Here is a 72,089-nt window from a genome sequence, read left to right on the forward strand (position 1 = left end):
AGGCCGGCCATAAGGGTGAGGGTAGCAAACTTGGATTAATTACAAGTTTGCCACTCACTTGAAATGAAGTATAAAATCAACTTTATAGCTTTATTTCTCATTAGGGTTTTTCTTGGTGAAATGAGGTGAAACACTTTCTCTCATTTTCTCTAAAGAGGCCGGCCACTTAGAGGGGAATTAGCTACCAATCTTTTCTTCTCTAAGTCATCCATTTCATCTTCACACTTCATCCTTGGTGTGGAGACTTAGAGACATCAAGCTTTTGATGTTTTTGGAGAACTAATCCTCAAATCCTCAAAGAAGCAAAGGAGCACTAAAAGGAGGAAAATCACAAGGAATATCCAAGGAGTAAGGAGGTGACTTGAAGGCCTTCCACTTGGGTGAATCCCTTGTGTAAACAAGGATGAGCTTCAAGGGTAAAGAAACTCTAAATCTTTCCTTCTCTTTAATGTTGTTAAAGAGTTTATTGGTTCACCATATACTAGGCTTTGAAAGTCATGGGTTTTATGAATTGTTTTTGAATGCATGCCTACTTTAAAGTGTTAATAGTTTGCATATGTATTCAAATGTTCTTACATGTTCTTAGCTAGGACAAATATTTTCCTTCAGTCTTTCAGTAGCAAGAACAAACAACTTCAAAGTACAAGAAACTTACATTCTGTTCGGGCAGGAATTCTGGGTTTGGTCCCTCGCACAGCTCCTCTAGGGAATGGCACGTTGTTGGTTATCTGGCAGGTCTTGTTGTTGGGTATGCTGCAAGATAAGTTTACAGTTAGTTAGCTTGAAAGGTGCCTTTGGAGTAGACCTTGAGGCTCATAATCAAAGCTAAAATGGATCTAAGCATGCCATTGTTATCTTTGTATAACAGATTGTTGAATAGAAGTGGATTAAATTGTTTACTTGTGCCACAAGTTACTTAGACTTCTTGCTTATCAAAGGATTGTCACAGATTGGTTAATTCTGCATTAAGTTCTTTTCTTGCCTTGTAAACAAAGACTTTTAATTCATAATCCTATATGTCCAATATGAAGGGGGTTCGAGGCCCTTCCAACTGTCTTATCGATCAAGGTTTACTTTAATGGAAACAGGCTTAATAAATTAACGAGATTTAAATATAAAGGGAACTCTTAAGTAGAAAACAGTTGAAAGTGACTTAAATACATGAAGGAAAGTACATTAAACGACAGATCTACTAAATGTAAATACAAAGAAGAGAGACTCAGGCAAGATTTAACTTTGTTGAGCAAGGTTGAACTTTTTGCAACCACTTCTCTTTGTGCTTAAAGAGGTTTGTATGCTAAAAAGGATGAAGAGTAAATAAGTTTTACTAGAGGAATCGATACTACAACACTAAAGGAATGTAGCAAAGCTTTTACACTAGACAAAAGATGGCTTTTCCTAAGGGAACTATAGCTAGAAGGGATTGAATCTGGACAAGGTTCAGTTTTCTGGGTACGAATTGGCTTGAGAACGGAGTTTGTATGTCTTTTGATTGGTTGGTTGAGTGTCCATGTCTCTAGTGTCCCTTTCTCCTTTTTAGACAATTTGGCCTGACTATCTTGGCTTTGCTTATGGTTGATGGCTTTCGGAGGGCAATGAGTGATCGGATCATATTTATATATATTTTTACTTCGAATTCACTCGTCTTTTCTTAGTTAGTTCCTTATATTTTTGAGCTATTTACGTTATTTTTGTGAAACATCATCATATTTATGTTTTGTAGAAAGAATAAAGAAAAGAAATGAAAAAAAATAAAAATAAAGAAAGCTAAAGAAAAGGGAATCCAAGAGAGGACTGACGTGGGAGAGAAGTGAGTCCACACGGGAGGGTGAAAAGAATAAAAGAAAGAAGGAGCTGGACACGTGAAGGAGTTAGAGCAAAAAAAGAACGGTGAAAGAATCCAAGGGCAGCTGAAAAAAAAAGGGAATAAAATAATGGAAAGCAAAAGCATACGGGGGAGAAATAATCAGGAAAGGAGGGATCCAAAGAAAGATATACGAAAGAAGAAGAAAAAGGAGAATCCAAGGCGTGAAAGGGATAGAGGCGGGAGACAGAGAAGACTTGGAAAGGGGGGAAATAAAATAATAAGATAGGAGGAGAAAGCTGCCTGGGAGCAGCGGGGTGGAGAGAGGGGCTGCCCTTTGGGCAGCTCGCAGAGACGCAGGAACGAAGAGACGTGAGGAAGGCTGACGGGGCAAGTGAGGCTCGGGAGGTCAGGAAGAAGGAGAGGACGTGCAGGAGAGAGGAAAGACACGGGCAGGGCAGTACAGTGCAGGGAGACCAGCAGACGCATGTGAGGAGGGACTGACAGAGCACGTACTGACGACGCAGTGAAGCTGCACAGCAACAGATCACCTTCTTTCGGTTTAATCTTTCCAAACTTCTATTTTATTTCTGTTTTAATAATGTGTAATTAAATTTATGTTGGCTAGAGGTTAATTCAAAGCCATGATTTATATTTGTAATATGAATTGATTACCTTCGGTTGTGATTTCATAAGTTGTGATTTCAATTTACTTATCCGTTCGTATAAAAACTGATTTGTGTATGTTGGTTGAGAGTGCAAGCTTAATTTACATGCATGAATTTGATGCTAGAATATAAGTGAATTTCACCTAATCGTTATGAACTTATTTTCACAAGTAGTAAAGGTTGCTAGTCACAATCACGTTAAGTAAATTCTTGGCAAGAGTATCATGCTTTTCATAGTTACGAATGCCTCGTCAATGCTTATAGTTTTCACAAAGTTTAATGATCTTTGATTGTATCTCTATTGTGCTTTTCACGTAGGGGACTTTTGAAGAATGTTTTGAATTGTTGTATGCGTTTTCCCGTCCAATTCAATAACTTAAGGAAAACTTGAAGATTAAAAAAGTGCTATTCACGGTTAATCTGAAGTGTTGAAATTCACAACTTATTGAAAGAACAACTGAAAATCAATTTAGGTTGCATATGTGTCATGTGTGGAGAAAAACCCTCTAGCTAGTCCGTCATTTATCCTTTCACCTTAATTTCATGTTTTTGTCAATTCTGTAATTTATTTAAGTTTAATTTACTTCTAGTCAAAACCAAACACCCTTCCATTATTAAATTATATTATTTAGTTAGTTTTCATTATTGTTAGTCTTTCAATTCGATTTCTGTCCATTTCAGTCCTAGTGTTTAATTTGATTATTTTCATTATTTTGAGTCATCCTAAGTGTGTTTCGAGTTATTAGAGTTTTTAGCCTAGTTTTGTGTCCTTGAGTCTTGTTTAATATTTTTAAATTAATTTAGAATAGATTAGCAATCCCTCCTAATCCCCGGCCTAGAACGATACCCTACTTACATCTATACTACAGTTGTCAAAAAGAGGGTTTAATTTTGTGTGTTAACTTATTTTTCACATCAATGAGTCATCACCTATTTACTTGTCATGTCCTTGAAAAGTACTTTTTCGCTGGTAGTGAGTTGGTCTCTGTCATCCATCACTTCAATCATAGGCACATGGCCTATACCTTGGCTAAAATGGCTTCAATTTGCTTCAGGCCTATCAACTGGGCTTCGAGCAAGTCCTCATTTGCTTTGGCGCCTTTGGGCCTTCATTACCATAAAGCCCAATGTTAAATATTAACCCAAACACATTTGATCTTGTTTCTTTATCCACTTATTCTCTCCTGCCAACTAGGGGTGGGCACTTCGAGACCAAAAACTGAAACTAAACCGTAATGAAGGAAACTGATTTGGGGAAACTGATTTGGTTTTGGTTTTGGCATTTTGGAATTGAACCGAAATCGAACCGCACTTCAAAAATTTTAAAAATATTTAATCAAATGCCCATATCAGGTGCTATGTTCTATTTGGTTGTTTGTTGGACTTCATACATTTAGTATGAACTCAATCATGTCAAAAGTTCATCTCTGTTAGTCTTCGACTATTAGTCAGTCGGCCTCTCTCTCTCTCTCAACTCTCATCTCTCATCTCAAGTCTAAAGTCAAGTTCACATGCATAATATTTCATTCCTTGATATTGTACTTGCATGCTTAGATGCTCAAAATGCTATCATTAAAATTACTGCTTAATAAACAGTTAACGATTTAGCAGTAAGAAAGATAGGTTTTTTTTTTTTATTTGCACGGTTCAGAATTTACATTTATTATTTCTTATGCAGAGTTCTTTTCTATAAGTGTAATTTGCTATAACATCTGATGTAATTGAATTGTATAATTCAGAATAATTATGCAGTAGATGGTTTTTGTATTCATACAGTAGGCAATCAAATTGTTTGGAGTAGCACCACGAATAGTAGGTAATCAAATGGTTTTTTGTATTAACATTCCTACATCATTAGACACTGCTTATGTTTGAGTTGATGGACTAAATTAGTACTATTAACATTTCATAGAACTGCAAATCTGCGACTGCAGTTCAATGTTTTTGAAGTTATTCTTTCATAGTATTTGCAAATGATTTGAACAGAACCAAAATTGTTTGAAACCGAACCGAATCAAACTAAATGGTTTGGTTTCATTTCGGTTTGAGCTTCAAAACCGCAACGCACCAAACCGCAAAAAATTTCAGTTTCGCTTTCACTCAAAACCACACCCAACCGAATTGTGCCCATCCCTACTAGCTATTGCCAACTAATGATGATTTTTTTTTTCACCTGATGAACATGCATGCAAAACAAAATATGACTATAGTTGTAGAAACGGGCCCTACTAAGAAAAACAGGTTCGCGATGAAGACAGATAAGTCGAGCGAAAACCAAATTTGTCACCTGACATTTTGCACAACGAGATCGGCGTTGCGCAAAGATCGGATCCTTGGCACTTCAGATGTCAACGATTCGACTTTTTATGTTCTCTGTCTGGAGGAGGAGGCAGACAAAAGGTAGGCATTCCCAGGCCCCCGGTGAACATTCCCTGGCCTACGACCAAGGGTCTAATCGAGGGTGTCCATCATGATCTGAAAACTCGGATCCTCAGTAGGAACCACCTCTTCGATCGAGGTTTCTGGGCGAAGCTAGAAAGCCACCTCCTGTAGAACCGTCTGGCTCTTCTCCACCATAGTGGCCTGGAAAAATGAAAACAAACAAATTAATTTTAATATAAATGTAATTATCATTAATTTTTAATTAAATATTACAAATTTGAAATAACTTACATGGAGCTGCTCTGCCAGATCATTCTTGGGCCAAACGTATACCTCCTTGAACATGTCAATCTCATTTGCAAAAAAAATGTCAATCTTAGGAAACTTTGACCCCCTGAATTAAAAAAAATTAACACATAGGTTATCAATTGTGTAATAGAGAGTAAAAACTATTAAAACTTAATATAAATATACGGTTACCTGATGTCACTCCTCCAACCTATAAGAAAAGCGTCGCAAGTTAGAGCGGTGAAGAAGCTTCTTCTTCGACCAATTGATCGAGTTTGCCTTCACTTTTTTCAGTTAAATAAAAAAATGTATTAGTTTGGATATTTATAACAGATTAATGAAAAAAATTAAAATTTTATTGAAAATTATAAACGTATTGATAAAATAATATATATATTTTACTTACGAGAGTCACTCCCATTCATCTCAATGGTCCACCAACTCCTTAGGGCACCCAACTTCTAGAGCAGCTGCAGACCATCACATCACTTATAATGCTTGTAGAGGTCGCTCTTCCACTGAGTTAATCGGCCGGTGCAAATCTTGTGGATGTACCATTTTTTATTGGCATCGAGGTTCCTGAAATCATCAAGGTTCGTGAGATCATAAAGATGTACCATTTATTATTTCCGAGAAGGATTTTCTACAAATTCAAAAGCATTTGTCGTTTTATGCCAATCAGGTACGCTTAAAATAAAGGAAGATATTTAAAACGAATATGAAGCATGAAAACATTCCCCATGATGCATGAACCCCCTACATTTATATATACCTTCCGATATATGTATTGTATATGTTTCATATATTTGTCAATATATATATATATATATATATACGTTTCATGCATTACGCAATTTTTGCTATGTGGAATTTGTGAGTCAAAGCATTGAAATAAATTAGAAGCAATTCGGGTTTTTCAAACCCTAGTGTCGAAAAAAAATAGAAAATTGGGATTTTTTTGCAATATAAGTCGCAACCCTAAGCTGAGCCGAGACACATGGGTTGGCCTGAAGCCCAACCGTGTTAAGCAGTCATCGAAACAACGTTGTTTGACATCTGGACCAAGGCAGCAACCTTTTTGGCTTGGTGTGTGCGAGACTAACCAGGCTTCTGACTTAGTTAGGTTTTTCAATTAAGCCTGCAACTCTAACCTACCTCCAGCACAGCCTGTAACCGCATGTTGGGCCTTGTCCTCGTGTTCTTGGCCCAAACTAACAAGCTTGTTACTTGCTGGGCTTGCCCCTACATCTCGGCCCACCTGCAGCAGCCCCTTTTGCTATTGGGCTCGCCATGTCGTGGCCCAAAATTGAAGCCAGCCTTTGGCTAGGCTTTGTTACACCTTAACCCAAGCTAGCGTAAGCTGGGCTTGCTTCCCTACGCTTGTTATTGGCTCAATTATAGTAGCCTTGATCTACTGGGCTTATCCCAACCCAAAGGCCTGTAGCCTTCTCGTGGCCCCTAAAGGCCTGCAACCATGATGCAGAGCATTACCCCTTGCACTACAGCCAACCCAATCAAGCTGGTATGCGTTGTTTTTCGACATAATGCCATATTTTTGGAATCCCTACTTCATAACCATGCTCTTATAATTTTGGGACGTTATTGGATAACAAGAATTAAGCTATAATTCACTTGTCACTTGGCCCGCCGCCAATTGAAGCTAATATGACCCGCATGTCATTATTTTTCTTCCACAATCGACCCCGTATGGTCCCGATCTATTGAATTAATTAAAAGTGACCAGCAGTCAATTAATCTGACTAAAAATCCAAAATTATTAACCTAAAGATCACTTTTAGACATTAACGATTCAATAATTTATTTTTCTTCTTTGAACCATTGACATCCTTTCGTAATCCCGAAGCGCTTACACTTGAGTTCCCGAAGCAACTCAAACCCATTACACTTAAATCAGCATATCGTATTATGTGTTCTAGCAGGAACCTCTCTTTTATGACTAAACGTTCATAAACTAAATTGAACCTATATTTGCCTTTGAAACCCGAAGTTTTCTTAAAGCAATACACCCATAAAAACCAGACGTTTTTCTTGTAAAATCATGTCTTAAAACCGGAATGTTGTAATATTTATGCTTATGGATATCTTATTTCCATAGCATCAATCACAATCTTGTTCTCTCCATTCAATGAATTGTCAAACCGTCACAAGTTCAATTTTCCTGATTTGGATGTTTCTAATAGAAACCAATTTATGTCGGGTACAAGACGTAAATCTCCACTTGACTATCAAGAAGCTGAGACACCATTAAAGCCAACAACGGCATGGAACAGCTGACATTGCCTAAAGCACATCATGATTACGTCCATGAATGAGTACGATTCTGAAGTTTATAAATTCGATGGAATTTCAACTCGAGAATACTTTTTCTCATCCTTCCATGTTTCTAACTCACTCCCGAGGCAATAGTGTAGAAAGCGGAAGTTTACCAAATCCTTGGATCTGATTACTACCAAAAATGTGAGAAACCGGTATAGACTTAGCTTTAGCTGGAGTCTACCAAATAGTGGTGCCTTGCTTCGACAGGGCTGCACCAAAAGGCATGCTCTTCTTCAACATAGGTGCACTGAATAGTATTGCTCTACTTTGGCAGAAGCCTTCCAAACAGACCCCTCTAGCTTCGGTTAAAGCCTACCAAATCCAATTTGGGTCTGTCTCTCTCATAATCCAATTTCGAATTGTTTTTATAATATATGGTAGAATCAAGACTTGACAAGGTGTGGCATCATGCCCGGAGCGTGATCCTTGGCACCTAAGACCTAAAACTTCAAGAATAAGGGATATTGTTCCCAAACCTCAACCCTGCATAATCTACTTTCATCTCGATGGAATAGATCATTGGGTATGCACCTGTTTGTGCCCCTACCAATGTTGTTGAGGAGTACCATTCTAGTAGTCAATATGAGACTAATTTTGCTCCACCAAACATCGTTGGAAGAGCATAATGTTGACATGAATGGCCATGTTGGTCGAATCCACGTTAGTAACATTGGTTTACTTTGTGAACATTTTTCTATGTTCTTGGATTCACGTTTGGTGTTTATTTTCGTTATGGATAATCTTATTGATGTTGTCCTCGAATATGAGTTAATTGAATCATGTTTCTTGTATACATGTGACCAAATTCAAATTAAACACGTGATTAGGTACAAATGTAGGAAAATTAGTTGTCTGGATAAATGCGATACTACACACGCTAACTTTATATCTATATCACATCTCTAGCAACGACTTCAAGTTTATCCAACCTGATTAAGAGCATTGGCACACTCCTCGTTGTATGAATGGTACTAACTTACCATTTAATAAACCTTATATTCTCCTCGTTCAGGAAAAATGTTGTTAAGTCTTAAGGATATTCGAGAGAACAATGATCATGAATGAAACCACTGAAGAAAATAGAATAGAATATCTTTTCACCACCTCCAAAACTAAGCATGAAGCTTTGCTTTAGGGCCAATGCATTGTATTCTAACTAGGAACACATCACATATGGCCGGCCTAGAGCCTGGTGATTGAACAGTTTACTTGCTTTGGCCCGACTATTTGGGACACTTAGGCCTCGTTTGGCAGCTCGGACTGTACTGACTATTTCTGTCGGATAGGATAAATAGTCATCGGATAGTACTGACTAAATTAGTCGGGCGTTTGGTGCAGTATCGGACTAATGACCGTATTATTTATACTGTGTTTGGTTTTATACCGGATAGGCTAAATCAAACTTAAAATTAAATTAAACTTATAAAAATAAAAATAAAATATCTGAAACCATCCTTTCTTCTTCCCCATTCTCTCCGCCGCACCCCTCAAACGTCCTCCCTCTCTCTTCCTTCTTCTTCCCCGCCTGCCTGCACATCTGGTGAGCAACCATGAGTCATCAGATCCACATCAACCCAAATCAAGAGTGCATGCTTCTTCGCAAGACCTAGTTGCAGGGGAGGACGACGACGTCGATGGGGAGGACGACGACGGCGACGGGGAGGACGCCGATGGACGACGACGTCGACGGGGAGGACGCCGATGGTGAGAGAAGGTAACCGGGGGGGGAGGACGACGACGCCTAGAGAGAGAGAGAGAGAAAGAGAGAGAGAGAGAGAGGGCCGACTAATAATCCCGGCCTTTTGGTTGGTTTTATTAGTCCGGTGTATACCGTGCTAAATAAGCACACCGATTAATTTAATCTGGCGCTTATTTAGTACGAGTGAACGCCAAACACCCGCGTCCGTATAATTAGTCCTATCTGATCCTCTATCCGATCTGCCAAACAGGGCCTAGGTAAAACAATGATGCCATGACGCATCTCCTTACCTGAAGTAAGGATCTTGTGCCTACAAGCACAATTTCCTAAAGCCCACTCGTTTGAGAAATTTTATTTCTATGTCATTCCTCGCAAATATACGAAAGACTCTCTTTTCACAGTGGATTCAAAGGAATATATGTGGACTAATTCAACCAAAATGGGAACCATATAAATACTTATGGTTATGGTTAATGAATCGACAAACTGGTCACATAATCTTCCACACACATTGTTGCTAAACCTTATAGCTGGTTTTAAGGGTTCACCACCCTACTTATCCCATAAACTTTGAAAGACTGGATAATGCTTGAGAGTTTATATCGACGGTTTTTCTTAAGTATTGCATGTCTTTTAGGTTTATAATTGAACATTGAATTCCCATGTCCACCCCAAACAGCCTCGCATAGTGATCATAAAGCACAATTTAAATGATCACCCGGACCTTGGTGAACGTACCAAGTTTTCAATTTCTACCTAGGGCTATGCAATCTTATACACAGATATGTTAGTCCACCTTAAGGCCTATTGTCACCCCCTATTCGATGTTACAGTTGCTTACTGGGTATGAACCTAACGTTTCATACTTAAGCATTTGGGTGTGCATTCCATGTGCCAAGTTGCACCGCTGCAACATACCAATATGGGTTTTCAAAGAAGGATGTGAATCTTTGTCGCTAACGATTCTTCTTCACACTAGCTCTCTTAGAGCCTTTGCACACAATCTCTTTACCACTCATTTGCGGATTGTCACTTCAATGAGACAGTCTTCCCGCTGTTAGGGGGAAATAAGAACGTCAACATTCCTATAGAATGACGTAAATTTACATGGACGTTGCCCACTATGTCTCATCTTGATCCTCATACTGCACAAGTGTGATAAGCAAGTGCGATATATTCTAGCTTTCAGAATGTTGCTCGAGATGCATTCCTCTGATCTAGCTAAAGTGACGAGATCATATACCAGCTGCAAATATTCATGCAAGGATACACGTACTTAAAGGATGTCGAGTCAACATCCCTGAAGAGTGTGCCACCCTTGTTGGACAGTTTGGCCGCCCCTGTTGGACGGTCTTGTACATAGGGGTATAGCTAATCAATCTATCTTAGCCTAAAGCACGATAGATCACCAAGTTCATACGATTAGCTTCCCTAAAAGATGAAAGTCATGGCACAATAATGAATCCATACTCGATCGCTGTCTCAATCATTTCCATCTCATGAGATTAATCCGGATTACTCTCAAGACCTGAAGTTCTTAGTCCAGTATACTAGTTTGGATGATATAATGGAATTGGAATGAGATTATCATCGATGATGTTTTCACTTATATAGTAGCTACCGACATAAATGAAAAATGATGATATCGAACCGTGTTCTATTGATTAGTGACAACGTAGAACTGATTGGACAACCGAAATTACAATCCAGGTTAAATTCCTTACCAATGTGTGTTTTGGACCTATTATTCCTACATTGCCCAATGCAACCATGTTGTGTTACAAGTGGGAAAGGAAGCATAATGAGATGAATGAAATAGTGTAATATGACACACGCTTTACGGCACAAGGTTTCTCTCAAACGCCCTATGATTGACTACATCATTATGAATATGGTTAGTGTTTCTCCATGGGGATATAGATACGAAAATTTACATGAAAGTTCCAGAAGAATTACATGGATTGGTTCAAATAGTTCCAAACCACGAAACACCCTCTCAACTTATTTGAGGCGTTCACTTACGGATTGAAATAATTTGACGGATGTGGTATACCCGTCAAAGTGATTATTTGATCAGTTAGGGATATGAAGTATGCTATTGCGTGTTAAACTATGAAGTCTTATTTGGAATTGCTAGAGTTATAGTTTATGTCAATGACATGAATCTCACTAAGACTCTAGAAGAGCTTGAGAAAATTGCCTCGCACATGAAGGGGAAATTTGAGATGAAAGATTTTGGGAAAACTCGTTTATGCCTTGACCTAAAGTTCAGGCGTTGTTCTGACAATACTTTGGTCTACTAGTCAAACTAAACCCTGAAGGTGTTACCTTTGAGTATACATATGATCCTCCATACGTTATATGCAAATGAGACACTTGAAGAGGTTATGAAATCTGAAATTCCATATCTAAGTTCAACTTTGTGCTTTATTGTACTTAGCTCATTGTGTTAGATAAGACATCTCATTCGCCACCCTGAAGGTACTACAGATTTGGGCAAATCCCAACGTATCCCGAGTGGATCCAACCCCCTTGATCCTCGGAATGATACTTACCTTATTGGTTATGATGACGCTGGTTACTTATCCAACCTGCACACGGCACATTCCTGAATGGTTATGTCCTTACCGTTAGAGATATCATAATATCTTGGAGGTCTACGATATGACCTTAGTTGCGAAATTTTTGAATCATTCCAAGACTCACCTCACTTCACTACGCCATAAGTAAGACATGGTTAGGAGTTCTTCTTATGTATATTCGAAGTACTTGCTGTTTTCATCTATTGTTGAGTCCCAACGACGATCCATGAAGATTATGCCGCATGTATCAACCCGACCAAGACATGATACATCAACGAAGTCAACACCAAGACATATTGCGTCTACATCTACATTAGGAAAGCATCAAGAGACTGAACTCATGTAAGCCAATCCCATATAACCTTGCCAACCTCTACACGACGTCACTACCGAAGTTAACCTTCCAGAAGCTTGTCTAAGGAATTGGTATGCCTAACTATTCATATGCAAATGTTTATAGTTCTCATTTGGAAGTTCTGTCAAACTCAAAGGGAGTATCTAGAAGTATACTCACTTGATCTTAATGTACTAGTTTTCCCTACGATTAGGAACCTTTTTCCCACTAGGTTTTTGCTACCTAACTAAGTTTTGATGAGGCACCCATCCTGGGTTAGTCATACCCTTGTGAGCTGCTCTACTTACATCCAGAAGACGTATAGTTTTGACTTAATGCAACTTCTCACTTTTCTCCTTAGTTTATGGGTTTTGCCTAGCGATGTTTTGTAAGTTTTACATGTTATGTATTCTTCCGTTGATTTGAGACTCGCATTCGCTCATTGTGCCGACAACTTCATCAATTGAACTTACTTCATCGCTGAAGACCTGATGCGCCATTTGTTTGAGTATTTACACACTCAAGGGGGAATGTTGCAGTCCTATTAGATTAGGAATGTGATTGTGTAAATCCTAACATATCTAGCATATTCTTATGGCATTCTACTATATCTCTTAGTCTAGATATTATCCTAATAGAGTTGTAATCCTATTAGGGTAAGGATTTAACCTTCTATATTACTATAAATAAAGGCACAATGGGGTGGAATAGAACACACCTCACAATTACATATTTCTCTTCTCTCTCTATGTGCCGCACCTCATCTCTCTGGCCTTCATAGTTGTTCAATAAATTATGCCTACAACATATTCAATAATATCATTATTTATGACACAAGTTTTCATTAATCCTCATCCAAAGTAGAATAAATATCATTATCATCATTTTCATCAGGATTCAGACTCTCATTCCTCATAGTTTGTATGCACGTCCTCATCGTCGTTCCCATGCTTTGGTGCATTGTATCGCAGCGGATCCCTGAGGTCAACCATAATAAAGTCGATCGATATTTCAACTTCAGGGCCTCCAGCTACTTGATCCGATTCTTGTACAATAGTCATATCCCACAGTGTTTTTACACTAATTTATGTTGAAGTCTTAAGCTGTTGGTCAATGACTTCTTCCTTGTCATCATCGTTAACAAGATCTCAATTCGAAATATCACACCTTTCTATGCTCAATCTTTTGAACTACTTTCCATCATTTCCCACCATTTGGGTCATCTATATAGAAAATTTGTTTGGCCATCATTGCCAAAATGTAGGGTCATCATTATACCAACATCTGTTAGTGTTCACCGATAGCAAACCATCATCTTGCTTAACACCTCTACTCCTACGTGGGTTTGTATCAAACCAGCGACACTTAAAAAGGATAACTTGACATCGGTCTTTGTAAAGCAATTGCACAACACTTATAAGTTTTCCATAGAAATCAATTTCTGCAAAATCGCGTACACCTAGGACATGTACCCTACTATTATGAGTACATAGCTTGTAATCACGATCAGCTGCCAAAAACTTGATGACGTTTACATGACTACCGAATTACAATTCTGTGCTTAAGGGCCCGATAGCCAAGTTGTATAATTCTTCAGTGTAAGCAGGCAAATTCATATCTTTCAATTTCTTCACCTAAATTAGGTATAAAAAGTTAACGTGTTAGTTTACCATTTGCAATGATGCAAATAACCCAAAACACTAACAACTTACATGTTGCAAAACCAATGAGGAAACAATTTACGGGCTTCTTGACATGTATATGTGAAGGATAATCCCGCTTCATCAACTCTTCATGCTCATCTAGGTAAGTCATTGTCTCGTCACAATTCTTAAGTACAAACCAATGTGCTACCTCCATGTCCATTTGGGTAAACGACTCGCCTCTAATTGGTTCACCAAAGGATCGTGCAATTTGAGCAAAAACAGAAAAAAATTCACTTCTCACACCACCATCATTATTGCGTTGTAGTCGATTAAACGTCGTCTCAACATCTTGTAGGTACATTGCACAAAATGTAAGCGACTCAAATACGACCCATGCCTCCATAATTGATCATTCGAGCTTTACCTTGTTCCATACTCTTTTCTTTTTTAATTCACAGAGTAATCTGCAGCAATAAAAAGTTAACGTTGATGAGTTCGGCCAGCATTGCCTCATTCAGTAAGTGAATCATCACGTGGACCATGCTTGTGAAGAAAGATGGAGGAAATATTTGTTCAGACTTGCATATGACTTCAATAATATCGTCACGCAATTGTTTAACATTGAACTTGCGCAAAGATCTTGCAGATAATTGAGAAAAAAATAATTCGCCAACAAAATAATCGGCTTCAACACATCTTTGGGCAAGAGGTATTGAATACCAACTAGGAGAAAGTGTTGGAGTATCACATGACAATCATGACTCTTGATGCCAGAAAATTTGACTTTGTCCATGTTTGCACAACGACCGATGTTTGAAGCATACCCATCAGGAAACTGTACAGACGATAGAAACTACAAAAACTCTTTCCTTTTATCCGGTTTCACAGAAAAAGATGCAAGCTTGTTTCTAGCTATATCTCTGTCCCTTGTCATCCATAAACCTGGCCTAATGCCCATTCGTTCCAAATCAAAATTCGAGCTTTTATCGTATCCTTTGTTTTTCCCTCGATGTCTAGTATAGTTCCGACCAATGTATCAAAAACATTCTTCTCAATATGTATTACATCACAGTGATGTCTTAATTTTAAGTTCGACGAATATAGGAGCTCAACGGAGCAAATTCTAAACGATTCACCTGAGCTAAAATATCATCTCCAAACCATTCTCTAGGTCTTGGTCGAATCTTTGTTCCGTTGAAGAAGACTGTCTTGTTTTGACGCCACTTATGGTCCCACGGCAACCATCTATGATGCCTTAGGGTGCGTTTGGTACGTGGGACGGGATGGGACGGAACGGGACGAGGCGTTCCGTCCCGCGTTTGGTGCGCCAAAAATGGGTGGAACGGGTTGTTCCACGGGACAGATTTTGGGTGTTTTTGCGTCCCACCTCCCCCCTGGAACGGGTTTGTTCCACGTCTGTGGAACACACTGTTTTACCATTTTAAGACAAATATACCCCATGTCTTTTTCAAAAATTACACCTTCGTTTCGTCCCGTCCTGTCCCGTCCCGTCCCGTTCCGTCCCGTTCCGTCTGGGTGCGTTTGGTACGCAGACGGAACGGGACGGAACGGGACGGGACGGGACGGAACGAAGGTGTAATTTTTGAAAAAGACATGGGGAATGGTAAAACAGTGTGTTCCACAGACGTGGAACAAACCCGTTCCAGGGGGGGAGGTGGGACGCAAAAACACCCAAAATCTGTCCCGTGGAACAACCCGTTCCACCCATTTTTGGCGCACCAAACGCGGGACGGAACACCTCGTCCCGTTCCGTCCCATCCCGTCCCACGTACCAAACGCACCCTCTGCGTACCAAACGCACCCTTAGGTAACAAATTTTCCTCACGTGCCAAGAACACGTTACGTCCTCTTTGCAAACCAGGCATGCGAAATAACCCTTGGTGCTCCACCCTGACATCATAGCATACGCGAGAAAATCATTTATAGTCCACATCACTGCTTCTCGCAAGGTGAACATCTTTCCGATAGATTTATCATATGTGGAACACCATTTTCGCATAATTCTTTTAGCTCATCGATCAACGGCTGTGAATAAACATCAATAGACATGCCTAAATCTTTGGTTATCAACAAAGACATCATCATATATTCTTTCTTCATGCATTTTCAAGGTGGAAAATTATACGAAATTGAGAAGATTGGACAAGTGATGTTGTTTTGGTTTAGAACCCCAAACGGATTAAACCCATCTGTCACAAGTCTGAATATGATGTTATGCAGCTCTCGAGCAAAATTGGGGTATATCCGACCAAATTCTTTCCATGCCTCTCCATCTGCAGGATGTCTCATAAAGCATAACTTTTTGTGGAATCTTCGTTGTTCTATTCTGAGATGTGATTTTAAACCGCAACTCATTGCATATCTGACAATTTATTCTCTTTGCAGAACAAAATACAATTATTTTTACACACATGAATTTTTTCATAGCCCAATCTAAGAACATTCAACACATTCTTTGCACTTTTATGATCTCTAAGCAGTCAATTGTCCTTTGGAAGCTTCCTCTTGAAACCCTCAAAAAGTAATCAAAGCACTAGTTCGACATATGAAACTTTAGTTTGCCCTGCAGCAACTCAATAATGGTTGTGAGAATTGAAAATCCTTTGCAATCGAGGTATAATTCTTGCTTAGCACTTTTTAACAGTTTTTCATATTTTTCAAATGCTTCACTGTCCATGGTGGGATAGACGTCATCTTCTACTTCCTGATTTGTATTCAAACTAGCATTTGGAAAAAACATCATTGATAATGTACATAATTGTTCATCTAGATCCATACTAGATTCATTTGTCTCTATTGATCAGGTAATGTGTGAAGATGAAGCATGTTGTATTTGTTCTCCATGATGATTCCACGTAGTACAGATCTCCATCATCCCATTTCTAACTAAATGGTATCGAATAATTTCAAAATATTCAATCATTGAGTTGTTACACTTCTTACAAAGACACTTAATTTGAGTTGAACCTCGGTTGTTTGCAATTGCAAAATCAATGAACTGATTTATTCCATCCAAATATTCATCAACACATATGTTAGGATTATGTATCCACTGTTTGCCCATATCGCCTGCAAACATAAAGAAATTACAAGGGTTACAACAACTTCAATTATGACATGCCACCTTATTCTTCCGGTAAAGGTCTTATCTCATTCAAGAAAGCACATTTGCATGCTGTAATTTAAGGCTCCAAAACATTAGAGTTTGATCGTAGGAAAATTTCAGCAGCATCTCCTTACAATTCTTCAAGTGCACAACGTAGATACAAAAAATTACGATACACACAAAGAACACAGAGATGCTACCAAATTTAGCGCATTCAAACTCTAATCCGTGAACTGCAAACTACAACATCTAACTGTGCATTCTCAAACTGTCCAAAATTATGGGATTCCAGAATTATGAGAAACTAAGCTTATGTGAACATTGCAAAACATTTTTATACATCCATACAAAAATGTTTGCAAACAAATAAAGAAACTCGTACAATTCTAAAATACAAACAAAACAAGTTAAATGAATGAAAATTAAATTAATTATTTAAGAAAATATACCTCCAAGATTAACAGCAATGCAAAGAGATGTTGTCTGAAATTCTTCAGGACGAAGGCAGCAGCTACAATTGTTTTACAGTTTCTACCTCCTTGCGTTCTGGTTAAATTCCATAAAGTTCATAATAAATTTGCACAACGAAATTACTGTTGCGCAAAACATTTACTTTCAACACTTTGGCACCAATACCCTTGCATTTTGGTGCTTTTATCACCCCACTTACGGGGCGAATTATAGAGCTCGTCGCGCAAAGTCATCTTGAGCGACAAATATTTAATAAAGACAGTAAAAAACTACACCCAAATAAATCAAGAAATTATTTAATTAAACCATTCATGCATATCTAATTAATATAAACATTTTTTATGGGAAAGAAAATAATATTAAACAACAAAACATCTAGTACAACCATTTCCAATACAATTAAATTGAAAAGCCGGTAGAGCCTTAATTAGCAAGCAATAGTCTCAAACATGAGGATTCTCAAGAGAAAGCCCAAGATGAGTAAGAGAGTCTGCAACAAAATTAGCCACCTTGAAGATATGCTTCCATTCAATATGGCTGAAGTTCTGAGTAAGAACACAGACATCATTGACTATACAACTGATGTGCCAAGGCACCTTCCACTGCCACTTCACAGATTCAATAACTAACTTTAAGTCATCCTCGACCACAATCTTTCGAATACCTTGGCGAAGAGCAAAACGTAGTCCTTCTCTTAAACCTATCACCTCCGCCACTGAAATAGTAACACTATCAAGATTGAAGGCCCAACTCCAATAACCCAAGCTTTATTATTATGAAGGACAAAAGCAGCAGCCGCCCTATCATTAGACACCAAACCATCAAAGTTGAGCTTAATCACATTCTCATTAGCGGGTGGATGCCTTTTAATATATTCTTGAGTGTGAACAAGCTACTTGGCATCCTTCTTCCCATTAGCCTTGAGATAGGCCGTACCCACACTGGTGACAATAGCGGCGCATCGCCTAGGGACCGGCAGAACACTCCTGAAAATTAAATTGTTTCATTCTGGCCATATTTGCCAACAGATAAGGATAACTTTACTGAGATCAGATAGAGAGACATCATCTTTAGAATGTAACGCATCTAGCTCATCAAGAAACTTATCATTGGTATGGAGAATTAGATATTGTTAGAAATCAAGTTCCATACTCTATTTGCAAAATCACACTTAACAAAAAGATGGTAATGGTCCTCATCCATAGACTTGCAATTGGACAGAGCTTATCAGTATTTTTGATAAACCGCTCTAGACGCACTTTGGTATGAAGTCTTCCTTGCATCATTAGCCACGCAAACATTTTAACCTTAGGAGGAATGGTGAACTTCCACATTTTATTTAATAACTTAATTCGATTTCCAAAAGGGTGATTACGATTTTGGAGCCAAGTGGCAGATTTACCAGTGAATTTGCCATTATTAGACAATGCCCCACACAATCCTGTCTAAGGTATTTTGAAGAGGGATAGAAATAAAAGAAATTTTTCTGCTGGTATTGTTGTCTACCACAATATCCAATTTCATTTTGTTCCAAGTATTATTCTCCGTAAGGAAAGACTCCTTGCGTAAATATTTTTGTTTCACTATTTTGACCCACCAATTGTCTTCGTCCGTTATCACTTTCCAACCTAGCTTAGCCAAGCAAGCATTATTAAAATGATCAATTCGCTTGACGCCAAGGTCACCCTGATTCTTAGTGGTACAAACCTTATTCAAAGCCATAGGCTCCAGTTTAGAGTCCATTCCCCAGTTAAAATCCCTACACTCTTTGTTAATTTTTTTTTTGTAAATCTATTAGGGCATTTAAAATAAGATATAACATGGTTCGGCATATTTGTAAGATTGGAATTAATATAAACATTTATTACAATATCATTGCATTCATCATAAACATTAAGGACATATTGAAAAGTACCGTTCATAAATAAAAACTTGAAACTCAAATGTCATTATTTAATTAACAATGAAATTAAAAATAAATAAATAAATAAATAAAAAACAATTCTACTTGCCACTAGTGGTTTAGGTTCTCGCTACAGTTCTGCTTCACATTCAAAATCAAACTTCTACTCTCAGAAACAGAACTTGAATATGTTGTCGATAAACTTCATTATATTTGGGTCACTTTTGTCAATGTTCCAATCTAGCTGTTATGTAAAAAATTAATAAAGGGTATTTTTATTAGCACCTCACATATTATTGAATACACCCCACATAAAAATTTATTATTAAATGACATATACTTTTATATGAAATGACTTTCTAGCCCACGAAAACCAAATTAGTTGAAGTAGAACAATCAAATTAGTTGAGCCAATAAATTTCAAGAAACAAGCTGCCAGGAGCTCATTGAATTCGAGTGGTTTAGCAGGCGAAGCATTTCTCTCAACCACCTGCCGGTGGCAGAGCAAACATGAAGTTTAACATTGTGAATCCCACCATTAGGCCAGAAGAAGGTTGAGATCGATGACGACACCAAACTACGTGAATTATGGGACAAGAGGATCTCTCAAGAAGTCAATGGTGATGCATTGAGCGATGACGTTAGGAGGTATGTCAAAACCTACCGCAGAACATTCACAAACAAAAAAATAAAAAATAAAAAAAAATTCAGCTTTGAAAAGTAATACTTTCACAATAATTCGAATCAAAACCAATGCAGGAGTGTTGTTCAGTTAAAGTCGCTGAAATGTCTGTAGAAAAGGAACGTTTGATGTTTGCTTTTAATTTGGGTCTTAGAGATATTGTTCTTGAGCTTGACGCGGAGGGAGTGGTGGTGGCTGATATTACGTCTATGGAGGATTGTCAGGGTTCAGAGGGTTGTACCATGGAGAATATACAAATGTTGGGAAAAAGTTTCGAATTTTTTTTTGTCAATGGCAAAACAGAGCTTGTTGTGGCTCATGAACTAGCTCAATATGCAGTTCGTGCTAATGATTTTAAATCTGGGATTGAAGAGGAGCCTAGTTGGCTCTCTCCTCTTGTACTATTTTTTTATTCCTCATGTTAATGAAAGTCATATTTTTATAAAAAAAAAATGAAATAAATATCTATAAACATAACTAAATGTGTAGAAAATTGATGGAAGACTAAACCTGCTAAATGTGCAGAAAACTGAATAAAGAATATAAAAAGAAATCTTAAATTTCACAAAGAGTGCGGGTGTAAGGGTAGTATTGGAAAGTATGTGAGGTGTATTAAGATAAATTTTAATCTAAAAAGTAAATGTGGGGTGTATTAAGTATATGGGGTGTAGTCAACAAAATGTGGGGTGTGTACAAAACAACCCATTAATAAATTATAAATCTCACTAATATATTTATTTAACGAACATAATTATTATTTAACTAATTAATTCACAAGTACTTCTAACTCATCGATCAAGTACATCTTTATCTCCTTGGGAACGGCTCTCCAAGACTCCCAATCTACACCACATTTGCCACACACCGATACCCCAACATCGCACGCATATCTGATTTCTCAACTCCATTTAATTCTTCAAACGTGATTCAGTAGCAGCTCCCATCGAAAGTGTATCGAACCTGGGGTACAACTCTCTTCTTTTTCTTGTCTACCAACAAAATTTAAATTTACAATACGCAAGCTAAATATATACTTTATACAAAATGCAAAATTTAGAACATATTACCTTTTCCAGAACCTTCGCCCTTGATTCTCTTTGACGAACCAACACTAGAGTCAGCCATCGTACTAAAATTCAAATAACAACTGGAATTATAATCTGGAAAAAAAGTAAAGTGTTTCCGAAACGAATTGTGAAGAATAGGGAGAGCGAAATTGTAAATTTATAGGAAGCCTGGGGACCTTGCACGACGAAGCCTTTGTTGCACATAACCCTGCACTAAATACAATATTGATTCCTCTAATTCACATGCATTGATTCCTCTGACTCAAAAAACTGACCGTCTGGTTGACATCTTACGTGATGAAGCTTTTGTCATGCAAGTGTTTCACGGTAAATGTTTCGTCATGCAATTGTATGGCGCCAAAAAAGGGCGTACCTGTGGTTTTTTGCCAAACTTTGCGCGATAGGGGAGTTTTTTTCGTTGTTCAATGACATTTGCACCACAAAACGTTGCGTCGTGCAAACTTTGGATTACAATTTTAGTTGTGCAAAACACCCTTGCGCGACGAATTTTACTTTGTCGCATAAAGATCTGTCACACAATTGATTTTTTCTACTAGTAAGGGATTATAGAAAATGAGGAATAAAAATCAATCACCCTATCGATGGATCTACACGAGATAAAAACTTCAAATGACTTTGTATAATTCAAAATCTAATAATGTTACACTTCTTGAAACTTAATATCTGCAACTACATCATCTTTTTTTCTTCAACATCAACACCACAAATCCTCAAACTTTTAATACAGAGGACAAATTATTCAATAGCTTAGGGAATAAATGAAGAGGTATAAGTAATAATTTACAATCATAGGCATAGTTTTTCACATCAAATCAATAGAATTAAGTATTAAACGTCTAGCAGAATTAGGCCCCCCCCCCCAGCCCAACCCCACCCGAACTAGGATATATATACGGGAATTTTAACGAAAAGCACCCGGTACTGTTTACTTTAACGAAAAACCACATTTTTACACTAAAAAGTCAATCCTGGTACTATTCACTTTACCCTTTATTTTGTCTTTATCATTAAAACTCAAAGTTTTCAAGCCCTTTTCATTAGTTTTCCTTATATACAAAGATAAAACATTCAAGCTGCAATTTTCCAAACACCTATAAGTCCAGGCTCTATAGTTGTCACAGGCTCACAGCCGCTCCCCTGCAAGAACCACATGTATGCATGTATATAAGAGAAACCCCATCGACGTGATCCGCTACCTTGCAAGTCGAGGCTTCATGGTTTTTGTTTTCATTGATTTAACGGAGAAGAAGATCGGCAACTAGGCTGATAAAATTAGAAAAATAGCAGAGAGAAGGAATATGAGATCAATAGAAACTTATAGAAACTGTACGAAAGCTCTTCTCTCTCTTCATCTAAAGGGAAACGGACCAAATAAACGAGGCAAGTTTGCCGTCACAGTAAAATCAGAAACTCATTGCTTGGGCAGTTATATTGGGCTGGTATACTGTTGAGTTTGCCCTAAGCATTAAATAAAATTTTTAGAATGCTTAAGATTTTATTTTATTTAAAATAAAATACAAATTAACAACAAAAATGGCTTGACTTTTGGCCCCGTTCTCCTTTTCGTATCATTAATTTGAAATGAAATATCGACATTGTAAAATGGTAGGCGGGTCATATAGTAGTAGTACACATTGAAAATGTGAATCTTTATGGTGGAATACTAACTTGTTAGAATGAGATTGTTGGGGTGATGATAATAGTTTCCTAAAAATATAAAGTAATGCTATAAACACCAATTTATTTGTAAACAAACGTTGTACTAGTTATATGACATCATTTTTAATGAGAAACACAATTAAAAAACAAAACAAAGGGATTGCAAGTGATAGATCTTGCTCTAGTGAAATTAGTCTTCTCTATCAACCCACTACATTTTATATTCAAACTTTTCATCTCTCATTAATATATATATATATATATATATATATATATAGCTTAAAGTAGTTATGTCGTTTGTGATAAGAAAAATATATATAAAACAAAAACTTCAACAGAATTTTCCATCACTCATATAAGAAGTTCGATTTTTTTTTTCCCAGTAAAAAGGACAAAGTAAATAAATCAATTGGAACCCATTTGCACCCCAAGATTTACGGATATATATAAAACCCTAAAGAGAAAAGAGTAAACCACCGAAAGTCTCCAACACTTTCATTTCACCACCACTCATATCATATATATCACTCATCTGCATAGCTATCACTTGGTCGGTCAAAAGCGAATTACAAAACAACAGAAACCGGTCACAGAGAGAGAGAGAGGACTCATCAGAACCACAAGAAAGAATCCGAATTCCTCGGGCACACACACAAACATGCAGCCCGCTGATCATCAAGGCCAAGAACTCTACCGATTTCTTGCCCAAAACGGCTTAATCAACGTGAATAATGATCATCAGTTATCAGCTATGCAAAGCTTTTGCAGCTCTTCTTCTAATAATTATAGTTATTACCCTCTGGAAGTGTCTGGGGTAAGTACTGAGCATGACGCCTCACCTCAAGATAGAGCCCTTGCTGCTCTCAAGAATCACAAGGAGGCCGAGAAGAGAAGGAGAGAGCGAATCAACTCCCATCTCGATAAGCTTCGAGGCCTTCTTCCTTGCAATTCCAAGGTACCTACCTATTTATGTACTCGATTATTAATCAAATTTGTTCTTATTTTTGTGGTAATATTTGTCAAATTTGTTTTTGGAAATCAATTAAATAACTGGTTATAATTGTGTCCTAATTAATTTTGTTTTAGTTTAACTTACTGTTGGTTTTGCGTTTGCAAGTTTGAATTTGAGCTTTGACGCCTCCTAATTTACTTTCCTTTGCCGCTGAGTCGATCCTTTCTCACTTCAACAATCATTTTTTCTCCTTTTGACTACTGTTTGGTTGGTGGGAAAAAAATGCTGGCGAGAAAAGAGAGTACTACTGGAACTCGAATCTACTTTATGTTGCTTATAACCAAGGAAGCAAAGATTTTGTGCTTACTGACTTAATATCCGATTTTTATTTGTACTAATTAATTTAGAAATTAATTCATTCATTCTGACGTACCCAACAACAACAACAATCCTATAAACTTGTTGTCATGAATAGCTTTTACATATGAGATTCTAAGGTCTGGGACCTATACAGTCTTTTGGTACATTCCGTTTCTGAAAAAGAAAAAGGGATCAATGGCGTTGTAGTCAGACACTGGTCTTTAGGGTAAAAATACTTATTTGGGAAAGCTGCTGAGCTTTTCACAACTAGGGTTCCTTATCTTTCTTCTTCTTCCTTTAATTATTTTTTATTCAAACAAAATTCTCAGACAGACAAAGCCTCCCTGTTAGCCAAGGTGGTCCAGAGAGTGAAAGAGCTGAAACAACAAACGTCAGAGATCGCAGAGCTGGAGACCTTCCCTTCTGAAACTGATGAAATCACTGTACTTTCTTCAAATGATTATACAAGCGATGGAAGAATTGTTTTCAAGGCCTCTTTGTGCTGCGAGGACCGCTCCGACCTCCTACCTGACCTAATTGAAATACTGAAATCCCTCCATTTGAGGACAATCAAAGCTGAAATTGCCACTCTTGGAGGAAGAATTCGCAACGTGCTTATCGTTGCCGCAGACCAAGATCACACGATTGAATCAGTCCATTTCTTGCAGAATGCGTTGAAGTCATTACTTGAACGCTCCAACTCTAGTGAAAGATCAAAAAGAAGACGGGTATTAGACCGCACATTAGTCCTGTAATTGGTACTAGTACTTTAAACTTTGAGATTCTATATATTTTCTTAATCTTAAGTATGTAATATTATTTTGGAATTAGTTGTGTGTGTTTGTTTGTATTTAATTCCCATGAGGAACATGAATGGGAAATTAAAGTAATCAATTGGGTTTAATTTGTTGATCATGAGTGGTTTAGGGTTTTGGATTTTGAAAGTACCCTTTTTGCGATTTGCATGCATGTGATATTTGTATTCATATATATGTAAGTTTGCAAAAGAGATATATTAATCAATTATAAGAATCTGACGAGTTTATGATCCTGAAGTAGATAGATACTAGTGCACCTAATGTTGAATACAGAGTCTATTGAGAGCAACTTCTATGACACGTATATTTGTGATGTTCATGTGTCAATGGTACAACGCAAAGTAGAGAAAAGCTTACACATGTTATTATATCAATGGCATGGAACACAACAACTGCAATGTACCTGTGACATGTAAGTTATTCTGTAGCATAAATACTTAATTATGTGAGTCTCCAAGCTCAAAAATGGAAATCATGTGAAAAATTATATATACCTTTTTTATTTTTCTGATTACTCTTTATCTTTTTTCATGTATCTATGAAAGTAGAGTATTAGCTAGCTCGCTCTGCTGCATGTAAGTCTTTCTGTAACATAAACGCTCATATGAGTCTCCAAGCTCAAAAATGGAAATCATGTAAAAAATTATATATACCTTTTTATATATCTGGTTATAACTCTGTCTTTTTCACGTATCTATTAAAGTAGAGTACTAGCTAGCTGTCTCTGCTGCATGTATATCTGAGCTAGCTGAGCTCCTCTGAAATCTGGATTCTGAACAAATATATATACACTGATTCTCAAGAAAGCATGAAAGAGGGTAAGTTATGAAATTCTTGGGACATATAGATTTGCAATGAGATATGATATGCTGAGACAGTGAGAAAGAGACAGTAAAAGACATGGTTTTGCAGCCCAAGAACTGAACTCTGTGCTTCCATTTCCAGCACAGCTGAAATCAAACTGCACCACTTAATTCAGATTAAAGAGTAAACTTTCTCACACCAATCAAGGCGGATCCCTAGCAATCTGCCTTAAGTTCTGAATTATCCACGCAAACTAATTTTTTTTTTATCTATTTAAAATATTATATTTAATCTGCTCCCATCCACAAACAACATGTAATAGGTAGATTCCACTATTTCTGTCCTCGTTTGAGTCAAGGACAAAGGGACCAAAGCATGCATTTTTTAATTACTCCAAAAAAATTTATGACTACTTTTTTATGTGTAAATTGCTTGATTATTCATTGTAGAGAAAAGAAAAGAAAAAATAGCTATGAATTTTTGTTTATGTATATTATGTAATCGCACGGCTTTATTATTGATTGGTTTTGGTTCCTTAATTTGCAAGGAAACAGCAGAAGTGATCAAAAGTTGCAAAGCTTTCATAATTAGTAGAATGGAAAAACGATGGAAGTGGACTCTACTCTAAACTCACTGCAATCTTTATGGCATTTGAAATAATTTTTGTTTAAATAGAGTTTATTTATTCGATGTCTGAGGCTCTGAGCTAGCTCCTTCTGACCATAAACCAAAAAATGCTCTCATTCGAAAAAGAAAAGTTAGTAGTTATCCGTGCAAGGTTTCAAGAGAGGGTTTTACTTTGGGAGAACTTTTTCCTACGACATTTTAGCCAACTCATCAATGTCATTTGAGTGAGCTTACGGGGCAGAAGTTTTTTTTTTTTTTTTTTTTTTTTTTAACAAAATATATTATCGAAAATCAAATCTTAGAACAAGTAAAGAAGAATACCACTAGATTATAGTACTGACTATGGGCAAAAGTTATGTAATTACTTATCTACATTTTAAAAAAAATTTATTTATAGGAAATAAACGCATTAAAACGAGAAACCACAGATACAATCACCGACCATTCATAGGAAGGAATACAATACTCCCAAAATGACTATTCCTAATCAGAAGTCCCTGTCTTACCTCGTATGTTAGCAGTTTTCAAAATTTTCACTAATTGACTTCAAATTACAAAAGAATTTTATGAAAAAGGATTTACCCTTTAAGAAAAAAGTGGGTATTAATTGGTATCCTTTAATTTGAATGATGATTTTGTTAGGCAATTATGAACACGCATAACATTCTACCTTGACAGTATAATAAAACGTCCACAATCTAAAGGCCAACGTAGCCTTTCTTGTAATTCCATATGATCTGAATGTCTTCACTAGTAATTCAATAATAGTCATTTAGTATTACGGTCAGGGATGACCTTGAGAATTTAAGGGCCCTGTGCAAAATTTAGACAGAGGCCCTTCATTTTCTAAAGGTGTTTTTTTATTTTATTTTATTATTTCTTAACTTTAAATTTTATTCAATAATGTTTTTGTGTAAATTTGTCTGCAAGTTTATAAGATGCAAAAAGTAGAAATTCCAAAGCAAAACCATAGGGAATCGAACCCCGCTCCTCGGTGAAAGGGTATGAAATCTAAAGCACTACCGCTTGCAAATAAGTTTGGCATTCTATTCCACATTTAACATATTTTATATGTATATGTGTACATGTAAAGAAATTTTGGGGCCCTTCTGAATCAGGAGCCTTGTGCAGTGGCACCTTTTGCACACCCTCAGGGCTGGCTCTGACTACGGTCTAACTGTATTTCTCTTCATTTGTAAGTGAGAGACCTTAGTTTTGATTCTCGTCAAAGGATAATTTGAACCACATTATTGCTAGCCCATTGTGAGGCTAAGCTCACCCCCCATCTCCCCCTTAGTGTAAATAATATCGTTTGTTCAAAAAAAATTGTTGTGAACGTCTTTTTACATGACCTTTTTTTAGTTTACATTAATTGTGATTAAACTAAAGTTCCTATTACACCAACATTGTATAGCCTTTAGTTTGACTTTCACACACTATATAAAACCCCAAACTTGGTGTTAAAATCGTAAAAATTCTTGGGACTCACTTTCTGTATCAAATGGACACTAAACCTAAATTTGTTTTAAAAAGAATTTGATTTTCAAACATTAAACAAAACAAACCCCAAATTTATTTTAAAACTCTAAAAATGTTTGGAGCTCCATTTCTCTACTTAATAAACACGAAAATTAAAATTAGTTTTGCAACTCAATTTCTATATCAATTTCTCTATCAATTTCAATCCCACTAAATTCGTTTTTCTCGTGACCAAATACTCAGAAATAAAATAATAGGGATCAAAACTGAAATCAAGACAAAATATAGTAACCGAAATTGAATCCCCTACATCCCTATATGAGAAATCTGATAACATAGAGCATTGCTGCTACGTGAGCAGTATCATCGATTATTCCAAGAAGGTTAGGATTTTCTTAAAGAAATTATTTTCTATATGACGTTTAAGTAAGAAAAAGACCAGCCCACAGAGTGCCACGTCAAAAACTTCTGGTTAAACTTGATACTTATGGGCAGATGGAGAGACTAATGTTGCAACATTTGCAGTAAGATTTTGATACATAGACAAATGGAGGGACCAATGATTAAACTTTAAATGCATGCATAAAGTGACCATATGGACCAAATTGTAACAACTTACAAGCTCATACCACAATACTTACAAAAGTAATGTTTACCACGCTGGAAAAGAGACACAGAGAGAGAGAGAGAGAGAAGGGTAGCGAAGCGTGCAAAAAGGAGGCTGACAAAAAGCATCAAAGATTTGTTAAGTTTTAAGTTTTGGCATGAGAAAAAAGCGGCAATGATGATGATGGGTTATGGAGAGAGAAAGAGAGGGGGTGTAGTGGGGACTGATGACTGCATATTCAAAGTTCAAAGGGGCTTTTACAAATGGCAGCAGCAGACAAATGCATTGCGCTTTGGGTGGCCCTGTCGCCTGTCGGGGACGTGCTCCCAGTCTCTGCCCCTCCCTCCCACTCCCACCCCTTTGCCCGCTGGCGTGCGTTTTAATTCTCTCTCCATTCTCAGTCCGATCTCAGCAAACCCTAGCTACTACTGCTTGGCTCCCTATTCTAAATGCTTAGCTATGCGCTTTGAGACTCCGTACGGCTTTGCTACTGAGATGCTTTTATAAAAAATGGAACTTTAACGAAAAGCACCTGGTACTGTTCACTTTAATGAAAAACCACATTTTTACACTAAAAAGTCAATCCTGGTACTATTCACTTTACTCTTTATTTTGTCCTTATCATTAAAACTCAAAGTTTTCAAGCCATTTTCATTAGTTTTCCTTATAAAAAAATAGGTATAAAAAAAAGTTGACCTGAAAAAGGTATTTGATAAATACTTAAAAACAGCTTATTTTCACAGTTTTAGGTGAAAAAAAAGCTTAAAATGTGAAGCAGTAAAAATGAGCTCTCTCTCTCTCACAATGTGAAAACCTTCTTTGCAAGTGACACATTTTCCAACGTTAGAGCACCAATCAATAAAAAAAGGAAAAAAAAAAAAATTCCCTTTTAGACGAAACGATTTCATCGGGGCAGATAAGGTTTTGTCACCAAAGGTTTTGCCCGACGACACACAAGAAATACATTGAATACTTGGTTATGTTATTCATTCTTTAGGATTTACAATATATAGGCTCATATGCTTTATTCTATAAAGAAAGTAATTACAAAAGATAAGGGAACTAAATTCTCAGATTACAATCAATTACAAACACTACTACAAAATGGACTTATTGTGTCACTGGATGATGTCACTTTAATATAATATAGTGGCGGATAAGACATTTGTAACACCTACTGAACATGACGTCGGATTTATTGTTGGTTGTAAGCGTCATAAACTGTCTATGTCGCTTTTAACCGACGTAAACAGTTAATGTCGCTTATAACCGACATGTATTTTAATAATTTTTAAGTCTTGGTGTCGCTTTTAAGCGATATAAAATTGGGATGTTGCTTCTAGGTGACACTAATTACTGTTTTTAAATATTTTAAAGCCTGCGTCGGTTCTAACTAGGCCTGGCAAACGGGTCGTGTCAGTCGTGTTCGTGTCGTTTTCGTGTAACACCTGTTATCTTAACGGGTCGTGTCGTGTCACACCCGTTATCTTAACGGGTCCTTAACAGGTCGTGTCACTTTACCCAACGGGTAAAGTGACCCGACCCGTTATGACCCGTTAAGAAAAATATATTTTTTTTCTTAAATTTGCACATACCACACATTGCCACATAAATATTACTTCAAAACATTAAAACACATTTGTCGTTTAAGTACTACATCTACACTCGAAAATAAGAGCTTAATAAAAAAATAATACATACACTACTAATCTATTACAAATTTTAAATGTGCAAAGATATGCAAAATGAAATAGTTTTTGTTTTCAAGGTTGTGAAATCTTTCTCAAAAGTTTAAACCTCAATTTACAAAATCCTCGATTTACATCGATCATCATGAAATTGCATTGGAACTTTGGCTTGATCTATTGCCTTCAAGAGTTATGTTGATGATGTTTTCAGTAAGGTTTTCCACGTCATAACTATCTTCTGCATAAACTAAGCATAGAAAAACCAAACATTAAAAATCATTCAAATTATGAGAAGTTTACCAAAATAATTATGAAAAAAAAATAAAACAATAGTACTATACCATACTTTTATTAAGTATAAACATAAGATTTTGTGGTATCCACTAGTGTAAATATTTTAAATTGAAGATCAAATTCAATCATTGTATTCATATAAGGTCAAGGAGTGTAGTTGTAAAAAATCATCAAAATCGGAGTTAAATTAACCGTTAAATCGTGATTTTTCGTTTATAACCGTCGAAAAGTTTTGTCCCGTTACTTGCTCTCTGAATGTTTGTGTTTTTCAATTTTTGGCATATGCAATCTCAAAATATATAGAAACATGTTTGACGGTTGGATCATTGAAACTAGTTTCGTAGAATGAGTATCCCATCAAAACAATAGATTCACTAATACTTAAGAGTTTATTCATACTTTTATTAAGTATAACATAAGATTGTGTGGTATCCACTAGTGTAAATATTTTAAATTGAAGATCGAATTCAATCATTATATTCATATAGGGTCAAGGAGTGTAGTTGTAAAAAATCATCAAAATCGGAGTTAAAATGACCGTTAAATCGTGATTTTTCTTTTATAACCGTCGAAATGTTTTATCTCGTTACTTGATCTCTGAATGTTTGTTTTTTGCAATTTTTGGCGTATGCGATCTCGAAGTATATATAAACATGTTTGACGGTTGGATCATTGAAACTAGTTTCGTAGAATGAGTATCCCATCAAAACAATAGATTCACTAATACTTAATAGTTTATTCATACTTTTATTAAGTATAATATAAGATTTTGTGGTATCCACTAGTGTAAATATTTTAAATTGAAGATCGAATTCAATCATTGTATTCATATAAGGTCAAGGAGTGTAGCTGCAAAAAATCATCAAAATCAGAGTTAAAATGACCGTTAAATTGTGATTTTTCTTTTTATAACCGTCGAAAAGTTTTGTCCCGTTAATTGATCTCTGAATGTTTGTTTTTTGTAATTTGTTACGTATGCGATCTCGAAGTATATACAAACATGTTTGACGGTTGGATCTTTGAAACTAGTTTCGTAGAATGAGTATCCCATCAAAACAATAGATTCACTAATACTTAATAGTTTATTTATACTTTTATTAAGTATAACATAAGATTTTGTGGTATCCACTAGTGTAAATATTTTAAATTGAAGATCGAATTCATTACTTGTATTCATATAGGGTCAAAGAGTGTAGTTGTAAAAAATCATCAAAATCAGAGTTAAAATAACCGTTAAATCGTGATTTTTTGTTTATAACCGTCGAAAACTTTTGTCCCATTACTTGATCTCTGAATGTTTGTTTTTTTCAATTTTTGGCGTATGCGATCTCGAAGTATATACAAACATGTTTGACGGTTGGATCATTGAAACTAGTTTTGTAGAATGAGTATCCCATCAAAACAATAGATTCACTAATACTTAAGAGTTTATTCATACTTTTATTAAGTATAACATAAGATTTTGTGGTATTCACTAGTGTAAATATTTTAAATTGAAGATCGAATTCAATCAATGTATTCATATAGGGTCAAGGAGTGTGGTTGTAAAAAATCATCAAAATCGGAGTTAAAATGATCGTTAAATCGTGATTTTTCGTTTATAACCGTCGAAAAGTTTTGTCCCGTTACTTGCTCTCTGAATGTTTTTTTTTGCAATTTTTGGCGTATGTGATCTCGAAGTATATACAAACATGTTTGACGGGTGGATTGTTGAAATTAGTTTCGTATAATTAGTATCCCATGAAGTTCAATGGTGTGTGTGTGTATATATATATATTTATTTATTAAGTAGATTTAAATCTATTTATTTTGTATGTATAATTATTATAGTTTTTAGGGGTATAAAATTTAATATATATATATATAATTATTATAGTTAATATTTTGGGTATAATTATTATAGTATATATAATTATTATAATTATTATAGTTAATTTAATATATATATATATATATATATAATTATTATAGTTTTTAGGGGTATAAAATTGTTAAATTAATATATATATATATAATTATTATAGTATTTTTTTAGGGTTATAAATTATTAAATTAATATTCTGCTTATCGTGTATCGTGTTACCCACGTGTATACCCGAACAAACCCGTTATCTTAACAGGTGCTTATCGGGTTACCCGATAACGACCCGTTTCGTTATCGTGTCGACCCGAACACCTGTTAATTTCGTGTCGTGTCGTGTCGGGTTATCGGGTCGTGTCAGGAATTGCCAGGCCTAGTTCTAACTGACATAGATTTAAATTTTTTAAAATATTTTGAAATCTAGTGTCAGTTGTAGGCAACATATTAATTTCCTTTATATACTTTCCCTGTGTTTTGATTTTCCTCTCCCTATTTGTTCTTCCTATTTATAAACCCTCCCCCAGTGTTTTCTTGTTCCTCTATGATCTTTCTTATTTGTTCTTCTCACTTCATTAATTCCTTCTTCATCACAGTAAGTTTTTCTTGCTTCTAATATTTTTATTTTCTCCTCTTTATGTTTAATTTTTATTTATAATTTATTTTTGTAAGGAATTTATTTGAGCTGGTTGAGTACATAAGGAATTGAAGGACGACGAAATTCTTCCATAATTCAGGTTTCTATCACTGAATTCTTTAATTTTTAAATCGTATAATACACAAGCTTATTTATTTAAAAATTCTAATTTAAGTACTTAGATAAATTTCTACTATTTATGTTAAATTAATAAATATTTAGTCAAATTAATTAATTTTGTCACTTGAATTGTTATGAGAAAATGGAAATGAATAATATTTATAAGCATTCATGCTAAATTAACAATATTAAATATAACATAAGCTTATAATATTTAGTAATATAAGAATATATTATGTTAAATTAATTTGTTTTGCACTATAATTGTTATTTTAATTTTTTTAATTGTCATTTTGATAACTTTGATAACTTTTTGTTGTTATTTACTAGAATAGATTAGATGAGCATAATTTTGATAACTTTTTGTTGTTATTTTAATTTGTTTTTACTATAATAGTGTTGAAAATTAAAAGATTGCAATCGTGATAGAGTTGGAGGGTTGAAAGATAGAAATTGAAAATTCTAATAGTTATGCCTCCATGATAGGGATTGAAAGATTGTAGGCATCTTAGTGTCAACATAATATTTTGCCCTCTCAAAGTGGTAAAACATGGACAAGAGTTGGTTGACAATACCTCGAAATTTGGAAGCGTATACAGCTGGAATTAATTTGTTTTGGACCTAGCAATTGCAAATGGTGTTGACCTTGATAAGTTTAGATGTCCTTGCAAAAGATGTTGTAATCGATATACTTTTGTTAGGAACACTATTGTTGAACATCTTATATTGTATGATATAGATAAAGATTATAAAAACACTTGGTGGTGACATCATGGTGAACAAAACATTGGAGAGCAAAATGTGGCAATCAGAGAAGAAGAAACAGGAGCTGAGATGGCTAGTATGCATGATTTTCTTAATGATGCATTTGTCCAACCATTAACAGAAGAAGGTGTTAGGCCTTCTACTGAACCCACTATTGGCAAAGGGCGTCCAAAGGAGGTGCAAACTTTTTTTAGGTTGCTTGAAAAGGTAGATCAAGATTTGTGGCCAGGTTGTAAGGAGTTTAAGAAATTAGAAGCAGTTGTAAGACTGTTTCAAATCAAGTGTTTAGCGGGAATGTCAGACGAGATGTTCACCACTTTAGTGGAGTTAACTAAAAGAATGTTGCCTGAAGGGGATTGTTTGCCTGAATCCTGTTATAAGGCAAAAAAAGTTATAAATGACTTGGGTCTGACGTATGTGAAAATTAATGCATGTCCCAATGATTGCATGATTTATTGAAAAGATACTTCGGAGTTGACCATGTGCTCATTTTGTGGTGAATCAAGATATAAAATTACCAATGTAAGGGATAGCTCAAGAAAAATGATCACAGCTAAGGTCAACGATTTTTTTATGTTGAAGCATACAGTTGTACTTATGAGGTGGCACGCAATTGAATATCCTAAGGATGAGTTTATGAGGCATCCTTCAGATTCTCCAGCATGGAAGCATTTGGATAATTTATATTCGGATTTTGCGTCAGAAATTCGAAATGTCATATTAAGGTTGGCCAGTGATGGATTTAATCCTTTTGGGAAAAATGAGGCATGACCATAGCACATAGCCTGTGGTGCTTTCTGTTTACAATTTGCCGCCCTAGATGTGCATGAAGCAACCAAATTTGTTGTTGTCTCTATTAATACTAGGACTGCGCAGTCCTGGTAAAGAGATTGATGTATACATGCGTCCACTAATTGACGAGTTGAATGAGTTGTGGGAGGTGGGCACTCCCACTTATGATGCTTATTCCAACCAAAGTTTTACGATGAAGGTTGCCGTCTTATGGACTATAAGTGATTTTCCAGCTTATGGAATATTGTCATAATGGAGTACACATGGCTATAAAGCATGTCCAGATTGCATGCATGATAAAGAATCTATTTACTTGCCGGCGAGTGGTAAGATTTGCTACATGGGGCATCAACGCTTTCTTAAAGATAATCATAGGTTTCGAAGGCAAACCACAACTTTTAATGGTCGTCTAGAGCATCGTAGTGCAGCAAGGCAGTGGATTGGTTTACAATGTCTCGAATAACTTTCTACATTGAAATTTACTTTTGGAAAACCAAAGAAAGATGCTTCAGTTGGGCAACGCAAAAAAAGAGCTTCGAGCAGTACAAGTAGTAACAGTCAGTGGAAGAAGAAATCTATTTTTATGAACTACCTTATTGGAGGCATTTGTTGATTAGACACAATCTTGATGTTATGCATATCGAGAAGAATATATGTGACAGTGTGCTAGGAACATTGCTAGATATAGAAAAGTCTAAAGATGGATTGGATGTTGATGTGTTAGAAACTAACACACAAATTAAACCCTTTTTAGACAGTTGTAGTATGAGTAAGTAGGGATCGTTCTAGGCCAGAGATTAGAAGGGATGCTAATCAACACAAACTGGACTTAAAAACTGTAAACTAGACTAAACTAACACAAAATAAGAACTAAGGGGGATTTTTTGACAAATTTTAAGAAACAAAAGTAAATAGCAGCAATTAAATTGAGTTGTAAAGGGAATATGGGTGAAAAGCAAGCTGGAGGATTGTTCTTTACACATGAAACATATGCATACAAATCGATTTCCAGTTATTCTTCCTATAAATCATGAATGACAATGCCCCAAATTAATTGTGAACAACACTAATTAACTCTCAAATTTTCCTAAATTCATTGAATTGGACACAGCGACGCAACCAAATTATTCTTCTCAAGTTCCCTAACTATGAAAAGCATGATAGAGACATATATCAAAGGTCATTAAGTTCTGTGAAAATCATAAGCATTGACAAGGCATTCGTAACTATGAAAAGCATGATACTCCTGCCAGGAATTGACTTAACCCAATCATGACTAGTGACTTTTACTACTTATAAATGTAAATTCATAACGATTAGGTGAAATTCCCTTATATTCTAGCATTAAATCCCTGCATGAAAACTAAGTGTGCATCCTTAATAAACATACAAGAATAAGTTAACTATAAAGTAGATAATTAAATCGCCTTCATGTTTTATTAAACAATAACTAGATGTAATCAATTTATATAAAACATATGATCATGGCTTCGAATTCACCTCTAACTAAAAGAAACTTAGTTACACATGTTCATCATAGTTGAAAAGCAATCTAAAATAAACATCGAAACTAAAATAAGGATAGAAAGAACTCTGGAATTCCCCAACACTCCAATGGCATATTTGGCACAATCCTTAGATGCAGGTGCACGACACTTCTCCTCCTCTTATTCCTTGCGACACTCTCTGTATTTTTCTCCTTTTTTTCCCCCTGACAGTTGCGGCAATAAGTAGTATTTATACGCAGAGGCACAACATAATTTGTGGAGGAAAAGGATTAGGTTGTTTGCATTGTTTTAGGACTCCTTAAATTAGATAGGAAGTGGTTTAATATGATAAGGAATCCCCCTTGCAGCTGGAGATAAGGTAAAGTAGGATTAGGATAGGATAAGAGAAGGTTTGTTAAGGATAAAATTAGATAAGATAAGATTGGATAAGGTTTCCCTTTAATTCCTAATTCCTTGTCTTCCAAGCCTCAATCCTAATTCTTCCAGATTGTAGCACATTCCTAGCCTTATTTGACCACCAAAAACGTCCATCCCAAGTACTCCCCACGCATGTTATCCAATCCAAGTCCAAAACTGCTCCAAATTGCTCCAAATTGCTCAATTTTACTCTTTTTTTTGTCACATTTGCCAATTGAACCTACAAACACACGAAAATAGCTTAAATCACTATAATAAATAGAAACTAACTAAGTAAATGCAAATAAATAAGCTAACAAAGTCGCATAAATATGCTCCTATCAAATTCCCCCCCCCACTTAGCTTTTTCTAGTCCATGAGCAAAACAAAGAAAACAAAACAAAACCTAAACCTTCCAACAATTACCTCAGGGATTTCCAATGAAACATGACTTATTAAAAATCACTACTCACATAGATTTTAGCCATCCTTATCCAATGAAACATGACTTATTAAAAATCACTACTCACATAGATTTTAGCCATCCTTACTCTTGAGCTTATACTTAACCACAGTAACCACTCACTAGCTCGCATTTAATCAATTAAAACAACATTTGAAAGTAGTAACATGCCTTAGAGATTTCACTCAATTTTTCACCAGATATACTCTCTATTTTCATACATATTTTCTAACTACACTCCCTATACTAAGTATATGTGAGAAGATAGATGTAAATATGTAGACTAGCACTCACATATGTAATAACAAAGAAGGCACTTTCTGGAATTATTAATACAAACATGTATATGATCTCATGAATGGAATACCACTAACCAGGGATTCCATATGCTCGTACCAATTTCAAACTCCATAGATTGAAACATATAACAACCAAGATAAAAGTCTAGGGTTGTAATGGGACTAAGGTATTGGCTAACAAAGAAAGGTTAAGGATAAACAAGGGTTTTTAAAGGAATAGTAAGCAAAGTAATGAAATCAACACTTAGAATTCAACTTTTGATTGCAGTACCCAGCTTTAAACACAAAGGGAAGATTCTTACAACTTTAGGGTCAACTTCACATTTTTGGACCCTTCTTCAACAACCAACACTTATGAACTCATTCTCACTTCTTCTCAACCTCTTTTTCTTTTCTCATTTTTTTTCAACGTATTTCTTCTTCTTTTTTTTTTTTGTTTCTTTCTCAACATTTATCTTCTTCTTTTTTTTTGAAACATAAAACATAAGCACTACACTTCACCGGATTCAAAAGAACAAATCCTTCCCCCACACTTATTTCTTTGCAAATCGTAGATCAAAAGGAATTCCCAACAAGTCATGCTTCACTATTCCTTAAGAACAAGGATATGGATATTCCTTTGCTAGGCTAGGTAGGGATAATGCAGGCTAACAAAGAAAATAGGCTAAATAAGGCTCAAGGGGGTTAAACCTACAATACATATGCAAGGGATAAGACTTTTTGGCTTTGGTGGTAACTAAACAACTTCATCTTGTTATTTGTTATGCAGTCAATTATATGCATTGAATGAAACAGGCATGAGTTCTAGTATTTGGAACTAAAATGATGAAAAAGCATTCTAAGTAGCAACCAAGCAAAGAAATAATGAGATCATGCAATGACTTTAGAAAACAAAAAATCACATATTAATAACTCTCCAAACAAAGAATAGGCTCAAGTCTCACCAGGTTGTAGCGTTAGTTTGAGTTTCTTCCTTCAATCATGTTACAAAAACTTATTTTTCTTTCTTTGTGATTGCATGTGAATTCGTAAATGACAACTACAACTAAGTATTAACCAAAGAGCATATCAAACTTCCACCCATGTTTGTAACTTTCTTTAACAGTCATGCAATTAAAACCAAATCCTCATCATTATGTTGGAAGGTACCCTAAGACACAAAAAAGCAACAAAATCGACTCTTTTTGGTATTTTCTAAAAAAATTTCGATTTTTTTATGACACACATGAAAACACTTTAAAACAGTGAATAACAACGTTAGTAATGATAGGTGGTGAAATTTGCAGAGAAATCATGAAAAGCATTATGTTTACCCCCCCCCACACTTAAACCAAACATTGTCCTCAATGTTTCAAATATAAACTTAAACAAGAAAGCAATAAAAGATAACTAGCAAACAAAACAATCATGGCAAAGTAAAAATAATAAAGAGAAGGGTAAGAGATAGCAAATCTGGTTGCAGGAGCCGAAAATTCCATGGTCTCTTTATTTGAACACATTTGTTGCCTCCCAAGAAGCACTTGCTTTAACGTCTTCCAGTCGGACGATACCTCCATTTAAGCTGCACTAGGACCAGTGGCATGGAAAGGTAAATCCTCCACGACATGCTCCTTAAAACTTCCATGCATTAGATCTATGAACAGAAGGGGATAGTGATCCTTCTTGATTGTGGCGTTGAGCTTCCTAAAGTCAATGTAAACTCTCCCACCAGCTGGGATTCGATTGGGCACTTGAACCAAAGAAGGTAACAACCTATTAGTTGAAATGGGAATTGGAATTGGAATAAGTGGCTCATCGATGTACTGTGATAAAGACTCAAAAGTAGCAGCACTGTCAACAATTTCAGAGGTGGTGCTCTCAGCCTTGGGTGCTTTAAGGGCAGTGGCTTGTCCCGTGTGATCCACTCAAATTCCCTTTTCAATGGTGATTTTAAATACATCCTTCTTGATAGGTGTTGAATGTTCCTACCTTATATTTTCAATCACATTAATGGCAAAACAAGAACGAACATCATTAGGATACTTAACAGATTCATAAACATTAAAATTAATCACATCGCCATCAAACCCTATAGTTAACGCTCCCTTGGACACATCAATCTTAGTTTGCGCTATTTTCATAAAAGGTCTTCCAAGTAAGACTGGTAATGGTGTAAAGTGGGCTGAATACTCCATCTCAAGCACATAAAAATCTGCTGAAAAATCAAATGGCCTACCTACACCAAAACATCTTCCAAAACTCTTTTCGGATATGCATTAGATCAATCAGCCAATTGAATAATAACACCATCATTTTTAAGCTCTCTTAGATTCATAGATGCATAAACGGAATATGGCATGACATTAATGGAAGCACCTAAATCTAGCATAGTATGTTCAAACCTTGTATTACCAATAACACAAGGGATAGTGAAACTACCTAGATCTTTGCATTTAGGTGACAGCTTTCTTTGCAAAACTGCAGAGACATTTTCACTTACATTTACCACCTCCTTATTAGGAATTCGTTTCTTTGTTGTACAAAGCTTCTTAAAAAACTTAGCATACTTTGGAACTTGATTTATTGCATCAAGAAGCGGGATATTAACTTGTACCTTTCTGAAGGTTTCTAAGATGTCTTTTTCACTCTCTTCTTTCTTTGATTGCATAAACCTGTGAGGGAAAGGCACATTTGGTGGAATAGGGTTAGAAGGAATTGAATTCGAACCAACCTTACCTGAATTGGGTGCTGTAGAAGCCTTAGGAGGTTGCGTCACTTCCCTTGCTGTGGCTTTGTCCACCTCTTCTTCTTCGGGCAGCAGCTGTTCGTCCTCTTTTTGGCTTTGTTTGGACGTTTTTGGATTGGTTCCAATCTTTTTGCCACTTCTCAAGGTAATAGCCTTAGCAGTTTCAAAACCTTCATTTGGATTTATAATGGTTGAACTAGGAAGCTTGCCTTGTTTGTGAAGGAAAAATTTTGTCCTAGCTAAGAACATGTAAGAACATTTGAATACATATTCAAACTATTAACACTTTAAAGTAGGCATGCATTCAAAAACAATTCATAAAACCCATGACTTTCAAAGCCTAGTATATGGTGAACCAATAAACTCTTTAACAACATTAAAGAGAAGGAAAGATTAAGAGTTTCTTTACCCTTGAAGCTCATCCTTGTTTACACAAGGGATTCACCCAAGTGGAGGGCCTTTAAGTCACCTCCTTGCTCCTTGGATCTTCCTTGTGATTTTCCTCCTTTTAGTGCTCCTTTGCTTCTTTGAGGATTTGAGGATTAGTTCTCCAAAAACATCAAAAGCTTGATGTCTCTAAGTCTCCACACCAAGGATGAAGTGTGAAGATGAAATGGATGACTTAGAGAAGAAAAGATTGCTAGCTAATTCCCCTCTAAGTGGCCGGCCTCTTTAGAGAAAATGAGAGAAAGTGTTTCACCTCATTTCACCAAGAAAAACCCTAATGAGAAATAAAGCTATAAACTTGATTTTATACTTCATTTCAAGTGAGTGGCAAACTTGTAATTAATCCAAGTTTGCTACCCTCACCCTTATGGCCGGCCTTACCTTTGTTATTGGGCTAATTGCCCATTTTGTTTTAGTTGTCATACAACTTAAACATAATGTGCCTTGTGGACCAAAACGCTTTTGAGCCCCGAAGCCCAAAACCAACTTAAAAGCCCAATACGAACCTTTCGTAAAATTAATTAACTAATTAATTAATCTTGACCATTCTCAATTAAACCATTTAATTGCTTATCCATCTCATTTATATTTCTTCACTTTCACCCTTACTCGGTGTACGATCCATTAGGTTCCAATTAGCGAGGCAGTGGGCGATTGTTACTCTTAACGATCGATTGTGAATTGAAACAACATTTCAATTCTCCCTTTGATTAGTGTTGGCTAATCTTCAAGGCTTCCACAAAACATGAGTGACACCTAGCAGCATATCATGGTTACCCAAGCTAAGTAGAAGTGGTTGGAGAACCTATCCAGTTACAACTACAATGCAATACGGTCCTTCTCTAATACAATACTCTTAATCACATTGTTTGAGTGATAGTTTGTTTCATGTCTACTATCCAATGTGATACTTCTCTATATGATTCGATTGAATATGATTTGGAACAAATTTCCTAAGTCATATTCATATGCTTTGGCCAAAGACTCCCAAATCATATCTTAGAGTATTCTCCTTCCACCATAGAAGGTTAGAGATCCCTTGTTGTGCATTCATATGCCTACATGACTAGATAGCTTGATCCCAACAATGCCGTGGACACTCCAATGGAATGCCATTTAACATGATCAAAGATCAAGGACCTAACCATTAGACATCTATGATGCCTCAGGTCAAACGACTACTTTGCATATTGCAACTATCGAGTTCTTACATGACATGTATGTTTGAACTCTCTTTTGATCATTGTTCAGTGTACTCGATTACTCTTTCGAGCACCTATGTGTTTGTCTTAGTGTCCAACACTAAATGACTTGAGACTTGTCATACTCGCGCTTGAGTCAACATAACACATACTAACCTTAGCGGATTGTCAATGCCCAATTGGCAATCCTATGGCTAGGAACGTTTTAGGAATGAACATAAGAGAAAGGTCTCGTTAATCTAACTTACTTAAATCACTTATCTCTTAGATCAAATACATTCCTTGGATTCCCTTATTGCTTAAACACATGATACAATAAATAGTGATTAACAATAAGTTTTGTCCTTCATTAAACATATAAAAGTTTAATACAATAAGTATTCCAAAAGTTATTACATCAAATGAGTGGCTTTGTGGGCATACTTCCAACAATCTCCCACTTGCACTCAAAGTCATCCTCCCATGTATCTAATACCCATCTTTTCCATATAGCGGTTAAGTTGGATTTGAGACATTGGCTTCGTCAGTGGATCTGCTACGTTATCGGCTGAGGTAACTTTGAGGATGTTGACTTTCCCTTCGGCAGCATATCTTCTAATGATATTAAAGCGCCTGTCAAAATGCTTGTTCTTTTGATGAGCCCTGGGTTCCTTGGCATGAGCTATCGCCCCACTATTATCACAGTACAAAGTTACTGGTGATGTAATGGTTGGAACCACTCCAAGTTCAGTGATGAACTTCTTCATCCAAAACGCTTCTTTGCCGGCTTCAGCTGCAGCGACATATGCCTCCATCGTGGAATCAGCAATTACACTTTGTTTCTTGCTTTTCCAGCTAACAGCCCCACCATTCAGAGTGAATACATATCCGAAGTTGGAACTTCTATCATCGATGTCAGATTGGAAATCTGCATCTGTATAGGCTTTCACTCGCAACTCTGTCGCTCCTCCATAAACGAGGAACATGTCCTTAGTTCTTCTCAAGTACTTAAGGACCGTCTTGACAGCTGCCCAGTGTTCTGATCCTGGGTTAGATTGATATCGACTAGTTACATATGCGATATTAGGCCTTGTGCATATCATGGCATACATGAGACTTCCTATGGTGGAAGCATAAGGAATAGTATTCATTTGCCATATCTCTTCAGGAGTCTTAGGTCCCATGGACTTAGAAAGGTGAATTCCATGTCTAACAGGAAGAAAACCTTTCTTAGATTGTTCCATCTGGAACCTACTTAGCACCTTATCAATGTACATAGATTGGGATAATCCAATTAGTCTTCTGGATCTATCACGATAGAGCTTTATCCCAAGTACATAAGATGCATCTCCTAAATCTTTCATAAGGAAGGTTTTGGACAACCACACTTTTACAGAAGAAAGTACTGCAGTGTCATTCCCGAATAGTAATATGTCATCTACATATAACACTAGGAATACAACTGCATCCCAACGACCTTTTGATAAACACAATTGTCGTCTTCGTTTTGAGTAAAACCAAATGTTTTGATTTCAGTGTCGAAACGAATGTTCCAGCTCCTGGAGGCTTGCTTAAGTCCATAAATGGACCTTTGAAGCTTGCATACCTTAGTCTTTTCAGACTTGGACACGAAACCTTCGGGTTGAGTCATATAGAGCTCTTCCTCTAGGTAGCCGTTCAGAAAGGCCGTCTTCACGTCCATTTGCCATATCTCATAATCATGGTACGCAGCTATAGCAAGAAAAATCCGAATGGACTTAATCATGGCTACAGGAGAAAAGGTTTCTTCATAGTCAATCCCTTCTCTTTGCCTGTAACCCTTGGCTACTAATCTAGCCTTATAAGTCTCCACGTTCCCATCAACGCCTATCTTCCTCTTGAAGACCCATTTGTTTCCAACAGGTACAATACCTTCTGGAGGGTCTACAAGAGTCCAGACCTGATTTTGATACATGGAATCCATCTCAGATTTCATGGCCTCTTGCCATCTCTTTGAATCAATGTCGGACATTGCTTCAGTGTAGTCCCTAGGGTCCTCCTTTGTGTCATTGTCACCTAGAAGGTGCAATTCCGCAAAGTCATTGTCTAAGCCATACCTCTTAGGTGGCTTACTAACCCGTTCAGATCTACGTGGAGCTAGGGGTTCAGGAACAGGGTTGTCAACTTGTCGAGTGCTTGTTTGTGGTTCATTATTAATCTCATTAATTTCCATCTCTTTGCTTATAGTTCCTTTGAGAACAAATTCGTTCTCTAGAAACTTAGCAGTTCTGGCGACAAAGACTTTCTGGTCGTCTGGATGGTAGAACTCATATCCCATAGTTTCTCTAGGATATCCCAAAAAATATCATCTTACTGATCTCGCTTCAAGCTTAGTAGCCTCAAGCTTCTTGACATATGCTTCACAACCCCAAATCTTAATATGATTAAGACTTGGCTTTCTTCCATGCCATATCTCATAGGGCGTTTGTGAAACTGACTTGGAAGGTACTCTATTAAGCAAGTAAGCTGCTGTATATAGAGCGTATCCCCAGAATGTTACTGGTAGATCAGCGGAACTTATCATAGAACGAACCATGTTCATCAAGGTTCGATTTCTCCTTTCAGAAACTTCATTAAGTTGTGGAGTTCCTGGTGGAGTCCACTGTGATATTATTCCACACTCTTTGAGATAATCTAGGAACTCATTACTCAGATATTCACACCCTCGATCTGATCTGAGGATATTTATCTGTTTCCCAGTTTGCTTCTCAACTTCATTCTTGAATTCCTTGAACCTTTCAAAGGATTCTGACTTGTACTTCATAAGATACACATAGCCAAACCGAGAGTGATCGTCGGTGAATGTGATATAGTAGGAGAAGCCTCCTCTCGACGTAGTAGACATAGGTCCACATACGTCAGTGTGGTTAACCCTAGAATTTCAGTGGCACGCTCTCCTTTTCCAATAAATGGAGATTTGGTCATCTTCCCTTTTAAGCAACATTCACAAGTACCCATCTGGTCATTACCTAATGGGCGGATATATCCGTCTTTCGACATCTTGTGAATCTTATCAAGGTTCACATGTCCAAGTTTAAGATGCCACATCTTTTCTTGGTTAACTTCTTCTCTAGCCCTTTTAGGTTTTGAGGTATTCTCGCTTGCAATACAGTGCATCCCACTATTCGTCTCTAGGTGAAAAAGTCCCTCTATCATATTACCATGAGATATAATACGACTGTTCAAGTATAAAGTGCAACTCATTTTGTCAAACAATACTGAGTGCCCATCTCGTAAAAGCTTAGAGATGGAAATCAAATTCTTTATACATGAAGGAAAATATAAACAATTTTTAAGTTCCAGGACTTCCCCAGAGGGTAGGTTAAGCATGTAGGTGCCTATTGCTTTTGCAGAGATTTTAGTGCCGTTCCCAACTCGCACAACCATCTACCCATTGCGCAGTGACTTGCTCCCCGCTAGTCCCTGCATCGTATTACAAATATGTTGACTAGCACCTGAATCAAATATCCAGGAATTGGAGCTTACTGTAAAAGCACTCTCTATGACAGAAATAGTCTCTTCAAAAGTTCGTGTCATAATGCTCGCAATGCGCACCCTGTATTTCTTCTTCCAACGTTCATCCTTTCCACAATGAAAGCATGTTCCTTTGGATTTCTTTGCCTTCTTCTTATGCAACCTTTTCCTTGTGATTGCATTCTCACTCCCACTGTCCCTTTTGAAACCTTTTTCAAATTTACAGCACATGTCAATCATCTCGTTTAAAGCATGATCGAATCTATTCACTTTATAGTTTACAATAAACTTAGTGAAATCATCCGAGAGAGATGCAAGGAAAAAGTCTTGGGCCATTTTCCCATCGATGGAAGTTCCTAAACTTTTAAGATCTTTAAATATCTTTTCCATCTTTTGTCCATGTTTATGGACCAATGTCCCCTTTGCCATTTTGGCATTCATTAGACTACAAACATTTGAGAATCGTACATTACTAGTCTCAATGTCATGCATCTTATGCAAACTTTCAACCATGGCACAAGAAGTGTCCATGTGCTTATGTAGCTTCATAAGCTCCTCACTAAGTGAAGTGAGGATTAAGCATTTGGCTTGTAGGTCATCCTCATAGTGTCTAACATATTTTTGAAACTCTTCATTTGAAGCTAGTTTTGTAGGAGGTAAATAAGGAGGGGATTTCTTAAGCACATACAATATGTCTTTCAACTTTGAGACATTCTCAATGTGGCGATACCAAGCAAGGAAACGTTGGCCCTTAAGGCCCTTTTTGTCAAGTATAATGGTGGGTATAATTTTAGGCATGTCGTTAACTACATAACATAACAGAAATCGTATTAGATTGTTTGTTTTAAAACTACTTGATTGGGTCTTAAATCAAATAGTACCACCCATTATTTTTGGCAAATTCCACATCCCTCAATGGAATTCGAGAGTTATATTGAACTCAAGCGGGGTATGGGAGACTCACCATTACCAAGCCCACCTCACGATGATATGATGTTGGTTAGCAAAAATGATGATGAGAGAATAACGCTTTATTCATTTACAACTTTTGTAATTACCCATCCGTTTGGCCTCTAGAGAATGTTGCCTCACGATGATACGATGTCGGCTCCAATGCACTTAGTTAAGTTATTCCCACCATGCTTAGTTTGTGAAGGGGTTCAAGAATAGCCTCACGATGATACGATGTCCGCTATCCTCGTTGCCTACACTCACCTCATCATATGTTTATGGACTCCTCCTGGATGTAAGCACATACTTTGAACTCCCCCATGATAGGGTGAAGCCGGTGCATGAGTCACAAACGATTGGAGCCCACCACGGTGGAAGGCCTACGAAGAGATGTTCAAAACATCTCTCGCTTATCAACTTAATATTCGTTTGTCGAGGGAGTAGTTTTGGGCTACATCAAAATCATTTTAATCTTATTAAAAGAACTTGGGCCTATCACAACTATTGGTCCAAGTTAATATGAATTAGTAGCATATAATACTCCCACTGTTTCGTTGAAACAAGCGAGACTATATGGAACTACTAACGAACGCATTGCATCCTCATATGGACTATATAGTCATATTAGGTTTTAGGATGATTATGAACCGTTTGATTTGATCCAACACGAGCCTTGTGTTGGACCTTGGGTTTAAGGTAGATAGTTGTTGATTTTAGTTACGCGTTTAATCCAATTAAACCGTTATTTCCTATTGGGCGTTGGACCCAACTATTCCAATTTGCATACAATTAAACAAATAGGAATACATGAAATCATAAGAAGGTCTTATGCCCTTTTACAACACAAATGATGGACTTATGTCCATTTACAACAAATTGAATTAATCAAATTACATTCAAATCTACACTACTTAACCCAAACATTCATAATGTAAAGCGGCCAATCACATAGCTCAATTATCGAGGCCTTTGGTTCATAATCACCCTTTTCTTAATTAATCACATTAACTAAGAAAGCAACTTAAACAATTGGTTTTTGGATCCATAGAATTGATTTAAATGGAACTAAATGAAATGAAAATCCAATTCTCATTAAAGAGACAAAACAATTTTGTTCCCATTTTATTTGGGCCAAAAGGAAACTATGACCACAACAATTGGGCCACAATGCAAAAACACAAACTTTTGGGGTCACTTTGAAAAAACACAAAAGTCCACAACTTCATGTAATTTCAACTAGAACCCAAAATTTTAATAATGTAAAAACATCGTTAAAGGATCAAAACAATTCGTCCTTTAGAGTTTTTGGGCCTTAACGTAAAAACGTAAACTTTTGGGCCAAAGTGCAAATATACAAAAGTATCAAAATTTTATGTAATTGCATAAAAGGCCCCAAAAGTACCCCCACTAGGGGGTGGCCGGTTTTTGGAGTGAAGAAGTGAAAAAAATTTCTAAAAAGTTTTTGCAACTTGATTTTATTAGGTGAGATACAAAGGTGATGTAGATAGGTTGTAAGAAATATTTATGTCAAACATTAAAGATATTTGTCTAACATTAAAAATACTTCACCAATAACCATCACCCATCAAAATTAAACCAAAACTTTATGAAAAACATAAAACTTTTGAATCAAAACTTCAAAACTTTTTGTTCTTGGCAAGAACTTCAAGAACATTGAAGAACACTCATGAAAACTCATAATAGCTCCATGAATGTTTTCACTCACCAAAACTCAATTTTTCAACACTGAAAAGAGGGCTAATATCCTAGGGTACTTAGGGGTTCCAAAAGTCACCTTAAAACCATTTTAACAAGACAAACATGAACCCAAAAAATCACCCTTTGGATTTGGCCGAATTTCCAAACATTCATGGCACCAAATTTTAGTTCCAATATTCATGCTTAAATGAAATACATCTACAACATTTGAGATGCTAAATTTTCTAGCAAAATTTATATTCTAAGCAAGAACAAAGCTTGTAACATTTACAACATTTAAATCACAAATCATGAAAATCACAAAACCCAAAAGGATTCACCATAAACTAGGCCTAGGCTCTGATACCACTTGAAGGAAAAATTTTGTCCTAGCTAAGAACATGTAAGAATATTTGAATACATATGCAAACTATTAACACTTTAAAGTAGGCATGCATTCAAAAACAATTCATGAAACCCATGACTTTCAAAGCCTAGTATATGGTGAACCAATAAACTCTTTAACAACATTAAAGAGAAGGAAAGATTAAGAGTTTCTTTACCCTTGAAGCTCATCCTTGTTTACACAAGGGATTCACCCAAGTGGAGGGCCTTCAAGTCACCTCCTTGCTCCTTGGATCTTCCTTGTGATTTTCCTCCTTTTAGTGCTCCTTTGCTTCTTTGAGGATTTGAGGATTAGTTCTCCAAAAACATCAAAAGCTTGATGTCTCTAAGTCTCCACACCAAGGATGAAGTGTGAAGATGAAATGGATGACTTAGAGAAGAAAAGATTGCTAGCTAATTCCCCTCTAAGTGGCCGGCCTCTTTAGAGAAAATGAGAGAAAGTGTTTCACCTCATTTCACCTCTTTAGAGAAAATAAGAGAAAGTGTTTAACATGATCAAAGATCAAGGACCTAACCATTAGACATCTATGATGCCTCAGGTCAAACGACTGCTTTGCATATTGCAACTATCGAGTTCTTACATGACATGTATGTTTGAACTCTCTTTTGATCGTTGTTCAGTGTACTCGATTACTCTTTCGAGCACCTATGTGTTTGTCTTAGTGTCCAACACTAAATGACTTGAGACTTGTCATACTCGCGCTTGAGTCAACATAACACATACTAACCTTAGCGGATTGTCAATGCCCAATTGGCAATCCTATGGCTAGGAACGTTTTAGGAATGAACATAAGAGAAAGGTCTCGTTAATCTAACTTACTTAAATCACTTATCTCTTAGATCAAATACATTCCTTGGATTCCCTTATTGCTTAAACACATGATACAATAAATAGTGATTAACAATAAGCTTTGCCCTTCATTAAACATATAAAAGTTTAATACAATAAGTATTCCAAAAGCTATTACATCAAATGAGTGGCTTTGTGGGCATACTTCCAACAGTTTGATTATGGCCTTGATAACCCTAACCATTGACATTATCCCAACCTCCATTTTCAATTAATTGAGGATGTTGATTAGTTTGATATCTTTACCTAGAGGACACACCAAATGTAGCCACACTTTGCATTGTAGTCCTTTCGATATACTACGACAAAAGAGAAGTAAGATTCGCCATTTGAGCTTAAAGATTAGCAATTGCCATGTCTTGCTTCTCTAGTACCTAAAATCAAAGAAATAAACCTAAATCAAATATCAAAAGAAAAATAAACAAAAAACAAAGGGATTAACAATTTTACTAATCCTTTGCAACGGTGCCAAAATTTGATCTGGTAGAAACTAACACACAAATTAAACCCTTTTTAGACAGATGTAGTATGAGTAAGTAGGGATCGTTCTAGGCCGGAGATTAGAAGGTATGCTAATCAACACAAACTGGACTTAAAAAATGTAAACTAGACTAAACTAACACAAAATAAGAATTAAGGGGGATTTTTTGACGAATTTTAAGAAACAAAAGTAAATAGCAGCAATTAAATTGAGTTGTAAAAGGAATATGGGTGAAAAGCAAGTGGGAGGATTGTTCTCCACACATGAAATATATGCATACAAATTGATTTCCAGTTATTCTTCCTATAAACCGTGAATGACAATACCCAAATTAATTGTGAACATCACTAATTAACTCTCAAAGTTTCCTAAATTCATTGAATTGGAATCAGCAATGCAACCAAATTATTCTTCTCAAGTTCCCTAACTATTAAAAGCATGATAGAGACACATATCAAAGGTCATTAAGTTCTGTGAAAATCATAAGCATTGACAATACATTCGTAACTATGAAAAGCATGATACTCCTGCCAGGAATTTACTTAACTCAATCATGACTAGTGACTTTTACTACTTATAAATATAAGTTCATAATGATTAGGTGAAATTCCCTTATATTCTAGCATCAAATCCCTGCATGCAAACTAAGTGTGCATCCTTAATAAACATACAAGAAAAGTTTTCTATAAAGCAGATAAGTAAATCGCATTCATGTTTTATGAAACAATAACTAGATGTAATCAATTTATATAAAACATATGATCATGGCTTCGAATTCACCTCTAGCTAAAACAAACTTAGTTACACATGTTCGTCATAGTTGAAAAGCAATCTAAAATAAACATCAAAACTAAAATAAGGATAGAAAGAACTATGGAATTCCCCAGCACTCCAATGGCAGATTCGGCACAATCCTTAGATGCAGGTGCATGACACTCCTCCTCATCTCTTTCCTTGCAAGCACAAATCACTCTTTTCCTCTCAGAAACTTGCGGCATTCTCTGTATTTTTCTCCTTTTTCCCCCCCTGACAGTTGCGGCAATAAGTAGTATTTATAGGCAAGGGCACGACACAGTTTGTGGAGGAAAAGGATTAGGTTATTTGCATTATTTTAGGACTCCTTAAATCAGATAGGAAGTGGTTTAATGTGATAAGGAATCCCCCTTGTAGCTGGAGATAAGGTAAAGTAGGATTAGGATAGGATAAGATAAGGTTTGTTAAGGATAAGGTTGGATAAGGTAAGATTGGATAAGGTTTCCCTTTAATTTCTGATTCCTTGTCTTCCAAGCCTCAATCCCAATTCTTCCAGATTGTATCACATTCGTAGCCTTATTTGACCACCAAAAATGTCCATCCCAAGTGCTCCCCACACATGCTATCCAATCCATGTCCAAAACTGCTCCAAATTGCTCCATTTTACCTTTTTTTTTGTCACCTTTGCCAATTGGACCTACAAACACACGAAAATAGCTTAAATCACTATAATAAATAGAAACTAACTAAGTAAATGCAAAGAAATAAGCTAACAAAGTCGCATAAATATGCTCCTATCAGTTGCACGTGCAGATCTTGAAGTCTTGAACATAAGACATAGTTAACACCCACATAGAGAAGGAAATAGAACATTTCTACCTCCAGCATTGTTCACATTGAAAAGAGAAGAAAAAAACTACGTTTTGCAAAGTGTTGTCTACTATTCGGGTCCCTGATGGATATTCATCAAATTTATCGCGATGTGTGCACGTGAATGAATGAAAAATACATGGGTTGAAAAGTCACGATTGCCATGTTTTAATGTAGCAGTTACTCCCACTTGCAATACGCCCGGTTTTGCCTAAAGCTGTTACTATGGTATTATTAGAGTTGAGTGCAATTTTCAGACAGTTGTGTATTAAGGAGTCTAAGGAAGGATTCAAGCAATTGAAAAAAATATTCCCTCTTGCATTTTTTGATATAATGGTGCACCTTCCAGTTCAGTTAGCAGATGAAGTAACTCTTGCAGGGCCTGTTCAATATAGATGGATGTATCCAATTGAACGATGATTAATAATTTTTTTACAATTGTAGTCATAACTTTAATTTATAATTATGATTATTTGTGTTTTGTTTATAATTGTAGTTATTGCAAACGTTGAAGCACTATGTTCATAATAAGGGTCGTCCTGAAGGTTCTATTGCTGAAGAATATTTGGTGGATGAGTGCTTGTCATTCTGTTCCATGTATCGTAGAGATGTCGAGTCTCGTCCAACCCATAGAGGCCGAAATGAAGATGGTATTGGACGTGGAGTGTCTGGTGGGTTATCAATTTTTTACTCCAAAGGATATTATATGGGTTCATGAGAAAATGTGGAGCTCGATCTAAATGTTCTTGATTAGTGCCATAAGTACATTCTAAATAATTGTGATGAAGTTAACCCATTTAGAAGGTAAGAATGTTTAATCATACGTCTTAATGTTTTATTGGTTTTCTTAACTTTGAAAAATTAATTATCTAAATTTGGACATAAATACTCAGGCAACATGAGGAATTCTTGAAAACTAAACATCATCGAGAAAGGTTAACCATGAGACAAATCAAGAAAGAATTTCCATAATGGTTCAAGCAACATGTGAGTTGATACAACAATCGCATTATTTATTTATATTTTTATATTTTAATTATAACATGTTTATAGTTATCATGTCAACTTTTATCTTCATTCTTATTATATATGAATTCAAGATGTCATCCTAATGACACGTTGATATCTCAAGACTTGCATTGGCTAGCTAATTATCCTAGCAGGGTTGTGAGTAGATATAAAAGTCACATTGTTCATGGGTTCAGATTTCATATAAAATCTGTGGATGATAAGCATAAGAATCAAAATTGTGGTGTCTTTGTACCTGCAAATGTTTCTGGTGCAATTGGGCAAGTGAATTGTTATGGCAGAGTTATAGATATGTTTGAGGTTAAATATTATGGTCATGCTGAGACGGGAGATAGAGGTCGAGTTGTGATGTTATTTAATTGCAAATGGGTTAATAGTGAAATTCCACGAGGAATGAAGACTGATCAATATGGATTTACTATGGTGAACCTTCAATCGATTAGGATTTAAAGACGATCCTTTCATATTAGCATCACAAGCATTACAAGCATTTTACGTCGAGGACACAATTGAAAAAGATTGACATGTAGTTGTTCGAACGCAGCCAAGGGATTTGTTTGACATATTAGAGGACAATGATGCAATTGATGATTATGCCATACCAAATTTGGATGATTGATACTTGACCATGAAAATTTTCATACAATGGTTGGCGTGGAAGAGACTCCTTTCATGAATCATTACCGTTGCTTACCCAGTTCGCTAGTTATGCCAATGCCAACGACAACACAACGGAAGATGATATGGAATAAATATATTAATTGTTTTATGTGTTTTAAGTATTAATTAGACTATATCTTTGTTTTTTATTACGTAATTTATTTAAGTTCAATTTTATTTATTAAAATCTTAAAATGTTATATGAGATAACCCAAAAAAAAAAAAAAACTTGTTATTTTTTTTTGTATGGGTTAAATATTTTTCTTTTTCAAAACTATTTTCCTAGCGCTTTTGGGCAACGACATTGGTCAGATAATTTGAAATGCACTAGGCGGGAAGTTTCCCGCTTGTTTTGAACGAGTCAGTGTCAGTTTTAACCGACGCCAAGTACATTTAATTCGACGCGAGTTATATTAAATTCAACGTCAAGTGAGTAATGTCGCTTGGAACCGACGATAATGTCTTTTAATTCGACGCCAGTTTCATTTATTTCAATGTCATGTGGATGGTGTTGGTTAAAAACGATGCCAGCTTCATTTATCTCAATGTCAGAAACTGGTGGTTTGATTTAATGCAACATGTATATCAGTAAAGTATGTTAGAATGTGGTGTCGGTTTCAACCGACACAAACCGTAACTAAATCGATGCCATGTTAAGCTCAATAAATTTTGTCAGAAGTAGTTGGATTTGACTCGACGTAATGTGTGTCAGATGTTGGTGTCGGTTTCAATCGATGCCAAGCTTCACTTATTTAGACGCCCGTGTGTAATAATTCAATGCCAATGACTTAATGTCAGTTTTAACCGACGCCAACTCAATATCCATATTTAAGCCCCTTCTTTCCCCATTTCATCCTTGCCCTCATTTATTCCCTACTTTCTGTCTCTCCTTCTCCTTCCCAACTTCGTACGTACTTCCATTTCTTCTCCCTTTTCAGCTTTTGTACTTCTCCTTCTAGAAACTATTGCTATGGATCATCATTTTGAAGATGAACATGTTGACGAGGAAGAAGTCGAAGGTGGTCCATTTTTAATTTATTATGGTTATTAATTTCCGTTTTTTGTTTTGTATTCTAACTAGTATGATGCCTAGATTGAAAATTGATTTTTGTACCTTTGTTTTTTATTGTTTTTTATGTATTTATAAGGATCAACTCAACGACGACGGGGACCCTCAATTTCCAATTAGAAGGAACAACCTTGTTCTTTTGATGCTTCTGGAAAATGTATTAGTGAAAATTCTAGTGCATTTTCAAAACATGTAGCAGCTGAGGTTAGGGATTATAGAAATGCTTCGTTGGTGAGAGATTGGCGTATGATCAAGGAAGATGGCAGGGAAGCTTTTTGGAATAGAATAAAGGTATAAGTATTTTTTGTTAGTTGAAGAGAGTAGAATAAGTCAATATTTATAGTAATAATTAATTTGCTTGAATTTTTTGATGAGTAGAGGAAACTATTATTTTTCAAGATGAAGATATACAAAAAATGCCAACGATCCGTCACATGACACTTCATGTTGCGGAGCATGAGCATAAAGAGTATAGAAATAAATTTAAAAAAAAAATTATACTGATAAACCAGTCGAGGAGCAGCAGAAGACTCCTCCTAATGTGGATCCTCGACAGTGGGCTGATTTGGTGGCTCAATGGAATAAAGAAAAAACAAAGGTAAACGTTTTATGATTTATTTTATTATAGCCTGAAATTTGTTTAATGAATTCTTTTTTTTTTTAGGAGATTGCTATAAAAAATAAGCACAATCGGCGGTTGAAAATAACGAACCACAGAACCGATGCAAAATCTTTTGCAAGAGTACGGGCAGAACTTGTAAGGGTTATACATTTTCAAGAATTGCAGATAATTTTAAATTTAATATATAATTGGTAGAAATTTATTTTTAATTTGATGGTTGCTGAAAATTGGTTTTTTTTATTGATTTATAATTATAGCAGAAAATGCATTGGAAGGAGGCAGATCCTGTTTCGCTTTTTCGTTACTGTGATACTCAAAAGGATAACACTTGGATTGATGAATCATTTGAGCGCACTAGGGTAATTGATTTTTTTTTGTGGTAGTATATTATTGTTATTAATTTTTATTATCTATAGTTGAATTTTTATTTTTAAAAATTTTATTGCAAGGCAACTATGGATGGGCATATTCAAACTATGATTGAGTCTGGGTAAGAAGATAGTGATGACCTTAGGACCCAAGTTTATGTGGAGACGATGGGTCCTGAGCGTCATAATAGAGTACGAGGGTATGAATATGGTGTGACTCCGGATATGGTGTCGTATGCATCTTCTTCAGCTTCTAGTTCTAATTCTTCCAGAAGATCATCTAGGAGTTCAATGGCAGTTCCTTATATTTTTGAGCTATTTACGTTATTTTTGTGTTTATAGAATTTGTTATGCAAAGAAAATAAAAATGGCACAAACTTGTTATTTACTCACTAAATTTTGTCAGGTTGGAATCAGAGTTTGCACTGGGGTTTTTATTAAACTTATGTTTCAGGTGGAATGGTGAGTAACGCACAAAGAAAAGAAGCAGCAAGGCTGCCAAAAAGAAGAATAAAATAAAAGAGGAAAAGCAGCACTTGGCTGCCTGGGTGGAACAAAAGAAAACAAAAGAATGAGTGGAGCACGAAGAAAAGAATAATGTGGAGAGAGGCGCGGCTTTGGCAGCTGAAAAGCATGTAAGAGAGATAGAGAGACAGCTACGAACATGGGGGATAGAAGTGGGGGGCGCAGAAAAATAATAGAATAAGAAATCAGGGAGAGCTGCCAGTGTGCAGCGTGACAAGAAACGCAGGAGAGAGCTGCCCTTGGGCAGGTGAGAGAGAGAGAAGCAGAAAATATAAGAGCACAGAGAGTGAGATTCGGGGGGAGGAAGAGAGGAAAGAAACGGACAGGAGGCTGCCCTTTGGGGTAGCAGAAGATAGGTGAGTATAGAGGTGACTGACGAGAGAGGTGAGAACGCTGCCTTTGCAGCGTGGGGAGGTGTGAAAGGTCAGTACGTGCAGGTGGGAAGCTGCGAGGACAGGGCAGTCCAGCGTGGACAGAGAATTAAACTCGGAAAGGGCTGCCTTTGGGCAGCTCGCAGAGAGCGCAGGAGGCGCAGAAAAGACGCGGGAGTGAGAGGCGAGGAAACGGGAGAGAGAGCTGCCTTTGGGCAGCTCGCAGAGACGCAAGGATTGGGGGTCTGGGAGGACCGAGAGAGGGCGCTGCCCTTTGGGCAGCGTGAAGCTGCGGGGCGAAAAAACGATAAGGTGCTGTCAAGAGAGGATCAGGTATGTAGAGAAGAGAGGGACAGAGTCCACGAGGAGGTGGTGACGCGGGGAAGAACAGGAGCTGCCCTTTGGCAGCAACTGACGCAGTCCAGGGAATTGTCAGCGAGAGGAAGACAGGCAGATGCAGCATATCACCTTCTTTCGGTTTACTCTCTCTAAACTTTTATTTTATTTCTGTTTTAATAATGGGTAACTAATTTTATTTTGGCTAGAGGTTAATTCAAAGCCATGATTTATATTTGTAATATGAATTGATTACATCCAGTTGTGATTTATAAGTTGTGAATTCAATTTACTTATCCGTTCGTATAAAAACTGATTTGTGTATGTTGGTTGAGAGTGCACGCTTAATTTTCATGCATGAATTTGACGCTAGAATATAAGGGAATTTCACCTAATCGTTATGAACTTATATTCATAAGTAGTGAAGGTTGCTAGTCACAATCACGTTAAGTAAATTCTTGGCATAAGTTTCATGCAAATCATAGTAACGAGTGTCTCGTCAATGCTTATGTTTTTCATAGAACTTATTGATTCTTGCTTGTATCTCTATTATGCAAATCATGTAGGGAACTTGTAGGGAATGTTTTGGGTTGTCGTATGCAATCATCCAACCCAATAACTTGTGGAAAAACTGAGGGTTAATTTAAGCGTACCTAATTAACTTGGGGCATTGAGAATTAATAGCTTATCGAAAAGCAACTGGAAATCATTTTGTATGCAAGTATAACATGTGTGGAGAAGAACCCTCTAGCTAGTCCGTCATTTATCATTTTACCTTAATTTTATGTTTTTGTCAATTCTGTAATTTAATTAAGTTTAATTTACTTTTCATCAAAACCAAACACCCATCCATTATTAAATTATATTATTTAGTTAGTTTTCTTTATTGTTAGTCTATTAATTCAATTTCCGTTCATTTCAGTTCCTAGTGTCTAAATTGATTGTTTTCATTATTTTGAGTCATTTTAAATGTGTTTCGAGTTATTAGAGTTTTTTAGCCTAGTTTTGTGTCATTGAATCTTGTTTAATATTTTTAAATTAATTTAGAATAGATTAGCAATCCCTCCTAATCCCCGGCCTAGAACGATACCATACTTACATCTATACTACAATTGTCAAAAAGAGGGTTTAATTTGTGTGTTAACTTATTTTTCACACCAAATTTTGGCGCCGTTGCCGGGGATTAGCAACTTTGCTAATCCTTTTATTTTTGTTTTTGTTTATGTTTATATTGGTGTTTGTGTATTTTACTTTTGATATTTGATTGATTTTTCTTTCTTTGATTTTAGGTTCAAATGGAGCCGAGGGAAATTTAAAGGAAAGATGCGTCCGGCTAAAGACGTTAAATCAAGCGCTTCTTGGGAGGCAACCCAAGCATTCAACGAAGGGAGACTTTGGAATCGCTAACCCAATCAGCTTTGCATTCTTCCATCCTTATCTTTACTGCTTTCATTTTGTTTTGTTTAGTTAGTTGTGTTATTTGGTTGATTTCTGTGAGTTTGTGTTATTTAGTTTAAGTGTGGGGGAAGGTTAACCAAAGTCTCTTTACATTAATTTACATTTATAAAAAAAAAAAAAAAAAAAAAAAAAAAAAAAAAAAAAGATAAAATTTAAAATTAATGCAAAAAAAAAAAAAAAAAAATACATAAAAAAAAAAAAAAAAGTACAAATATTTTACAATGATGTAAACTAATAGTATTCATTGGTCGGGTGGTGCTTTAGTAGTAGGCGGGGCTTTAGTAGTCGGCGGGGCCACGGAAGGAGGAGGTATCGGAGGTTGATCAGTTGGAGCTTCACTACGCGATGCCGCTCCTGAAGATGAAGGCAGATGCTGTTGGAACAGTCCCACAAACTTCCGATGATCCAGTAAAATTTGACCATCAGTGTCCTGCATCTGGTCAATCTTCCTCTTCATGCTGGTGGCATAGCTGTGTGCGAGCTTGTGCAATTCTTTATTCTCATGCTTGAGCCCTTTAATCTCTTGCTTGAGACTCTGTATTTCAGCCACCAACGATTCAACGTGACGGGTTTGAGCATATAGGCGTTGGGCCATGTTGGATACGGAACCCGCACACTGCACACTGAGAGCCAGAGACTCCTTAACAGCCAATTCATCAGACCGTCTAGCGAGCAGTCTGTTATCTTTAGGCGTGACAAGGTTCCGGGCCACCACCGCAGCTGTCATATCGTTCTTCATCACCGAAGCCCCAACGGTAAGGGGACCAGTAGGGGATATGAAAGATGGGCGCCATATGTTGTCTGGTGAAGGCGGAGCTGCCTCTTCACCAATGTTCAAGTCAAAACGACGATCGGAAGGGCCAGACATTTTCTGAAGGTGGTGAAGAAAGAAGAGAGTCGGACAGATTAAGATTTCAGAAGTGCAAGAAGGGAGTGTTTACAGGAGGGAGCTCAAGTGTGTTGTGGAACACAATTAGCGCCTCTATAAAAAGAAGAAATCGGAGAGGCGCTCCTCAGAGAAGCGTCCTCTCGCAAATCGAAGAGTCGGGGCTCCTTTCTCAAAAGCCGGATTCTTTTCTCAAAAGAGGCGTTTCATTTCTTAAAGGCTGGGCTTGCTCAGAAACCACGAGCCGAACCCCGGATTTCAAAAGATCAATTTGTCCAAACATGTCGTCACTTGTCACACGCAAATTGCTTTGCGGAAATCTCGGGCAGTTTGTCGAAGCACCAATTCAGAAATCGAAGAGGGAAATTCAACAGTCAAAGACACGCTAGCTTTCTCAAAAGCTGGGCTTCAACCCACGGGCAAATCTTCTTTTCCAGATTTATCCGCACGTGTCACATGCTACCTCTACAATCGACGATGCTCAGAGCTCGAAGCGCCAATTCCAGATATCAATGAGGAATCTGCTTTGCGGAAATTACGGGCAGCTTTGTCAGAAAGCGCGTAATTTGAACTATTCATCCATCCACCGGCTGTCGACAATGAGTGAGGGAATAGTTCCGGTTGTGAAGAAAAGTCCCATAAGTATCTACCTTCGCCTTCCACAGCAAAGGCATACCCTCTCAGCACTTCTTCATCTCCGAGAATGCATTCCCAAAGAACCCTCTTGAGTCACTCTGTGTTCCTCATTCCCTGGGATACCCTTGCTAACAACCCATCCAGAGCAAAAGTATTTCATATCATAAAGGTTGAAAGCAAGAGTATCTCATATCATGCATTCTCCATGTCCTTTTCCTTGTCTTTGTTCTAACCTGCAGGACATGGAGAAATTGCTCTCGAGTACTCGTCTTCCACTGCTGATGTACTTCCAAAGAAGCTGCCACATCTACCTGAAGAACAGATAAGGCAAGCGAAAATGACACCAGCAGCATGTGGAGACAACGTACAGAAGAAACAAGCAGAGAAGAATGCAGCTTGCACAATCATCCCAGCGGAAGGAGTCCGAGCTGAGGAACTAGAGAAGCTGCCACATCTGCTTGGAGAACAAATAAGGAACTGCAACATTCCCAAATAGCAAAGCCTTGCAGTACAATAGTATAAAATCATCACTTGCAAGTGAAAAGCTAAGTGTCACCCTGTTCAAGAGGAAAGCTGTGGAAAGTCAACAAGCACGACCAATGATTACTTATTAGTTTTATTCATTATCTTTTATCGTAATTTTCAATTTTTCGTTTGCAATTTTTTTTAATTAATTTTCTTGCGTTACTTAACTGAATTATTTCTTTTCTTTGCAGGAACTTTTGGTTCTTTCCACCCTTGAAGTTGATTGCAGAATTTTAGCTTGGGGGTCATCGCTTGATTTTACTGCAAATTAGGGAAGTTTTCAGTCCACTTGTTTTATTTTGTTTCTTATTATTTATTTTATTTTATTTTTTTTATTTGCATTATAGTGTTTTCTGACATTGGGGACAATGTCAAGTTTAAGTGTGGGGGTAGAAATCTCTAGAATTTCATTTGTTTCTGTGTTGTTAGTTTTTGTTTTCTTAAAAAAATAAAAATAAAAAAATCGGAAAATTTAAAAAAATCCAAAAATATTGTCTTGTTTCCCTTATTGTTTTGAATTAGATTTTTGTTAGTTTCCCGACCCAACGATATAATTGGATAAAATTTGAATCATGATTATCAAGAACTTAGTTAACATGTGTTTTGTGAAATTCCTAATTCTCTTGTTAGTTTTGTACATGTTTGATCATCTTTGAAAAACCAAATGCACATAGCCTTGTTGATGTGAAACTAAAGTATGAATTAAAGCTTCATATGTGAATTTAGTGACCATATATATCCTATGTGAGTTTTTGAGCCTATTGAAAGTGTGTGCATTTTTCATACACTCCTATTCTTTCATGTGTGATGAACTTATGTGAGATACATCTCTAGAACTTGCGTAACGATCTTTCGAAATGTTTGTCATTGATTGCATGAACTTGGAAATGATAGAGGCATTAGGTTTACCACTATGGCCCAAATAACCATGTTTCCCAAAGAAAAATGATATCATTAGATTGCCAATTTGAGCCGTATTTGTTGAGCCTTTTATTTCTTATCACCAGATATGTCTACCCTTATACCTGAAACATTTTTCCTTACCCTTTCCAAGCGAGCAATGCGAGATTGTCTTATGAGAAACGTTTGTGAAGTACTGTGAAGATGTTTAGCAAAAGATTAAGTGTGGGGGTATTTCATGTTTGTATTGAAAAAAAAAAAAAAAAAAAAAAGAGAGAAAAGAAAAAGAAAAAGAAAGATTGTATACGAAGAAAAAAAAAAAGAAGAAAAAAAAAAGAAAATAAAAAGTTTTTTTTTTAAAGTTTCAGTTTAAGAGTATGGTTGGAGGTGCTAGAAGAATTGTTGGAGAGCTTGAGTTCTTATAAATCTAAAGAAAAGAATTGCTTGCAATGTAGCTTGGAATTTGTGTTTTCCTATTCTTTTGTTTCAATAACCCTATCCCTAAACCTCATTACATCCAATAAAAGTCCTCTTGATTTAAGTTTTGCAATTATGACTGTGGAGAAGTGATCTTTATGCAAGCTTATGGTAGAAATTTCACATTTGATTCTTTGAGCGAAACACATTAAAACTAAACACATGTGTGATTGAGTGCATATCCAGTGAGAAGGTCGCTAGTTTGCATATGATGATCTTAAAAATAAAAACTTGAAATTGCATTAGCATGGCTATCTCACACACTACACTTCAAGGATGATTCAAAGATTACTGCTAATATTTGAATAAGGAAGATGAACTTGGATTAGTTTGTTGGTGCTAGCTATGGTTCTTGATGATTTGTTTTCTCGAATGAAATTCTATGAGGGTCACATACGGGGAAACTAATGTTTTTCATGTTAGTACTTTTTCATGTTTTCTTTGTTTTGCTCGAGGACTAGCAAAAGCTAAGTATGGGGGTATTTGATCGGATCATATTTATATATATTTTTACTTCAAATTCACTCGTCTTTTCTTAGTTAGTTCCTTATATTTTTGAGCTATTTACGTTATTTTTGTGTTTATAGAATTTGTTATGCAAAGAAAATAAAAATGGCACAAACTTGTTATTTACTCACTAAATTTTGTCAGGTTGGAATCAGAGTTTGCACTGGGGTTTTTATTAAACTTATGTTTCAGGTGGAATGGTGAGTAACGCACAAAGAAAAGAAGCAGCAAGGCTGCCAAAAAGAAGAATAAAATAAAAGAGGAAAAGCAGCACTTGGCTGCCTGGGTGGAACAAAAGAAAACAAAAGAATGAGTGGAGCACGAAGAAAAGAATAATGTGGAGAGAGGCGCGGCTTTGGCAGCTGAAAAGCATGTAAGAGAGATAGAGAGACAGCTACGAACAGGGGGGATAGAAGTGGGGGGCGCAGAAAAATAATAGAATAAGAAATCAGGGAGAGCTGCCAGTATGCAGCGTGACAAGAAACGCAGGAGAGAGCTGCCCTTGGGCAGGTGAGAGAGAGAGAAGCAGAAAATATAAGAGCACAGAGAGTGAGATTCGGGGGGAGGAAGAGAGGAAAGAAACGGACAGGAGGCTGCCCTTTGGGGTAGCAGAAGATAGGTGAGTATAGAGGTGACTGACGAGAGAGGTGAGAACGCTGCCTTTGCAGCGTGGGGAGGTGTGAAAGGTCAGTACGTGCAGGTGGGAAGCTGCGAGGACAGGGCAGTCCAGCGTGGACAGAGAATTAAACTCGGAAAGGGCTGCCTTTGGGCAGCTCGCAGAGAGCGCAGGAGGCGCAGAAAAGACGCGGGAGTGAGAGGCGAGGAAACGGGAGAGAGAGCTGCCTTTGGGCAGCTCGCAGAGACGCAAGGATTGGGGGTCTGGGAGGACCGAGAGAGGGCGCTGCCCTTTGGGCAGCGTGAAGCTGCGGGGCGAAAAAACGATAAGGTGCTGTCAAGAGAGGATCAGGTATGTAGAGAAGAGAGGGACAGAGTCCACGAGGAGGTGGTGACGCGGGGAAGAACAGGAGCTGCCCTTTGGCAGCAACTGACGCAGTCCAGGGAATTGTCAGCGAGAGGAAGACAGGCAGATGCAGCAGATCACCTTCTTTCGGTTTACTCTCTCTAAACTTTTATTTTATTTCTGTTTTAATAATGTGTAACTAATTTTATTTTGGCTAGAGGTTAATTCAAAGCCATGATTTATATTTGTAATATGAATTGATTACATCCAGTTGTGATTTATAAGTTGTGAATTCAATTTACTTATCCGTTCGTATAAAAACTGATTTGTGTATGTTGGTTGAGAGTGCACGCTTAATTTTCATGCATGAATTTGACGCTAGAATATAAGGGAATTTCACCTAATCGTTATGAACTTATATTCATAAGTAGTGAAGGTTGCTAGTCACAATCACGTTAAGTAAATTCTTGGCATAAGTTTCATGCAAATCATAGTAACGAGTGTCTCGTCAATGCTTATGTTTTTCATAGAACTTATTGATTCTTGCTTGTATCTCTATTATGCAAATCATGTAGGGAACTTGTAGGGAATGTTTTGGGTTGTCGTATGCAATCATCCAACCCAATAACTTGTGGAAAAACTGAGGGTTAATTTAAGCGTACCTAATTAACTTGGGGCATTGAGAATTAATAGCTTATCGAAAAGCAACTGGAAATCATTTTGTATGCAAGTATAACATGTGTGGAGAAGAACCCTCTAGCTAGTCCGTCATTTATCATTTTACCTTAATTTTATGTTTTTGTCAATTCTGTAATTTAATTAAGTTTAATTTACTTTTCATCAAAACCAAACACCCATCCATTATTAAATTATATTATTTAGTTAGTTTTCTTTATTGTTAGTCTATTAATTCAATTTCCGTTCATTTCAGTTCCTAGTGTCTAAATTGATTGTTTTCATTATTTTGAGTCATTTTAAGTGTGTTTCGAGTTATTAGAGTTTTTTAGCCTAGTTTTGTGTCATTGAATCTTGTTTAATATTTTTAAATTAATTTAGAATAGATTAGCAATCCCTCCTAATCCCCGGCCTAGAACGATACCCTACTTACATCTATACTACAATTGTCAAAAAGAGGGTTTAATTTGTGTGTCAAGTAATTCTCACACCAATCGTACACCGTGTAAGGTAAAGATTGAAGAAACAACGGAGATGAGTAAGAATAATTAAATGGTTTAATTATTTATGGCAAGGATTAATTAATATGTTAATTAATCTAACGAATAAAGTTCGTTAAAAGACCTAGGATTAGTTTTGGGCCTTAAGGCCCAATGGGCTTCGAACGTCAAGCCCATTGACTTAAGTTGTATGACAACTTAATGACTAAATATTCACAAAGGCCCAAACAACCCAAATAACACCCTATGGCCGGCCATATTAATAATGGAGTGGATTTTGGACTTATTACAAGTTTGCCACTCCATTGAAGGTAGGTATAAATATGACTTTATAGCCTTTTCTTCATAAGGGTTTCTTTTGGGAGAAAAGATGAGAACAAAAGCTCTCTTTGCTCTCTAAGAGGCTGGCCACCCTAGAGGAACATAGCTAGCAATCTTACTTCCTCTAGGTCACTCATTTCTTCATTAATCCTTCCTTGGTGTGGAGACTTAGAGGTTCTCAACTTTGAGAACTTGGAGAAACCAATTCTTCCATCCAAATCCATGGAGCTAAGAAGCAAGGAATGAAGGCCCTATCTCTTGGGTGATTATCCTTTGCTTATGCAAAGAGGAATCAACAAAGGTATAAATTTCTCAACTCACTTTGTTTTGAGTTGAGTCTTGGTTCACCTAACTACTAGGCTTTGAATTTCATGGGTAATGTTTTGTTTTTGAGTGCATACAAGCATGATTCCACCTTTAATTTGTTAATTGCATGTTATAGATGTTGCTCAAAAGAACATGTTTTTCACAAAATTTCCTTCAAGTGGTATCAGGGCCTAGGACTAGTAGTTGGTGAATCCTTTTGGGTTTTGTAGTTCATTGTTTATGATTTGAATGTTGTAATTGTTACAAGCTTTATTCTTGCCTTTTGAATGTAAATTTTGTTAGAAAATTTGCCATCTCAAATGTTGTAGATGTAGTTCATATGAGCATGAATTTTGGAGCTAAAATTTGGTGCCATGTTTTTGGGGAAATTCGGCCAAATCCAAAGGGTGGATTTTTTGGTTCTTGTTTGTCTTGTTAAAAGTGTTTTAAGATAACTTTTGGAACCCCTAAGTACCCTAGGATGTTAACCGCATTTTGAGTAGTGAAAATTTGAGTTTTATTGATTGAAAATGTTCATGGAGCTCTTATGGGTTTTTCATGAATGTTCTTCATTGTTCTTGAGGTTCTTACCAAGAACAAAAAGTTTGTTGTTTTGATTCAAAGTTTTAGTTAATTTCATAAAGTCTTTGTTTTGTGTGGGTTGGTGTGAATTATCTATCAACAAGACATTTATTTGAAAAGGTGATTGAAATGTTGATAGAGTGTTTGAATTTATGTACATAATTGATATTTTTCTTACACACATGTTTCCCACCAACCCATTTCCACTTGCATGGCTTTATGACTTTGTTGAAAAAAAATTTCAAAATTTTTGTGGCTTCACTCTCACCAAAACCGGCCACCCTACAAGTACGGTAGTTTGGGGCTTTTATGCAATTACATAAAGTTTTGATACTTTTGTGTATTTGTAGTTTGACCCAAAAATTTACATTTCTTACGTAAAGGCCCAAAATCACTAAAGGACAAATTGTTTTGTTCCTTTAATGAAGTTTTTGAATTTGTTGAAATTTTTGGGTTCTAGTTGTAATTACATGAAGTAGTGGACTTTTGTGTTTTTACAAAGTGACCTCAAAAGTTTATGTTTTGCAATATAGCCCAAAAGTTGAGGTTATTGCATTTTGGCCCAAATTAGGTAGAGAACAAAATGGTTTTGTCTCTTTAAATGAGAATTGGATTTTCATTTCATTTAGCTCCATCTAAATCAATTCTATGGATACAAAAACCAAATGACAATGTTGCATTCAAGTTTAATTAGTTAAAGCGTTAATTAATTAAAGGGTGATTATGAACCTAAGCCTATGATAATTGAGCTATGTGAAAGGCCGTCTCAAATCTGTTTGAACCATGGGAATGTGTAGATTAGATTTTGGTTGTAATTTGATATGATCAAATGTTGTAAAAGAGCATAAGCTCTTCTTTACTTTGAAGTACTCCTTTTCTTGTTTTATTTGATATGCATGAAATTGGAGTAGTTGGGTCCAACGCCCAATAGGAAAAACACGCCTTAATATAATTAAATGCGTAACTAAAATCAATCACCATCCCTAGACCAAGATTCAACACTAGGCTCGTGTTGGATCTAATCAAAGGTTCATAGTCATCCTAAGGCTCTAAGGCAACTATATAGTCCATCAATGAATGCAAACCTTATGTTAGTAGTACCATATACTCTTGCTTTAAAAACCTTTTTACAAGCTTAGTGGGAGTATTATATACTACTAAATCAATCACATGGACCAATAGTTGTAATAGGACCAAATTGTTTTAATAAGATTAAAATGTATGTTTATATGTGATGAGACCTAAAACCCTCAACCAAACCATTATTAAGTTGATAAGCGTGAGAGTGCTTTGAACACTCTTTCGTGGCCTTCCACCGTGGTAGGCTCCGATCGTTTGTGACTCGTACACTGACTTCACCCTATCATGGGGGAGTACAAAGTGCGTGCTTACACTCAGGAGGAGTTCTATATGCATACATGATATTGTGAAGGTAGGCAACGAGAATAGCCAACATCATATCATTGTGAGGTTGTTCTTGAACCCCTACTCGAACTTGCATGGTGGGAATGACTTAACTAAGTGCAATGGAGCCAACATCATATCATTGTGAGGCTTCATTCTCTAGAAGCCAAATAAGATGGGTACTTGCAAGAGATGCAAATGAGTAAGTGTACTCTCTCATTATTATTGATGCTAGCCAACATCATATCATTGTGAGGTGGGCTTGGTAATGATTAGTCTCCCATACCCTACTAAGAGTTTCCTCTAAAACTCTCGAATTCCGATAAGGGATATGGAATTTGCCAAAAATAGTGGGTGGTGCTATTTGATTTAAAGACCCGAATCAAATGGCTTAAAATCAATCAATTTATATTTGTTATGTATTTGTTTACCAATATATTTGCAAACACTATCCAAAACTTGACAAAGAAAGGCCGAATGCTTTAGTTTCCGGACTTGGTACCACAATCCCAAAGATTGTCTTAAATGGATTGTATATGTACCTAAGTAGTCTAATCCTCACAAGCTTCCTATTAATAATGTATCATTGGAAGAACATGTTAGATAAGTCTATCATAAAGAGGACAACACTTTTAATGTCATAGTTCTTCACTTACAAATCGTTGTATGAAGAAATAAGAGTTGCTTTGAACAACCCTTAGCTAATGCAAACACTAGTGCTTGTTTCTTTGTTAAATGAACAAAGAACTTAAGAAGAAAGCACAACGGCATGGACACTTTATGTGCCATGATTCTTCACTTACAAATTGTTGTATGAAGAAATGAGAGTTGCCTTAAACAACTCTTGAAAGTTTGTAATTATGTTTAGAACATAATGGTTGGTTGACAAAAATAGTCCATCAACATAGACTTATGATGATTTTGAATCATTGAGTGTTGAAGTGTTAAACCACTTCTAGAAACGGAAACTAGGCAAGGACTTCACCTTTGTGTCCCTATCCAAATGGTTCACTAAGTTTATTGTAAACTATATAGTGAACAATAACCACACACTCTCCAAATCGTTTGATGTGTATAACACAATTGAAATAAGTTTCAAGAGAGATAGTGGGAGTTTAGGGACCATGAATATTGTAGTCAAAGGAGAAGTCAAATGAAGAAAGCGGAATAAACTCCAAGGGAACAAACTTTCTTTATGAAAGGATGGACATTGGAAGGGGTTTTTGCAAGAAATGTCTTGCAAGTGTCAAGAACACACCTTTCGAAGGTGTTGTAAATTGTTCTTGAAAAGTTCAAAACAGTTGGTTCTTCTACTTGAATGCTTGATTCCGTATTAGTAACTATGTTTTACAATCGTTGTAAAAGTGTGGCTAATAAAAAGTAGAAGATTAATGAGAGAAGAGAAAGTACTTCACATTCGGAACATGAATCAAATGTAGATCTCTGCGAAAGCAGATGGTACTTACTTCCTCATATGAACTACCAAAGAAATTGGAAAAACCATAGATTGTCTTTACATTCCAATTTTAAGGAACTTAATTCCATCACTATAAGGGATGGATGAATGTTTTGTTTGACAAAACATTGTTCTTTATTAATGAATGATTAGATTATTGTAATCTAATTAATTGTCTCTATAGTAGAGATGATATGGTAGTGTTAACTGTTTAGAAAATTACGATGCTTAAAACCCAAAAGGTTGCAAGGTAGTGACTAATCCCAACTGAGTTGTGATACCTCTAAAACATAAATTACGAGTTGGTCATTGATGGATGCTTTGGATCGTTAGATCCGGATCCAATACCTTCTTATTAAAATTGTATAGAGGCGAAATGTTCGAATCTTTATTCTTTTGGAAAGGAAGAAAGAATCACAAAGTTGTTGAGGTTAATTCACTTAGATGTTAGTGGCACTTGTCCACAACATAATACTACTCATGTTGTATGACATTCACCGAAGATCACTCTCGGTTGGACTATCATTTATTTTGAATAAACACAAGTCCGAATACTTTGCAAAAGGTTTCAAAGAATTCAAGAAATGTAAGTTGATGAGTAAGATGTCTAAAGTATTTACCTCCTTAGATTTGATCCAAGGAAAGGTAACAATTTAGAACAGTTTCCTTGAAAGATATCAAGGAAAGAAGCATCGTATGATAATGAATTTCTCCATTAAGAGAAGAATGAACTCGAAATAAGATTTAGTTCATTGGATGTTATCAATTGCCCATATATAGGATATATACTTCTAAGACAATATGATTGTCAATTAGAAGATCTTCCAAAATTTTCATGACTCCATAGGATATAGTTGGAAAGAAAGACAAATCTTAATCATGTTAAGATTTGGGGTTGTGTGCTAATAAGCAATATTTGTTTAAAGAATTATCTTGTGGGTATCCTTAAATTAACATTTGGATATCACTTCTATAAACCAACTAACAAATGTTGTTTGTTGGGTAGTTCATTGTAATCCTACAATATGATTTGCCTAACGCAAATGAACGAGAGATAGAACTCAAAGAATGGGTTCTTTGAGAGACAAGATGATAATCAACAAATATAACAACCTAGTTCCTATGACATAAGCTCCAAGGTAGTCGAGAAGGATTTATAAACTGTCTCAGTTGAATGGTTTGAACTTTATGACTATGTCATAGAGTTACACCTCTTAATTCGAAAGAAATAAGAATGAAAATTCTTATGACTTCATTAAGTGTATATACGACATATACTCAAGGAAATGGTAAAGTACCATTTGACCCGAAATAATGAAACCTTTATAGCTAATTGGTAGCTTAAGGTGACTACAATTAAAGAGATTGGTTGACTTGGAAGAAACCATCTTTGACGTAGTCTTGGTTTCAATTAATTCGAAGATTGCTAGCTACAACTAAATGGTGATTCAATGTTTGGACATAATATGGGTTTCCGAAACCATTATTAAGATAGTCTTGATAATATATGTCTAAAACTATGAATCACAAGACAAGTAAGTTGTAGAGATCCATCCATCATGGATCTTAGCAAGCTAGTGGGAGCTATAAACGTCTTATAAGAGAAAGATCAAATCGTTTGATTTCTCATAATGATGTAAATGAATCTTTTGTTTACTAGGTTTACAAAAGATTAGTGGGAGTTAATCATGTTCCTAAATTTGAATATATATATATATATACAAATATATGATATATTAATTTTGGAAATGAAAAAGGATACTTCTTCGTTAAAGTTACGACTTTAAACAATCTGTAACGATAGAATGTATATGGGAGACATAGTCTATAAACATGGGATGGAAATCTATAATGATAGATTTCGGGATATAATTGGATTATATCAAGCCCTAATGATAGACAAAAGATGCTAGGAAGTTTCTCATACGATGATAAACTTCAATCAGAAGAACAACTCTAGTGAGACTAGGAGGTAGCTCTTCTCAAAGGGAACGTACCCTTTGACTCCCAAAGAAATAATGCGTAAATAGAATCCTTTATGCATACGCGGAAAAGTGATTTACGTATTTCATATTGTAATAAAAACATTGATATGAGTTGTACCTAGAACGGTACAAGACGATATCAGTGCAAGCCCAGGATCAGAACCATGGCAACTGTCAAGTGAGTCCTTAAGTATTTAAGAAATACTAAAGAGATAATCAGATATCTCTTTATTATGACTAAAGAGATATTTGGATGGAAACATTAAAAGTAATGACTTTAGTGTGTTTCATTATGAATGCAAAATATATTGCCTTATAGAAGCTTACAACAATGTTGTTTGGATGGGAAAGTTCATTTATGAACTTTCTATTTGGTTCCAACCAGAAAGTGTCTCTAGTGTACCGACACTACGACACTAATGGGGTGATAGCTCAAGCCAGGGAATCAAGGTCTCATCAAGATCCGAACTCAAATGAGAGACTGAACCACATGATTGAGAATCATGTATAATGGTGACGTCGTTATTCTCAAGGTTGCTTCTATGGATAACATATAGATATCCATTGTCTAGGCCTACTACTCAGCCATTTTTAAAATGACTAAAGAAGAGGTATCATCACTGATGACCAAACTGATTGGCTCTAGTGCAAGTGGGAGATTGTTGGAAATGTGCCCTAAAACCAATCATATGAAGACACTTTACGGACATTTCACATGTTAAACTAATCTAGTTTAATATCAAGGGCAAAGATTATTGTTTTAAGCCGTCTCATATAAATGTTATATACTTAAACGATAAGTCCAAGGAATATGTAATTAGGAGAATGTAATTTAAACAAGTTAGATTTATGAGACCATTCTCTTTTGTATACATATCCTAAACATTCCTGATCATAGGATTGCCAATTGGTCATTGACAGTCCGTTCAGATCAGTACGTGTTGTGTCTTCTCTCATGGAGAGCGACTGGTCTCGAGTCATTGGTGTGATTGACACCAAGACAAGCATGTAGGTGCTCAATAGCGAATGAGTCCACTGAACACGATCAACGAGGAGTTCTCATACTCATGTCACATGAGAACTCATGGTTGGGATAATGCAAAGTAGTCCTTTAACCTGAGGCATCATAATTGTCTTGTGGTTAAGTCCTTGATCTTTGACTATGTCAAAGTCACTCCATCAGAGGGTGTCCACAGCATAGATGGGGTTAAGCCACTTAGCCATGGAGGCAAGTGAATGCGCAACAAGGGATCTCTAACCTTCAAACAGTTTGAAAGAGAATACTCTATGATATGATTAAGAATCTCTGGCCAGAATATGAATGAGATTTAGGAAGTCATTCCAAATCACATTCAAGGCAATCATATAAGTAAATGAATCACATTGGATAGTAGACATGAATAAACTATCAATCCAAACAATGTGGTCAAGAGCATTGTATTAGAGAAAGACCGTATTGCATTGTAATCCTAAACTGAATAGGTTCTCCACCTCTTCTGATTAGCTTGGGTAACCATGACATACTGCTAGGTGTCACTCATGGTTTGTGGAAGCCCTATACGTGTATAATCACTAAAGGGAGAATTGAAAGTAAGTTTCAATTCACAATCAATTTGAAAGAGTTCTAATCGCCCACTGCCTCGCTAAAAGGAACCTAATGGATCGTTCACTGTGTAAGGTAAAGATTGAAGAAACAACGGAGATGAGTAAGAATAATTAAATGGTTTAATTATTTATGGCAAGGATTAATTAATATGTTAATTAATCAAACAAATAAAGTTCGTTAAAAGACCTAGGGTTAGTTTTGGGCCTTAAGGCCCAATAGGCTTCGAACGTCAAGCCCATTGACTTAAGTTGTATGACAACTTAATGACTAAATATTCAGAAAGGCCCAAACAACCCAAATAACACCCTATGGTCGGCCATATTAATAATGGAGTGGGTTTTGGACGTATTACAAGTTTGCCACTCCAATGAAGGTAGGTATAAATATGACTTTATAGCCTTTTCTTCATAAGGGTTTCTTTTGGGAGAAAAGATGAGAACAAAAGCTCTTTTTGCTCTCTAAGAGGCCGGCCACCCTAGAGGAACATAGCTAGCAATCTTACTTCCTCTAGGTCACTCATTTCTTCATCAATCCTTCCTTGGTGTGGAGACTTAGAGGTTCTCAACTTTGAGAACTTGGAGAAACCAATTCTTCCATCCAAATCCATGGAGCTAAGAAGCAAGGAATGAAGGCCCTATCTCTTGGGTGATTATCCTTTGCTTATGCAAAGAGGAATCAACAAAGGTATAAATTTCTCAACTCACTTTGTTTTGAGTTGAGTCTTGATTCACCTAACTACTAGGCTTTGAATTTCATGGGTAATGTTTTGTTTTTGAGTGCATACAAGCATGATTCCGCCTTTAATTTGTTAATTGCATGCTATAGATGTTGCTCAAAAGAACATGTTTTTCACAAAATTTCCTTCATGTTTCCAGAAGCAAGAAGATCTCTACACCTGCTACCCTTTCCTACG

The 72,089-nt window shown here is 36.3% G+C and overlaps 1 protein-coding gene and 1 long non-coding RNA gene across 2 annotated transcripts; one reads left to right on the forward strand and one right to left on the reverse strand.

Annotated features, from left to right (window-relative positions):
- Positions 1–20,545: 20,545 nt before the first annotated feature.
- Positions 20,546–21,293, reverse strand: LOC139190141 (uncharacterized). The gene is made up of 2 exons (XR_011574152.1): positions 20,991–21,293; positions 20,546–20,912 (listed from the first exon to the last, which is right to left on the reverse strand). It is a non-coding gene; the product is annotated as an uncharacterized lncRNA (long non-coding RNA).
- A 1,853-nt stretch (positions 21,294–23,146) lies between these two features.
- LOC103449894 (transcription factor bHLH106-like) lies at positions 23,147–24,897 on the forward strand. The gene is made up of 2 exons (XM_008389216.4): positions 23,147–23,625; positions 24,312–24,897. Exons 1-2 carry the CDS (start codon positions 23,329–23,331, stop codon positions 24,735–24,737), a joined length of 723 nt encoding a protein of 240 aa, XP_008387438.1. The 5' UTR covers positions 23,147–23,328; the 3' UTR covers positions 24,738–24,897.
- The last annotated feature ends 47,192 nt before the right edge of the window (positions 24,898–72,089 follow it).

The sequence above is a fragment of the Malus domestica genome, chromosome 12 (genome assembly GCF_042453785.1).
Source record: "Malus domestica chromosome 12, GDT2T_hap1".
NCBI lineage: Eukaryota > Viridiplantae > Streptophyta > Magnoliopsida > Rosales > Rosaceae > Malus > Malus domestica.

Coding starts and splice junctions, on each gene's coding strand:
- LOC103449894 (XM_008389216.4), top strand. CDS start 23,329: ATGCAGCCCGCTGATCATCAAGGCCAAGAACTCTACCGATTTCTTGCC. Junction 23,626..24,311: donor TTCTTCCTTGCAATTCCAAG/GTACCTACCTAT, acceptor CAAAATTCTCAG/ACAGACAAAGCCTCCCTGTT.